At 47.2% G+C, this 70,737-nt stretch overlaps 3 protein-coding genes across 3 annotated transcripts; 1 reads left to right on the top strand and 2 right to left on the bottom strand.

The window, feature by feature from the left end:
• Positions 1 to 7,891: 7,891 nt before the first annotated feature.
• METTL21A (methyltransferase 21A, HSPA lysine) lies at positions 7,892 to 11,048 on the bottom strand. Its single transcript, XM_084264952.1, has 3 exons — positions 10,595 to 11,048; positions 9,373 to 9,484; positions 7,892 to 8,370 (listed from the first exon to the last, which is right to left on the bottom strand). Exons 1-3 carry the CDS (start codon positions 10,739 to 10,741, stop codon positions 7,973 to 7,975), a joined length of 657 nt encoding a protein of 218 aa, XP_084121078.1. The 5' UTR covers positions 10,742 to 11,048; the 3' UTR covers positions 7,892 to 7,972.
• Positions 11,049 to 25,413: 14,365 nt separating this feature from the next.
• On the top strand, positions 25,414 to 58,456 carry CCNYL1 (cyclin Y like 1; the record flags this gene model as incomplete). Its single annotated transcript, XM_084264377.1, has 10 exons — positions 25,414 to 25,642; positions 39,257 to 39,331; positions 41,547 to 41,581; positions 43,257 to 43,357; positions 44,793 to 44,828; positions 45,498 to 45,549; positions 47,913 to 48,032; positions 50,014 to 50,180; positions 53,713 to 53,875; positions 56,696 to 58,456. 10 exons carry the CDS (start codon positions 25,414 to 25,416, stop codon positions 56,810 to 56,812), a joined length of 1,095 nt encoding a protein of 364 aa, XP_084120503.1. The 3' UTR covers positions 56,813 to 58,456.
• Positions 58,457 to 64,668: 6,212 nt separating this feature from the next.
• On the bottom strand, positions 64,669 to 66,399 carry FZD5 (frizzled class receptor 5; the record flags this gene model as incomplete). The annotated part of the gene is made up of 1 exon (XM_084264959.1): positions 64,669 to 66,399. The coding sequence occupies one exon, from the start codon at positions 66,397 to 66,399 to the stop codon at positions 64,669 to 64,671; it is 1,731 nt and encodes a 576-aa protein (XP_084121085.1).
• Between the last annotated feature and the right edge of the window lie 4,338 nt (positions 66,400 to 70,737).

Below are 70,737 nucleotides of genomic sequence, written 5' to 3'. Positions count from 1 at the left end.
AATCTAAAATGAGAAAAATTTTTTAAATATTAGATAGGTACAGAGCTGGCTAGGGTTACCCATACATGCTTTACTATGCGTGTTGGCCCAAAAAGGGAAAGAATGAGACACAGGAATACATTCATATGATATTTACCAAGTAGCGAGGTTGGGGTAATCAGCTTCTATAGCCTAAGGCCATTTGGAAGTAGGATGGGAATGACGCTGGCAGGGGGAGGGAGGGTTAGTTTTATATCTCACGGTTGTGAGTTTGCAAGAGTTGATAGCCTGTTTTACCTGAAGAGAGGGTTAGAAAGGGCTAGATCCATTATGTTCATAATAAACAAGAATTTATTTGAAATATAATTTTTGTAATGTCATTGTTTTGCAAAACAACAGCACCAATCAGGCAGTTAAGATATTGTCAGAGGTGCTCTTTTAATTTAGATATTCTTGGAAAATACATATGTATAATATATGTACATATATATATATACACACAGTATATAATCTACAGCTCTGAGAGCTTTTAAGTCAGGAATGCTGAGTATTATAGTATATGGAGGTCAGAAAAAATTTTTACTTTTCTGTGTGTGTCTGGGTGTGTGTGGATGTGTGCGTGCGTGTGAAAGCTTCCCCCACCCCAGCAGTTCTGGGCTGCAGTATTCTAGCGCTTATTACTGATTTGTTTTGTGCTGTTTCTCAGTTATCCATTTTCAAGAATTTTATTTCATTTTTCATGGGTTTTGTGAGGTTTGTTTTGGGTTTTTTATTGATGGAGATTTTTTTGAAATTATGTAAACAGTTGTTTTACAACAACCACCACCCCCCAGAATATTTCACATTTGTGCTTTCTCTCTTTGGCAGCTATATATCAAAGGCAAAACAGTTGGAAAGGTTGTTAAGATGGTATTTTCTAAAGGAACCACTGGTAAGACTTCTGTTTTCCTCCTGGGGTAGTGGCGACACTTTTTTTTTTTAAGCAGCTGTTTCACCATAATTGGCTAGTGGCCAGCACCATTGCTTGTATCTGAAAGCACAATTTTAGCCTGTCATGCTCCTCAGGACTGTGCAGACACCTGTAGGTTCCAGCTCTTCTGTAGGTGGCGTTTGCGTTGCAGACCACTGTTGTCTTTGGTATTTGCACATTGATCAGGAAATTGGTGGGGTGTTTGGAATCATTAAGAGGCTCAGGAAAAATAAAATTTAAAAAAAGGAAAAAAAAAGATTTAATAAGGAAAAACAACCCTCATAGTTTCTGATCTAAATTTTTACTACAGGTGGTTGGGGTTTTTTTTAATCTGGGCTTCCAGTAGACTTCAGCTGCAAATAGTCATCTGTTAGCAAAAACTGGCCTCTGCTTTTCTATTTTATATTTTTATAATTTATGACAGACAGACAGTGCTTTCTGTGGGTTAAAGTCTCCCCATCGAAGCAGGTTCATTATCAGTGGTTGCAAATCTATGACAATTCATAGAGGATTTCATTGGTTTTCTAAGATCCTGGTTTTATTGCCATTTTTTTCACCCTGAATCTGGCTAGTGATGTAACATTTGCCAATGATCTAACCAAAAGGTCATGTATTTATTTTTGTTACACTATATTCTGTGTAAATGTTTAATTAAAATGTGCACTTTTAAAAGAAAAAGAACAAAAAAGAAAAAAAAAGAAGAAGAGCAATTGATTTTGCTTGAGACGCTTCCTGGCACAGTTGTTGTAATCCTGCTGCCTGCACACAAGTCACTCCTCTCCCCACGGCAGATGACTCCTTTGCAAATGTAACTTGCTGGTTAGTGCCTGGAGTCCAGCAGGCTTTACTTCAGAATGGCAGGAGATCCGAACTGGCAGTTACTGAAGACTGGAAAGAATTAAGTGTGTGGTGTCTCAGAGCAGTATGTACGGGATGGATGTGAAATTATTTTTAGAATAGAACTAGTTCGGTGATCCCAAGTGGGAAAGGGAGGCTAATTTGGAAGGAAAGCTAAACTATTTTCCAGTCACTTTATTCCCTTTTTCTTAATTTGAGATTTCACTGCAAATTTTACAAGCTGCATTCCAAGAAAAAAAAAAAATCAAAAGGTTTTCCAGTTCTTTGACACCAGGAAGTAAAGGTGCATCTACAACGTGTCACCCTGCTTTAAAAGTGAAATGAAGCACAGCCGCCTTTCTTTTGCAGGAACAATGATAATTTAGCTATAACCCTGAAATCTGTCACTGTGAGTGGTTTTAAAAGCATACAGCACATGGATAGTTCTCTGTACTGTGCCTGGGAACCCGTTTCTCTGATCCTTTGTATCTGATAGCTGAAAAAGACACTGATCTTGCAGAAACCTGAATGTATGGTGAAACTTGGTTGGTCTGGGAGGAGCCACGCTGATGGAGAGAAACAGGGTGCTGAAATCTTACCTACTGTGTGCTTGTGACAGGATCAGGTCTGTGGATGGATATGGCTTCAATCTGTACATCCTTGGGGAAAGGGGATGAAATCCAGCTGGTAAAGAGGGTTTGCGTTTTGAGTGATTTGCCTTGGATTGTGTTTTCTAAATGTATTTAAGCTCTGGCCTGCAGAGAGACTTGCTTGGGCTAGTTCATGTAGCATAAATTGGTGAGTTCAGGTCTCACTTTCACCAGCAAGAGGCAGAAGTCAGCTGTCCTCAGGAGCTGGAAAGGGACAGGCTGTAACGATCCACAGCTGGCACACTTCATAAGCTGACCCGTTACTGTACTCGCGACTTGAGGGCTGTTGGTTCACTCGGTCTTGGCCTCAGCTATGAATTTATCTATATGAGGGGGATAGCTGAGGGAGAGGACGGGGAAGCAAAGCCTTGAGCCAGGTAATTGTCTGGAAATGGTCACTCAAGAGCTAAGGATGTTCAGATGCTCTCCACAAGTTGTGTTTTTATCCAGGTGCCACTCCATTATTATTATTATTTTGTGTGTAATGACATTTATTTATATTAAAACATTAATTTTAAAAAGTCACAGAACTTTGAGTTTGTATGAGATTTGAAATTGTGCTGCTTATATGGACTTCTAGGGATGGGATAGGATAGGATGGAGAACAGGGCAAGAAGAGGTGCTAGTTGGCAGCCAACCCCTCCACAGACTTGTCCACAGATTGGTTGTTCACTTCAAGAATGAGTTATTTCCACTCTGGCGTTATAATTTGAAATTGTTTTGGAACAACATTTTTCAGGGAAGCTTTCAGAGCAGGGGTTATTATTCTTCCTTTGTAATGTAAGCTGGAAAGAGAAAGTTCACCTCACCTGCATTTCTGATTCTTTACCCAAAACCATGTCAGCACAGAACAGGGTATTTGAACTTGACTCCCACATACTTGTGGAAGTTAAAAAGAAAATTAAAAATCATTATTGGGGGAAAATAAATTCTTATTTACAGTTCCCCAAAAAATCTAGAAACATCCCTGTTGTGGGTTTTGTTTTGTTGGGGTTTTTTTTTTCTACATTTTTTGTGCTTTATCTGTGTTTAAAAAAAAATTGTACTTGGTTATAATGCATTTTATTAACACTATGTACATATTAGCTGCTTTGTGTTCCAGAATGGTAGTAATTGCTTTGTATATTAAAGTGATTCTTGTGAATTTGTGAATTATTGTCATACAGACGTGCTTTTTCTTACTGTAACCTTTGTGGTATAAAATGTCATAACTCCCTTTTTACACAAACATTTATGTGCAGTCACATAAACATGCTTTAAAAAAAACTCTACAAAGTCTCTTTTTTGAGCAAGATGTTCCATTTACACTGATTTAGTGGCAAATGGGAGAGAGACAAGACAAATACAGAAAAAGGCGTATTTTAAGCAGACTGGTGTTTTCTCGTGATATGTGGCCTGCTGTAAGTATTCATGAGATACTTTCCCTAAAGAAAAGGCTTTTTTAATATTCATTAACTTGAATTGGGTTAGTGAGAGGTTAAGTCCTGAAAAACAAAGTTTCTCTTTCACTTCTGGTTCTTTTCAACCCGCTTTCCAGTATCCATTGCTGTGGTAATTAGTTCTATTGTTTAACAATATGTGAAAGACTTTTCCCTTTCTCGGTTTAAATAGGCTGTTTCTCCCCACTTTTAAGCATTCCTGTAAACCGGGTACTACTGATGTTAATAACAGAGCAGAGCAGAAGGCAGCAAACACTGCAAGGATCCCAACCCGATTATGTAATCTGCAAGGCTGGATCCAAACACTGGGATGAAAGCCAGCACAAACTCAGCACTGAGGTAAACACACCTCCAGTGACATCAAGGGGAAGCAGTAAGGTCGGCTCATTATGTCTGGGATTGTGTGGTTTTCACAGCTGAGTGTTTTCACAATGCCCTTCACAGCCTTGTTCGGTAAGGAGGGAGAATCCTGAACGGGGCCGGGAGCGGGGGGGGGGGGGAGGCAGGGGGGGGGGGTTGGGCCGTGGGGGGTGTCACCGAGATGAAAGTGCAGTTTGGTTTGGATTTAAGACTGGAAAGAATCGCCTGACACAGCTCTCTGTGCAGTCAGTAGGTCAGCTGGTAAACCTGATTCTTCTGACACTGCTGCACCTTGAAGCTCTTAATCTGTAAGATACGGAGCAGAATTCCATACTCCCGTGCCTTAATGGTAATCAAGTGTGACTCTAGTTGCAATGATGTTTTAGAAAAGTTTGTTCCCTTGCAGAATGGCATGTTTCAGGGATGGTTTTGTATTCCCTTGCAGAATGGCATGTTTTAGGGATGGTTTTATAATCTCACAGCATGTTCACATCTTAACTGGTCATTTCCCTGTGACTTGGATCCTCTCCCTAGGGTGAGTAATTTATTTCTCAAGAGACTATTTATGCATTGCCCCACTACTCAGGGACCCGTGCCCTAACACATCCTCCCTACAGATGAGTTCATCTGTTACAAAACAGAACCGACACAATGGAACCACCCAAAGGAGGATCACGCCAGCTTCTCCAGTGCTGGGATGAACAAGGTGACAAGAGTGCTTGGGCAGGGTGTTAGTGCAATTGCCAACCTGCCACTGAAGCACCACCGCGCATCATCTTGTTCTAGAGCAGTCACCTGGGCACCACCTGGCCAGGACACCAGAGCTTGCAGCTGCCATCACAGAGGGCTGCTCTCTGTGTGCTCACTCACCGGGCAGTTGCACCTCTGCTACTTCTCTCCTGCACATCTGGTGCGGTTCACTCCCATCATCTCCCTGAAGCGAAGTGTGGTGGGAAGCCCAGCCTGGGGCGACAAGGCACTGCGCACTGCCTGCTGCGGGGACTGGACTCTAGGTTTCAGCTGAGCTGTGCTCTCAAGGTTTGTGCCTGCTCCTAACCACTGCATCTTAAAAAGCAACCAGAACTAACGTGCCTGTGGCGACTGCTGTACTGCAGTATTCCTGGGTTTGGTCTGAATCTAAAGGAGTGCCCACACTGCGGTAGCAGTCAGGAGAAGGTGTCCCCCTGAGGGAGTGCCACTTGCGGAGCTGGGGAGGGACCACCAAGAGCTCAGCTCTCTGCAGGTCAGGGACAAGGTGCTCGGCTGAGCTGCCAGTGTCATCTCACGCTCTCCTCCAGAAGCATTTACTGTGGGGCAGTAACACTACTTCAGCCTGCAGACATACTCCTTCTGGTTTGCATACAGCTGCTGGGCAACAGCAACACAGCAAGAGGCCAGGCCTGGTCTCCTAGGAAGGCTAGAAGCTGTAACAAGCAGCAGTGGGGAAACAGACACTGGAGCTGTTAAACAATTAGAAAAAGATGCAATTAAACTCTTTAAAAAGAGTGCAAAACTTTTCCTATTTTCAAAGCAAGGCCTGGAGCAAAGCCCCCTTCTTAAAAGTGCATAGGTTGCTGCAGTAGGCTTTATTCTGTCTTAAGCTGGGCTTTATTCAGAGGTATTTAAACAGGCTTTTTAAGCACGTTCCTAGTAGAGCAATAATGCACACTGGTGAGGCTCTCGGTATTGCGAGCTGCAGCCTCTTGCAAGGGCCGAGCAGCCAGGCATCAGGCTTTCCCCACACACCATGTCACCTGTGCTCACAAGCCCAAGCACCAGCACGCTGCTTTCTGTCAGCTCCAGCCCAGGGCGAGCCTAACATAACAGTGAGCACAGAGGAGCTTGGAGAGAAGGAAACACCAGCAGCAAAGGAAGAATAGTAGTCACATGCCAAAAACGGGAACCACAGAGACTGTGGTGTAGGGAGACCTCATAATTTTTTTCAACCATTGCTCACCCAGTTGATAGGACAGAAAAAGCCATGTCTGGCACATTAAACTTCGTATCACGTTCTGTTTTTAATTAAAGGTGCTGTCTTCGTTCCCTGAAAGGGACTTCCAACTCTAGTTTCAGACTGCAAATTCCCAGCCAGCTGCGTAAGTACTGTTATAGTGACACCATGTGGCTTCTGAGCATACTGTTGTAAGTAAGTGTGGAGACCAGCTCTGAGCGTCCAGAACCACACAAGGAACTTAGCTAAAAATACACGATGAAGCACAAGACCTTCGGGCCTCATTCATGGGAACTGTCCTGTTAGATGTGTAATTTCCAGATTGCACGTCACTTCTGGACCACAGGCCCTCTGCATCCTTTCTAGTCTGGAAGTTTGATGGAAGCAGAAGTGATAAAGAGTTCCTAGTCTGTGACCCAGAGCAGCTTCTGGGCCTTTGTAAGTTAAGTTTAAAGGGGAAAAAAAAGTGCCACATCAAAAAAAAAAAAAAAAATAAAGCTAGACAGCTCCCCTGCTATAGCAATTCCTGCATTTAGAAGAGTAGCTGTCTGTTGTTTTCTGCATTTGTTGTCTGCATTTAGAAGAGTAGCCCATTGTTTTCACGAGTTCCATTCTTCCACCACTAGAAAGAGAAGGAAGTCAGCTGCTGGTGCAAACTGGATTCCAGGCTGCAGCTTTTTCCATATAGGATTTGTGGGATAAACACACAGAGGTGCTCTTTATAAGCTCAAAGTATGAAATCAGTTACTTTGCATCTAACTAGCACTGTGCACACACAGCATGCCGAAATCTAGACACTGCCCCAAGGTCCCAAGTAATACAGGAATAAATAGTCTCCCAGCTACAAAGACTTTAGAGCAGCACCTTCCTCTCCTAAATAGCTCTGAGACAAAGTAAGCCCAACAAAGGCAGTACTTATTTAGTAGTACTTGGAGAGTCACAGATGTATTTGATATTTAAAGAACAGTTTGAGTCTCCTTGTTTCACTTTCCCTGCTGGCACATGTGCTTGTGTATCTGCTCCACAGAGCCTTGAGCTGTGCAAGGAAAAGTTACCTACTTAGAGACAACCCAAGGATCATGACTGGTTCAGTACTGCAAGCAGAGCCTCCACACTTGCAAGTCAGGTAAAAATACCACTAATTTCTAAGCTGGTTTACTCTGCAATATTGATTGTCAACTCGAAACCCTCCCCCACCTCCCAGATCTTGATCTTTTGTTTCCCTGTGCCTCTTCAATTCAGCATCGACAGCAATAGAACAACTTTACAGCAGCTGCCTTTGTTGGGTTTGCCCTTTAAGTGGCTCCTTTTATGACAGCTTTTAAGATGCAGGATGCTTGAAGAGTTAAAGCATTCAGAGCTGGAGTCTTAGCTTTTCATCTACTTTTCTAGAGTTAAAGAAGAGATAAGTGGAAATGATCTCCACTCTAATCCACTTCTAAGTTTCTCAAAGAAAATAAGTGCCGTTTGATTTTTAAACAGCAGATCTTTTGATGACATGTTTGTTGCCTGGAGATATGTGTAATGTAAATCATTTACAAAAACTACATTTGATAATAAGTCAGTGGAAGACCCTATACAGCTCTGCTGAGATATAAAGCAGAGGTTCAGTACCCAGAACACAACTACAGTCCTTGCTGCATCAGACTGAGCCTTCAGACAAGACCAGCAGAACAAGAAGCCAGTGAAATTACACAACTGCAACTGCACGTGTAGGAACAAGTGTATTGAGTAGAACCAAGAGGAGGGTTGAACAGCACCAGTGATTTACTAACAAAGCATAGAGTCAAAAGTCCTCCTTGCAACTGCCCTTCTGTGCTCTGTAGATATGAACATCCTTAGTGGAATCATAGTGGATCTCATATACAGAGAAACGGCCTCTCAGCATCTTCAGGAACTTCTTGTCCCGCTCATAGCGGATACGACAGGAAAGAAGGATCACGGTTTGCTCGGAGCAGAGGTGCTCCAGCGTCTGAAGCAGTTCTGCAAAAGTTTCTTCCAGATAAACGATGTCTGCACCCAGGACAAAGTCAAATGCTCCTGGAGGGAAGTTACCCAGGTCCTTTCCCCAAGTCAGTTCCTTCACCACGGCTCTCGGACGTAATTCAGAAGGTAAATTAGCCTGTACGTTTGACTCCAGGAACTCCAGTGCTGCCGCCCTGTCTGTGATGGTAGCACGAGCACCTAAGCGGTACAGAAGTGTATGTCTCAGACAAACAGTCGATGTCTATAAGCACAGCATTTGGAATACAATGCTCTATGTCTAACAGGCTCCCTAGTTAAACATTAGCAACTTCCCTGAGCTGCCTGATGACAAACAAACAGAACAAGCAAAAAGCCCACCACCCACCTACATCCTACCCTTCATCAGCCACTTCATATGGAAGATTACATTGGGTAAGGAACAAAAAGTGTTTTCTGGAGCTTTTTCTTAGTGCGTTTTGTTAGCAGAGGAGTTACTTTCTGCCCTTCCACAGGTGACAACAGAGCAAGTTACTGGGATTGTTATAATCAGCCTGCTCCAATTCCATGTTTGTTCAGTAGGAGAGAGGCAGCTAGACAGCCTCTTTCACAGGTCAGACAAAAGTCACGCCTGTGTGATTTGGACTGTATTTTGCCTAAGTGCTTTGCTTTTATTATTTCAACAGGCACTAAAGCTTTGAATTACAAAATTAATCTGGGACAATTAGCACAAATTTAACATAGAACCCAATACCTGCTTCAGCCACAGACAGATTGCAGGCAAATCACTTCATTTCTCCAGACCCCGGTTTCCCTGCCTACAAGATCAGCTAACACGGTTTATACAAGCCCAAAGAGTTGTTTATCTCTGTAGCTTTATCTATGCTGCATAGGAGGACAAGTGGAAGACAAGCAAGCACAGCACTTGCTCCCTGGGGGAGAATAGCTGCAGAACTGAATGCTGCTGAGCTGAGTGCCATGGTAACAGGCGTCAGCCTTAACAGGGTCCCCCTATAAAGTAAACTGCAGTGGCACCATCGCTACAATAAATAACGCAGCAGGCTCTGAAGTCTAACAGGAAAGGAAGGTGACTCACAGAGGAAACATCACAGTTCATATATGTAGCTGTGGTGCTAACTTCTGTACCAGGCATGTAGATGTAAAAGTGCTAGTTTCACTACATTTGTAAATTGCTTTAAACAAGAAAACAAAACCCAACCTTACCTAATAACGTGGCCACTATTCCCAGTAATCCGGTTCCAGCTCCCAGCTCAATCACAGACCGATCTCTGAGATCAATGCCTCCTATCTCCAGATAGGCACACAGGACAACAGCCTAAGCCAAGAGACAAGGGCAAATAAGTACAGGGTTCATTTCAGTCACACCAAACACAGGATTTCTGATTTACACTGAGAGGTTATGTGAAGGGTCAGGCACTTCAGGTCTGCTGCAAGACTTTGCTCAGCCCTTCTCTGCCTCCTGTGTGCACGTGTGGTCTTCTGTAAGTTTTATGTAGGCCTTTTACAGACAAAAGGAAGAAAGAACCATGGAGGCTACAACTTGGATGTGGTAACACTGCTTCATGAATCCCATAACATAACAGGAGGCCAAAAGAGCTGCATTTGGAGAAGAAAAGCTGAGGGGGTGTCAAACATCGGTGAATGAACTCAGCCTTGCAAAATTCCAGGATAAGGTTTCATAGTATCTTGTGTGGTATTTCTAAACGTTTCTACACAACACTGGCATGCCCTCAGGAAGGACACAGACAAAAGTAAAGTAGTCTGTATCTAATGTGTTATGTTTTATAGAAATCTTGGTAACAAGAACTTTCTACAGAGCAAGTTCTGTCAAAGCCGATGTCAGGAAAGACCAACAGCCCTGTGCACCAATTCATTTGAGGAGTTTGCTAAAATTGCAAAGAGTAAAGTACAATCTGTGTCTGGACAGAGGCCCAACTGACAGGAAGCCCTTGGATTCCTTCAGTGCTACTGCAGCCAACTGCCCTGCGACCTTTGGCCCACCACAAACCCGTCTGTTTTGAACAGTTCTTATCCCCCAGATAAAGTCTATCAGCAGTCCTCGACGCTACAGCCGGCAGGATCTGTGCTGTGCTCTGAAGGGCATTAAGCAAACGTGGTAAGAAATGGGTGAGAGTTCTGGGAGTTATCCGGGATGTCTCCTGTATTTGGCACTGGCCACGCAGGGCTGAAGGTGGCCTGTTTCCTTTGCAGCCCTCCAGGATCTCTTGTATGAGGGTGGGGGAAAAAGTACAGCTTTAACTTTTTGTAAAGGAAAAAAGACCAAAAACCAAACAAACTTAACAGGAAAAAAGCCTCCCCTTCAGAATGCCACGTTAGATCATTTTCTAAGGTGACCCTGGAAGCTCGGACAAGCGCTACAGGAAGCCATCAAGTACAGAAACACTCGGTTCGTGCAAACACCTACCGCATCCCAGACCACGGCCGCCACCCCCAGCCGCCGCCAGTCCTGCTTGACGCGGATGGTGTGGCTGGCGAAACGGTACGTGGCCGAGGGGCTGTGCAGCTGCCGCGCCGCCCAACCGGCTCCCTCCTCGTAGGGGACCAAGGCCATCCCGCCGGCGACCGACCGCAGCCCTCACCGCTCCTGCGGCTTCCGCGCCCGGCGGGCGGGAGCTAGCGCCTCCAGCATGGCCCTCCCCGAGCGCCTCGCTTGTCCTCGGCCGGCCCTGGCCGCCGCCGGGCCCGGGTGCGCTTCGCCCCGCGCCGCCGCCCGAGGCCGAGCTTAGGACAGGCGAAGGCCCGGGGCCGCCGCGGGGAAAGGCCGGCTCTACCCAGGCCCCGGGCCCGGCCCCTCGCGGCTCGACCCGCCCGCTGCTCACGCGTCGCAGGCCCTGGGCCGCCGCGGGGCGCCCGGCCCGGCCCACAGCGCCGCAGCCGGCGGCGGACGCGGCCTGCCCTGGCTGCAGCCTGGGTGGGGAAAGGCGGCGGGGGTTGGCGGCGCTCGGCGGCCTCCCCCGGCGAGTTGGTGGGGGCGATCAAGTCACGGGTACAAAGGGATGAGTCTGGGGCTGGAAGATCTCCAGAGCGCTCCTGTCCCCCAGCTGAGGGCAGCGAGGCAGAACACGGGCCGTGGCAATCCGCGGGGCCGTGCCAGCGGCCCAGCACCGGTGCCAGCCATCGGGGGCTTGACTGTGTGGAGCATGGCGTGGCTGGGGCTGGGTAAGGGCTGTGCCTCCACCCGTACCTGGGAGGTCTGTAGGGCATCCTGGAGGGAAGGAAGAGCTTCCCGCAGGAGGCTGGAGGCACAGGGCTTCTTTGCAATTTTCAGGTCTTTGTGCCAGGTGTGGAAAATGCTGGGAAATGCTGCTTTTGCAAATTGAAAAGGGTTATTGTGTTTTCTGTAGAAGAATTTAGGATATATGGAAACTCTTGGTAAACTGAACAAAACTGAACTTTATTGGTGTACACAGCTGTAACAACAATGGAAACCAGCCACAACCAAAAACAAAACCAAAGTAACAAGAGCTCCTAACAGTGCATAGAATTCTATCAGACAGCATCGTTCACAAATCGCCACGGCATCTGCAACCCTGCAACGAGAGGCATGGGTCCTCTGCCTAGAAGTAAAGCAATAACAGAACAGGAAAACCTTGATTCTTTCTAAACCAACTATCTTGAGTTTGAAGAGACCTCTCAGTCTCAGTAACACTCACCTCTCTGGTTGCTCCGGGAGGTGAAACCACACATGTTGGGTAGGCTGTGACGACCTGAAAGTCTAATGGAAGGGGAACAATACACCGCTATAGCCATAGCAAGGACATTGTCCCTACTGCCTGGCTATAGTGCTGTAGAAAGGAAACCTTACCACTCCTCGAGTTGAAGGATGAGGTTCGGGGGAGGGATTTGGGGTCTCATCTTCTCCAATGCCAGCCATTTTCTGCTGCTCCAGTGCTTGTTCACCTAACTGTGTGCTTTTGGAAATGCACATGCGCAGTTTTCCCTCACCACCTCCCCACAGAAAGTACTAGAAAAGGAAGCTCACGCATGTGTGAATCCAGTGAACCCAGTAGTTCCGCCATGATGATGGCGCATGACAAAAAAGACTCCAGACGGTTTTGACCAGGCCTGGAGACCCACCTAAAGCTTAATTTGCTAAGTAATGGGTGATGGGGTGGGAAAGCTGTGGACGTATGTCTCAACATTGCTGAAATGTTGCATTAAGATGCTTGTAAAGGGTTAAGGAAGACTTGCTAACAGGATAGCTTGAAGTGCCACAGTGGTGACCTCCCATAAACAATGCCTCGCTTGAACTACTCTGCCTCACTGATAAAGAAGAAACATCAATTGGGACGTAAGTTTGAGTCTAACACCATATTTTAAGTAAATTACACACTCAAGGACTATGTGCTCTGTGGATATAAAATGACTTCTTTGACAAGTTCCAGTACCCCCCTCCTCCTTATCTGCTCGATGAATTCCTTGCTTGTCTCTAATTGGTCACAAATGCAGGCAAAGCATTTCATTGTAACTAGTTCAAGCTCCCCCTTGTCCTTGCAGGTATACAAACCTGCTGAAACCAAATTTGTAGTTTGGATCAGAGTCAAGGGGTAACTGAGTCTGCACAAGACAGAAGGTTATTTGCGGTGATGAAGAGGAGCCACCCGACTTCATCCCCATGACCCTAATCGACCACCACCAAACAGCAGTGCGCAGGTGTAGTGGGGAGGAGTTGATGGAAATTACTTCTTGGAACTCATTTTAATATGAAGCAGGACAGGTTATGAATATGTATAGGTGTGTGAGGTAACCTAATGATTTTTGAATAAGGATATGGTATAAAAGTGCTACAAACTCTGACCAAAGGTGTGCCTACTTTAAAGGGTAGGTCACCCGCTCTTGCAAGAATGTATAATAAATTACTGTTTCACTAATGTGTCTACCTCAAGTCCTTTCTTTAGGACCATTGGCATTTCTAACACAGGCAATTAGTTACAACTTCTGAAACACCCCGTGGGATGTTGTCTGCTGTCCCTGCAGCTTCTCTGTGGTTCCAGTTCATGGCTTTTGTTTCAGGAGGTTTTGAAGTCAGTGGAAAGAAAAGGCGTTTGCCCAGCCCTCCAGCCTTATCCTCCACTGCTAGCAGGGGCTCATCACCAGCCTGGAAGCAGTCCCTCAGTAACTGGGTAGCCGTCACAGAAACACGCTTCTTGTGCGTCTTGGTCAGAGCATTGACCGAGGCAGCGAAGCCAGAGTTGCTCTTGGGTGGTGGTGTGGCAGTAACACTCCTGCAGCATTGTTTGTGCATGGGCTTCTCTTCACCTTTGGCATCAGTTAATCTCTTGTTTGGCAAAACAACACAGTGCTCCTCTCCTTTGTGTGTCTCCATCTCCAGTTACTTGAACTTCCTCCAAAGACTGCTAAAGGCCACGGGAAGGCCGGGAAAACGTCCTCCCAGCACTAAGACTCTGACTGTGTAGAGACGCTGCTGCAGGTACTCCACAGAAAGGCACAGGACCTCCAGCCATACTCCTCAGCTTTCACCAGGCCTCTTGTGCAAAGAAGCACATGTAGGGGAGTGAGGCAGGGGAGCAGCATGCCTTCCCTACACCCTTTTCCAGTGGCTGTGTGGCTCAGCAGCTCCCAGTGTCACTCCCAGCAGGGCAAGGTTGTCCCTCAGAGTTGGGGAGCATAACCAGCTCCTGAAAACATCCCCACTGTTTCCCACAGGGAGCAGCAAATCTGGCTGGCAGATGAAAGCAAGTGTGGTTACATCTGAAAGCTGTTAATTTCAACAGAGTGGCTCAAGATTCTTTAAAGAGTTTTTGGAGTATTACAGGCTGCACAGGGGTAGCAGGAACTAAAGCTTGTTTTTAGGGTTCTGCTACAGTAGGGGAATGGAAACCAGAATTTCACTTGCCCCAAACCAGTTCATACCTGTCTTATGGCAACTCAGAGTTCTCCTCGTAAACATGCCAGAGCAGGTGCGATGATTCAGCTCACTGTGGTTTTATGTCCTAAAGTGCTGGTCGCTTGCCACTACTCCTCCTTTTGAGAGTTTGAAACTGCTTGTGCTATTATCTTGATTATTTTTTAAATTATTTATATAGGCAGTGTGGGAAACGCAATGAGTGATTACACTTGAAATGAGAACTCTGCTTGGATGAGTTTCTGCATCGTTTACGCTGCACCTAAACTACATAATCAAGCAAATGGAGGGAAACTCCCAAAAGGCACAAAGCTTTTGCCTCCACCTCCAGCACCACATGCCAGCCCCAGGACCTCCAGCCCAGGAGCTGTGGAGGAGTGCGGCAGGGTTCCAGTGCTCCCAGTTGTCTTCTTTCCCCTGTCCAGAGCAGTTTTCTTCCCCTGCAGTATTTCACAAGACCTGGGCTCCGGCAAGAGAGCAGCTGGAGTGAAAGGAGGCTGTACGTGAAAAACTCTATTTGTTCCCAAAGGTGATAATGCGGCGAGTGCTTTTATCCCAGGAACCAGTTTCTGTAAGTCAGACATCCCTGAATATCTTTGCAGCCCAGCAGGTTCTTTACCAATCCTGCTCGGCTTCCCAGAACTACTTCCCTCTCTTCCCTGTTGCTTTGGCACTGACTTCTGTGAGCCTTATACAGGAGGTCAAAAATCACTTTCCAGATCATAACTGCATAGGAAGCTATTAAAAGGGCAGCAAGTCCACTAGTTCAGTAAGGGCCCCGGCTCCCCATATTCATTCTAAGCCTGCATTACCTGCTTTCCCCCCCCTCCAAATCCGTTTTCTCAGAAGCCTGCCATAGTTTAACCCAGCAGGTAGCTGAAACAACCACAAAGCTGTTCACTTGCTCCCCCCCACAGTGGGGTGGGGGAGAGAATCGAAAAGAAAGAAGGTAAAATTCATGGGTTGAGATACAGGCAGTTTAATAGGACAGAAATGGATCATGATGATGATGATAATATGACAACAATAATAATAAACAAACCAAGTGATAGCATAGCACAATATGATGCTCAGCTAGTTCCTGAGCCATGCTGCCTCCCAGCCAACCCCAGTTATATACTGAGCACCATATGGTATGGAATATCCCTTTGGCCAGTTTGGCTCAGCTGCCCTGGCTGTGTCCCCTTGCAGCTTCTTGGGTGCCCCAGCCTTCTCACTGGCAGGGCTGTACGAGAAGCTGAGAAGTCCTTGACTTGCAGCACCTAAAATACCAGTGTGTTATCAGCACTATTCTCACCCTAAACCCCAAAAATGGCACTATACCAGCAGATAGGAAGAAAATTGTACCTATCCCAGCCAAAAGCAGGACAAGGTGCAGTACCCAAGTATTATGGTGTCAGAGAAAGATTTGGGTTTTCCACCCTTCCTGACAGTAAAAGGATAAGGAAAAGGCAACAACAAAGAATTATGGCTAAAACAGTTGCCCAGAACTGAAATGCTTTTTCTTGCAGCAGGGCAGGAGCTTAGCACAATGAAGTTGGAAGAACATGGCCTGGTTCAGATTTTAAACACTGCAGAAGGCAACAAGGATACCTAAGCTGCAGACAAACTTGCAAAACAAGGAACAGCTGATTTTAAGGTAAGCAAAAATTAGTAAAAGTATAAAGCAACACTGATTCAAGTCCATGCTTACCTTATTCAACTACTTGGTAGAGCAAAGGCATAATGTGTCCAACTATAAATCCTGCTACCTCAGATGCAGGTAAGCTGCTTGGGGTAACTAAGAAAAAGTGTTTAAGAGTGGTGGACTTGTAATACTCAGAAGATGAAAGAATCAAGTAGATGAGACAGGAATGAGAGCAAATTATTTTGAAGCGATATTAATATACCTCCTTTTCTGAAACCTTCTCTTTCCTGCTTAATATTTAGAATCCTCTGTTAGGAATGACTGTGAGAGTTCTTGTGATAGTTCTGCAGACACTGCACGTACCACATGGCTGCGCATGGATCTCAGAGACACCCATGATGTGGGGAAAATACTGCATCCCTCACGCAGTCTCTGGTTACCAAGGCAAAGGCAGGTATAAATAGAAACAATCTGATTTTTATTTTTTTAAAACTATCTAGAAACCTGTGTTGTTGATAACCCTCTGTCAGCGACGCCTTATTCCAAATGGTTCTGTTCTACATTTGTGTAGAAACTTCTGGTCGTGCACGTTTAATCCTTCCTTTCCTACCTAAATAAATAACAGCTACTTCTGGTTGTCATTCCATTGAGATATGAAAACTGTCTTTGAAGTAAAGTTTGGGTAAATATCTATTTTGCCAAGAGCTTTCATCAACCAAATAAACATGAGCTAACACACAGCTAGGGTGAAAACCCAGAAGAGGCACCGATCTTTCTCCCAAAATGTCACCACCGTAAGTGGCCGTTCAAATGACTAGCAATGAAATAATTAGCATATTGGACATTTTCATCTTCACCAGTAGCTTCCAGGTTCTCCACACCAGTGATGGTGAGGGCAATGAATCACCTGCTGTTAAATACAAAGGGAATAAATCAGAGATTAATTTGGCTGATGACAGCTCGCAGTTGCAGAATCAAGACAGCCTCAGCCTGAACTCACCTGGATCATCTTTGAAACCAAGGGGATGAATTAAAAATAAAACCTTATGTTTCTGCAGAAACTGATGGGTTATTGGGAGACCTTATAATTTGCTGCTCCAGCAAGATCCTTGCAAAAAAGTCAAATACTGAAGTAAATGTATGGTCTGATCCAGCATGTCATTTCCTTTACACATGGAGTTACATTAAACAGTGGAAGTAATGATCAGAAATAAGAAGATGTATAATTGCATGAATGCTTGAGCTGAAACACAGGAAGTTTCTGGAGCCTCTAAGGAGGGAATATTTCCCATCAGTGACATTATATTCTCGTCTTCAACCTCACATCTTGATAATCTGTCCTACATAATCACCACGTTTATTAAAAAGTCTCGTTACAGAAAGATCACTTAGCTTTTAGTGGGATTATGTGACTGATCTCTCAAAGGCCTTGCAGGTCTGAAAGCTGACATACTCTGAAGTTTTAATTAAGGAACAAAAAGCAAAATGAGCAAGCTCCTCTTTGCAAGCAACCGCTGCTGTTCCAGCCACAGTTCGTTTGCTGGAAACCTCCTCCACTCACCTCTGCACTTCAGGTGCTCACAGTCGTACACATCTACGGTCGATGGACTTCAGGCCACGAGATGCCACGTGTCAGGTCGTGTGACAGGAAAGTCCCTGAGCCACCGGAGCGCGACTGACACCTGAGTGGGCATCGGTGAGCACACGGGTGGATGCTGAGAAGGGCTGCTGCAGCAGTGCTCTGGTAAGCGTGGGGCTGTGGTAGCGAGGTCATGGTGCAGTGCTGCGCTTTCCCTCCTCCGCCAGCAGCTTCTGGACTCGTTGCAGGTGGCTGATGGTTGCAGGCCAGGGTAACGTGTGTGGCTGGTGTGTGGGATATGGGAACAGGAAAAAAAAAATGCTGCAAAAGAACACCCTTTTATAGAGTCTGAGTATGGATCTAGAAGTTTAACATTAGGTGGCCAAAATTCTGATGTGCTCTGTAGGTGCAGTGTTATATAACTGGGGAGGAAGTCAGTGCAAGCAATGCCCTGTATTAATTAAAACCTAGCTAACAACCACTAATTCAAAAACAATTACATGGACAGGCAAGTGACAGCTGTAGCATTCATACAGATGCAAGAGCATGTGCCTCAGAGCAAAGGTTGCCTTTTAAAACCAAGCAGAATCCAAGGTTACAAAAAGTGTGGGGGGTTTAGTGTTATTTGTAATGGTATTGGCAGCATTTCTCTTCACCACTCCCTGGAAGACAACGGAGAAGAAGCAAGAGTCAAGTCTAAGCAGTTTCAGGTACCTTGAAGCTAATAAGAAGTTGTCCTGGGTTTCAACTAGGGTAGAGTTAATTTTCACAACAAGCTGTGAGGGGACACAGCTGGGACAGCTGACCCAAACTAGCCAAGGAGATATTCCATACCATATGATGTCATGCTCACTATACAAGGGGGGTGCTGGCTGGGGTGGGGGGATCACTGCTCATGGATGGGCTGGGCATCAAGTTCTGTGTGGTGAGCAAACTGCATTGTATATCACCTGCTTTGATATTCCTTTATCATTTATTATTTAAATTATTTTACTATTTATTTTCCTCTAACCTTGCTGTCCTATTAAACTGTCCTCATCCCAACCCACAAACTTTACTTTTTTTTTCCCCGATTCTCCTCTCCATCCTACTGGGATGAGCAAGTGGCCACATGGTACTTAGCTGCTGGCTAGGGCAAAACCAGGAGAGAAGTCCTTCTCAGAGCCTTCCTCCAGGGTTTGGTGGCCCAGGGTTGGAATTAAACCTTTAGAAGCGTGCCCTAAATGGACACATGCAATTAGACTTTTCTGAATGAAGTCACACATCCATATTAATGTTTGTGTTGAACTACTGGAAAGCATTTTCCTTTTCCTCGTAGGAAATTTGTATCCATGACCTGCAGTAACAGCTTTTTCTTACACTTGGTACATCAAGACAGTAGTTCTGCCAGCCCTCTGATCAAGAACACACAATGCACAACTTTGCAGGCCTCCAGCTTTCTTGGCTTCCTCACATCTCCAGTTCTCAGGCAGTAAGTCTCCACTAACTCCACCCTAGCCTGTGATGACTGCAATGCTAGTTTTACTTTACATTAAGATAAAATGAAGGTAGGATCAGAAAAGAGAAGCTAAGGTAAAGAAACATCAATTCCCCTATGTTTGTACTGTTGGTATCCCTGCAGTGATCCAGATGCTTGCATGATAGCCAAGAAGCCTCTGTAATGACATCTTAGATTGCTGCAGAGGCAAAAGGACGAATTTAATCAATGACACCAGCACTGCAGTCTGTCCCTATGCTATGAAACACAGGCTCCCATCTGTTTGCACATATTCACTGCTGGCCAAGGGTAGATTTAAAAGTGTGAAAATTGAGAGCTACTAAAAATCCACCTTATGTGTTCTGAACAACCTCACTGGCTACTTTTTTTCCCAAAACTGTTGGAATTTTCTATTTCCCTAACTACTGTTTTGCTTGAGGCTTTTTCCCTTAAATGGTGATAGTCTTATGTTACTTGTGAGCTTCAGAAGACAATCGGGCGTGCAATATTTTTGTCCTGTCAGCTGGTAGTGGATTTCAAAACAGGATGCCTATTTTTCCCCCCATTATTTCCAACAGTGAGGCACAGAAGTCTGAGCTTTTGTTTTGTTGGCTATACAGGTTCAACCTGGTGATTCATTCTTCCTGCAGCTATGTTTCCAGGAAAAGACAAAGTCCTGGCTCTTCTCCAAGTTATCCACAGACTGCTGAGAGTAAGATCAGAAAGCACTCCTTCTCCCAAGCTGGGACACTTTCTAAGAAGGCAGAAATTGAACAAAACACATCCCAGAGCTGGTGTTATCACCCTGCAGATAGGCAAGGGGGCACATGGCCTTGGAAAGGCGTGTGCGGTACTAAATCAGGAGAAGGACAGCTGCAGAGTTTACAGGATTTAAGATTCTTGGTGTTTGCAAAGAGCCATTCTCTGTTTCTGGGACTGATGGTGGCTGTGAAGATGGATGGCTTACGGAAAATTCTACAAATTAATTCCAAGCGCTTTAGGAGACTTCCAGCTTCTCCTTGCAGTTGGTGTGGGTAAGAGCATGCCCTTGGATTTGGGAATCTTTCAAGAGTTGTTATTCAGACAGAAGCCAGTAACTATGGTTTCAGACATCTCCTCTTGGGGATACTGCAGCTCACAGATGAAGGGAGGCCTAGTTTTACATCATGAAGCGAGGGACTATGGGGTTGTGTGACTGTGGATGCAAGCACTAAGCTTTCAGACAGCGAGTTAAATAAACACACACACAACTCTACCTACAAGTAACCATTGCAGGAAATGTAAAGACTTGCTTGAGAGGTAGAGTCCCTTTGAACACAAGCAGACAGCGGCTCATGTGTACAGGGCAAATGGGCCAAGTAAAGAGACAGAATTACCTTCCCCTGCAAGCTCACAAGCCAAAACACAGCTGGTAGTGGTAATTTTAGTCCTGTGGAGCCTGGCAGTATTCATTTATTATACACCCTGCAAATAATTGTAAGTATAGTAAAGCTTATAGCTCAGAAGCTGCATTCAGCAATCGCCAGGGTATGTTCCTCCCTGGTATAGATCCTTTGACCTCATTAGAGTCACTTCAGGAGTGAATCTGGTCCTTTGTATTTTCAGAACAAATCATAGGGCTTTTTCATCTCCGCATCTCGGGGAATATAGGTTGCTCCTCCTTCATCTATCATCATGTTCTGATTTAGGTTTTGTTTCAGGACCCTGCCTGCCCTGCTCTGAAGGCTGTGTGGAGTTCTCCTGGTGATTACAGCAACTTCCCCAGAGGGCTTAAATAAGGATCAGTTTCCTACCTTTTGGAAAGTTGTTTTCCCTCTTGTGAAAATTAAAACAAACGTACTCTTTCCCACCATACATTATTAAAAGTCAAACATGAGCCATCACCTGGCGGAGGAATGAAGGTCTGTAGAACAAATTTGCTGTCTTTAGGGAATAGTGACATTAGTGTCAACTTTATAAACTTCCATCGGCACTGGCATCAACATCTGCTGGAATCCATTCAGCAGTCAGTACCCTTGAGCTGTTACTTTGTAGGTTACATTTAGGTCACATCTTTGCAAACCCGAATGCAAGTGAGTTAGTTTTTATCTTCATAAAAGCAAGAATGGGGGGAGGTGAACAGACCTACAATTCCAGAGCAAGTCAAAAGCTGCTCTGCTCCTCTCGGTTTCCTGGGAGAAAGATGCAGTGTGAGTTTGAGGATGTCATGGTTGATCCTGGCAGGCAGCTAAAACAACTGCACAGCCACTGGCTCACCTTGCAGGGAAACCTGCTGCAACCCACTCACCAGGAACCATTTGTTTTCACAGTAAGTCATGGCGGTCTCAGTGGGGAACAGCTGCCAGCTGCGAGGGGGGATGCTCTCCCCGAGTTGAGCTGGCTGTGGTGCAGCGGCAGCTCCCACTGCATCACCCCGCTCTCTGCTCAGAGTCCAGCCAGCACTCTGGGGGGAATATTTTTACGTGCCAACTTTCACGACAGTGCTGACAGCCTGTCCTTCCCCACAGTGAGTGACTGAAACCTGTCAGATAGGCAGCTGAACCAAGACAAAAGAGAGAATTAGGAAAAAACCACCAAATCCCAGAAAGTCCATTTGAGGATCACACCTGCCTAAAATCCATTACTTTGGTCTGTGCCCTCCTTGCCTGAGTTATCCTGGTTGAATGCAGCACCAAGGCTGTGTTCAAATGAAACTAAACATAATCCCTAAGATGTTAATTGAGCATAAATGATCAGCACTAATCCAAACTACAAACACCGCATACATTGAAAGCTGAATGATAAATTGTTTTCTCATGCCATAAGAAGAAGATTTCACCATTTTAAGAAGTGTTTTTCCAGTGCAGAGGGTGACAATCTCTCTGATTTCCTTTAATTTTGTCTGCCAGCATGCGGGTTTGAGCCCTGTTCAGAACAGGCCGTAGCTCACACTCAGACTTCTGCCCAAGTGTCTCTGCCTCTGGCTTAAAGCAATAAAATACATCCGTGAGCCCTGTTTCCATCAACTTGCAAGTCTCTCTCTCTCTCTCATGGCAGTTTTCACCCAGTACACCTTTAAGGTGGAGTGTCCTTCCCAGGTGAGGTACAGAAGAGGCACACTGCCATTGATGGGACTGGCACTTGCCAGTGTTACCCTCAGCTCCTCCCCTAAAACAGCGATTCTCCTCCATTACTTAAGACGTGGTTACTGCTACCGTGCAGTAGGGCTTACTGATCATTACAGGCCAGCCCTGCAATCAGGAAAGCTCAGTAAAACTGACCCACCCTCCTTGCATGGTCAGCTACACAGGGATGCAGGAGTTGCCCTACCCTGGCTGCAGTTCTGGTGAGCCTGGACAGCCCTGTATCTGGGTAGGGGTTTAACGCTGTAGCTAGTGGGAAACACTTCCCGCAGGGTGGAAGAACAGTTTGGTCCGATGGGCTATGTAGAAGCACGGTATTTGGTGTCTGTGAGTGCTGGGGGGCTGCTGCCTAGAGTGCTGGGGCAGCAACTGAAGGTCCTGCAGCACAGACCTCTCTTCCCAGAGCAGGAGGAATAGGGGTTGAATCTGGGGGGTCCATAGGAAGTTGTTTTCAGCCTCTGTAGTGGAGGCGTTTGTTGCTGCCAAGAGCCGCCATCCAGAATGCCTACTTCTCATGCAAAACGTGGAACTAGGTATGTGCTGCCCATTGTACATCAAAGTAATTGATTTTTTTATAATGGAAACTGCCTGATGATTCACTGGGGTAAATCAAGCAAAACAGTAGAAAGACGAGACAGAAAATAGGAAGAGAACCAGGGCAGGTAATAAATCATGATAGGCTGTGTTCAGCGTAGGGCTGTAGCAGTAAGTCAATGGAGCGCTAAGCCGCATAAATAAAAGATAATGTGTTTCGTCTCTGCAGGGTGTTGCTCGGGCTGTACCTATTAAAAGGACCACCCGGTTCTGCAGAAAATACACAGCAACAGGTTTTGTCATATTATCCTGATAAATGACATCTGTGTTAAGATTTTAAGAGTTACATGGCCAAAACAGAGAGGGAGAAATCGATGTTCCCCATTCCTACAGCTACAGGGAAACATGCACAGATACAGAAAAATACTCCCTGCCAGAGTACTGAGGTATGTGGAAGCGGAAGCTTCAATTCTTCTGGAATGACGGGGAGGTGGGACAGTTTGCTGTTTCTGTGATTTCCAGGGATTATTAAAGTCAGCTTCCTCTTGTTGAAGACCTACATGAATAAGGCTATGCAGGGAAACAGACCTCCAATTGCTTTCCTCCCACTGCCTGTTTGTGTAAATCCTGGTACTCCGCAGCAGCGCTAGCATGGGAGAAGAGCCGCCTCGTCTCTTCCCCTTTGCAGTGTTACACACTGAAAACAAGCGTGAGACCCATGGGAAACTTCAGCCTCCAGGAGTCAGAGGAGCCAAAACCTTCACGCCCAAATAGCAGCAGGACACGTCACACACTCCAGCCACCCCGCATTCCCAGCATTTTTCTTCTATCGGGACGAATATGTGGGGTTTTGGCTGTTGCCCTCGATGGCTGGGTCCTGGCTCTCAGCTGCCTGGTGAGCTGCTCTTGCTCACTTCTTCGCCCTTGAGAAAGGATTTTCCACCACCCAAACCCGCAGCTTTAGCAAAGGGCTCCCAGGGCTGCTCTGAACCCCAGGTTTAGCAGAGGTCCCAGCGTGCTGCTGGGATCCCACAAGGCCCTTGCTGCATTTTACCTCCCTTCACCGAAGCAGGGCAGCCCCATTGCATGGGCTGGTGTGGCTGCAGGGAACAGCATGTAACCGGTTTAAGGAATGGACAGTTGTTTGTCAGGCAGAGATGTGCAAATCTGTCTGTGGCTCCTGTACCGCTCTTTGAAACAGTCAGCCAGGTACAAGCCAGTCAAGGTGTTGCTTTTCTGGTGTAAAAGGGTAAATTACACCCATTTTAGTGTCAAATAGCACGAATGCATGGCCAGTCTGGTGTCCCACCTGATCTTCCCAAGACCTGTGAGTCAGAACCCTCATCCTACAGCTTTCCACGCAGAGCACAGAGGCTGCAGAGGGATGTTGGGCTGAGGTGGTTTAAAAAGCTCTGAAAGCAAATCTTCTCTGAGGCCCTGGTGTAATCCACAGCGAGGTCAGATTTCTCCAGAGTAACAAGGCTTTATGGACTGCCAGTAGCGTGTCGAGAGGCTTAACTAATACAGCTTAGAGAACTTGCCGGCAAGTGAAAAAGTGTAATTTATCAGTCTGAGGGAATAATCCTCATATAAGACTATAAATCATTTATTTCCTCCCTTTATCGTGCCTGAGATTAAATTGCACAGGTCCTAGAAATGCAGAATCTACGAGTTCCTCTCCTCAAAGAAGCTCATCTGGTTTTGTCTGAAAACTCTGCGTCCACAATCCCATGGGAGAGGGATTGTTCCGTGCAGTGGGGTGAGGCCCCGTGCCTGCCTATCTTGGGAATACCACCAGCATTTTGTAATACTTTGTGCGCCCGTAACTCTCCCCCGGAGCCATTTGGCTTATCAGAGGCCAGAGTGAGGTTTTCGTGGTGGCAGCGAGGTGATCTGCTGCAGGATGATGTATGTTCGTGTTTATCAGGGCTGCCCCCGTCAGCTGTGGGTATCTGGCCCTCTGATCCATCCTGCCAGGGCTGCGTGTGAGCGTTCCAGCCCCGCGCGGCTCCCCAGGCCGAACCGAACCGAATCACACCGCAGGGGCTGCAGGCTGTCGGAGTGGCAAGGCGGAGTCCCTGAGAACCCCGGTGCCCCGCCGTGATGCCCGCTGCCCAGACCACGTGCGGAGCAGCGGAGGGTATACGGCACGCGCGAGCAGCGGGACGCAGCATGGCGCGCGCCTCACGGACGGGGCACGGAGCTCGCAGGTGGCCGCCCCCTTACGCCTGGGGACAGGTGGGCAAAGCCCTCGGGGCCGCCCTAGGGCCGCAAGCGCGGCGGGAGGCTGAGGCACCACCGGGCACTTCCTCGCCTCGCTCTTTGTTACACAGGCAGGCATCGCATCAGCACCTCGCTGCGCCGCGAGCATTAGTGGCGTCACCAGCGGCCGCAGCAGCGCTCCCATGCTGGCGCTCAGGCGGCACGTGCGCGGCCCGGCAGCGCGAGCCAGGGCCCCGGGGGCGGGGCCAGCAGCGCGGTACGGGCGAGGGGCGGGGCGAGGGGCGGGGCCTGGCGCCCGCAGCCGCCGCTGCGTGCGCGCGTGTGGTAGGGAAGGGGCGGGCCAGGAAGGGCGTGGCGGCGATCGCGTGACGACCTCGGCGGCCATTGGCGGAGCGTCGTCATGCGGCGCCCCGGCGGGAGGCGATTGGGTGGGAGCGGGGCGGGGCCGGGCCCGCCCCCCCTCCCCGGTCTCCCCCCGCCCCTCCCCGGGCCCGGGGGAAGGTGGCCGCTCGCGCGAGGTCCGTTGCTCGGCCTCGCGCAGGAGGTGGAGGTGGCGGCGGCGGGGGGGCGGGGGGGGCACGGCTCGCGCGGTCGCTGGGGCGGGCGGGGGTCGCGCCTCGCCGGGGCGGAGGTGATGATGCGGCGCTGAGGCCCGGCCCGCCCCTCCCTCGCTCCGTCCCTCCCTCGCTCCCGCCCTCCCTCCCGCAGCCCGGCGGCGCGGCTCCCCTCCGCCCCCTCCCCCGCCCCAGCCCGGGAGCCGCGTAGCCGGGGCCCGGCGGGGGAGCTCCGAGCTCCATGGGCAACACCGTCACCTGCTGCGTATCTCCGGACGCCAGCCCCAAGCTCAGCCGGGCCCGCGGCGGCGGGGCAGCGCCGGGGCCCGATCGCTGGGCGGACGCGTACCAGGCGGCGGCGGGCGGCGGCGGCGGCGGCTCGGCGGCGGCAGAGGCCGAGTCGGGGGACTCGGATCCCGGCGGCGGCGGCCCCCACCTCCAGCACATCAGCGACCGGGAGTTCCCGGATGGTGAGCGGCGGCGGGGGGCGAGCGGCGGGGCCGGGCGGGAGGGCGGCCGGGCGGGAGTACCGGGCACCGTATCCCCTCCCCGCCAGCGGCAGTCCCCACGGCGCCCCCGCCCCGCCGCGGGTGGGTGCCCGGGGGCACCGGCGGCCGGAGGCGCGGCGCTTCCCCGCCCGGGGCGCGTCCCCTTTGTCCCGGCGGCAGAGGGAGCGTGAGGTCCGGCGAGTCCCTGGGCGGGGGGGGGGGTGCCCGGCCTGCCGCCGCCCGGCCCGGCGCCGCGCCCCAATCAAAGTTCTCCGCGCCTGTCACCGCTCTGACAGCCCCGGGGCTTCTGCGGGCCGCCGCCGCACGGGGGAAATCGGCGGCGGGTCCGGGACCTCCCGAAGTACGAGCCGCGGGGCCGCCGCGGCCGGAGCAGTCGCTGAACGCTTAGTCTGGCCAAGGGCTCGGGGACGGCGGGTGTCCCCCCTCCCCGCCCGGGGAGTGCCCGTCGGGGGCCCCGCTGGAGAGAGGGGCCGGGGAACCCCAGAGAGTCGTGGCGGAGCCCCCGGGTGCTCCCGTTTGAGGTGGGAGTGCGGCTGCTGGCTTCGCCTTAGCTATGGAGTCGTGACTCCGCCGTGGCGTTCGGGCGGTTCGCACAAGCTGCCGCGTTTCCAGCCGCGGCTGAACAGGAGGAAGGAAGAGGGTGTGTGGGAATATGGGAATTAAGAGTTACAAAGATTCTGTGCATATGACATCATTGTGCTGGACGTGGGTCATTTATAATCTGGCTATGCAGGGCGCCCGCTTATAGCTGCGGACTCGTTCCGCTGAGGTTCCTCCTCATGTAGCTCGAGGTGTTCCCAGCTCGCTTTCCCCCAGCCCATGGGGAAGTACGGATTTGCTCTGGGAAGAATCCGGAGTTACACCCGGAGCGCTGGTGTCACTCAGACTTGCTCTGCAGCGCGTCTCCTTTTCAGACATGCCCAGAAAGAGCTCGCAGGCTTGTGCTGAGGTGAGGTACTGAGGCAACGTGTAACAGGTATGGGGTGCTCCCGTGTGTTCACGTGGTACCACAAGCATACTGCGCTGTGTAACAGGTATGGGGTGCTCCTGTATGTATGTTGATGTGGTACCATAAGTGTACAGTGCAGAGTAACAGGTGTGGGGCGCTCCTTGTGTTCATGCAGGTCCATAAGCATACAGCACAGTGTAACAGGTATGGGGTGCTCCTGTGTGTACGTTGATGTGGTACCACAAGCGTACAGCACAGTGTAACAAGTATGGGGTGCTCTTGTGTGTATGTTGATGTGGTACCACAAGCGTACAGCACAGTGTAACAAGTATGGGGTGCTCTTGTGTGTATGTTGATGTGGTACCACAAGCGTACAGCACAGTGTAACAGGTATGGGGTGCTCCTGTGTGTACGTTGATGTGGTACCACAAGCGTACAGCGCTGCGTAACAGGTATGGGGTGCTCCTGTATGTATGTTGATGTGGTACCATAAGTGTACAGTGCAGTGTAACAGGTGTGGGGCGCTCCTGTGTGTTCACGCAGGTCCATAAGCATACAGCACAGTGTAACAGGTATGGGGTGCTCCTGTGTGTATGTTGATGTGGTACCATAAGCGTACAGTACAACAGGTGTGGGGCACTCCTGTGTGTTCACGTGGTACCATAAGCATACAGCAGTGTAACAGGTATGGGGTGCTCCTGTGTGTACGTTGATGTGGTACCATAAGCGTACAGTGCAGTGTAATAACTTATTATATTCAAAATGTAGTTCAATTAACAAGTGTCTTGCTCTTCCTTCTCGCAATTATAACCCCACCCATATGAAATACGTTTAGTTGCAAAAAGATAGACTGTCTGATGTCCTTAATGCACGATGTGTACATTAAGAGTTATCACTCGCCCTCCATACTCATCTTGAACTTAAGAAAAAAATTCTGGCTATTGGGGTGGAACTGGCTGTGGAAGAGTGTGAGGAAGCCTTCAGAAATGGAATTATTAAACTTGTGTGGTTCTGCACAGCACCATATGGTGTGGCTGTTACAGAAATGAGATGGAACAGTCAGCCCCTTGGATCTCCTTTGAGACTGCTGTGCAGTACAGCAGTGAGGGAAATTATATTTGCCGTCTAGGAGAAATAAAACTTTCTTTTTGTGAGAAGATATTACAGAAATCTCTCAGCCTCCCCATACTCATTAGGGTAGGAAGAGCTAAACTCTCTAAAGATTTGAATAAGCCAAGCAAAAATGTCTAAGCTAAATAAATCTGCTCAGGAATAAGGGTTGTATTTGTTTGAATCTTTAATACGTGATCGTGTCCGCAGTGCTAAGTAACTAGGCTTAATTGTGAATTCATCCAGATGTCAGAACTGGCCTTGAAGTAGGAAAGGATTTAATTTTTTTTTAATTTGCGGACGTGAATGAAAGTGTACAGTTCAAGAGTAAGACAGTAGCTGCGTATCACAAACTTCACTTTTGTGGCTGTGGAAACTTTAGTCTTCAGGCAGGCGATAATCCTAAATTAGAACTGCACAGGTAATACATGCCACACATGAGTTTGAAGATCACTTTTACAGTGGTATGTGGTTCAGCATTGCATGGCCTCACTAGTAGATCTGCTGCAGGTGATGCTATTTGTCCACAGTTGCCTGACCAATATACCTGTTTAGGGCTGCAGAAAGTATCAAATCAAAAGTATCAAATCTGCAGAAAGTATCAACTACAGTTAAGGGGGGTCAGTATTAGAAGTAACATTCTTGTGTTCATTTTTGAACAATATAAAGCTCTACCTGGGCAGGACTGAAGCAGATTACTTCAAAATATAAAAGCATTACTTGTGAAGTCTGACATGGAGCGTTATGGAGCTGATGTTATAATGAAAAGCTGAGCGATACTGCTGTCTAAGATCTATGAAAATGATGAATCTGTAAACGCAGCGCTTGCCTATACCAGACAGCAGTGCTTATCCCTCTTAACTCTAGGATAGAAAAGGTGTCAGCATACCAAACCGTGCAAGCAGTTGGTGACTACTACACCATGTTTGTTGTTGTAGTGGTAAGTAGTCTGGCAGTTTCATTTGAAGGATAAATACTGCTTCTATAATTCATTAACGTATAATAACCTTAGGTTAGCGAAGATGCCGATTTTGTCAGTAACGGAAGGCTGGGAACCTTCTGACTGGCCTTTACATGAATGCTTTGGCAGGGGGAAAAGAGAGAAACCTGCAGGGGAATAAAAAGTCAAGATCGTCTTGGCTATTTTTGTTGCATGCTGCTCAGTTCTAGGAGTTTCTGAGAACACAGCTAAATATATCGGAAAGCTCGCATCCAAGTGTGGTGGAGATGCTTCATTCCTTGAATTTCTCTTGTTTGTTGTTCTTAAGTCTGCCTTAATACTTTTGCACTTGTTTTGCTAAAAATGGAATGCTTTGGTTGCATGGGGCATGCAGAAGTTACCAACTGAGCTTTGGACATTTTGTTTTGTATTGTTTTGCCTTGCTTTTTTGTAGCACATGGAGCGTGGTCCTGATGGGTCTGTGCTCTTAAACGAGGATTGTTGTGTAGCTTCTCTGGCACGCTGCTTAACAGGCATTGCTTTCTGGTCAGCACTGCTTAGGTTGTCTGTAATAGAAGTAAACAAGACAAAAAATCTCACTTTCTTAAACTGGGGAGATTCTGAAGTGGTATTTATGTCAGAGAAGAAAGGAGTGGTTAGTGGGATGGAGATAAAACACACTGCGAAAGCGTAGCGTTCCGACAGAAGTCAGTTCAAATAGGCAGGGATTGCCAGATCCGCTGCTGAGAGAGTGTTTAAAGGATGACTGTGTTTTGTGGTTCTCAAGATCCTGAGCCATAACTTGTTCGGTGCACGCTGTTTCAGAATGAGAAATAGGCCAGCGGTTTGATCTGCTGATCCACCTTGTATTAAGTAAATGGGAATCAACATAACGCTGAAAACGATAGTTTCTTCCAGAGAGGTTCGTGCCTACTGTTAAATATTGAAACCTAAAGCTTTGTGAACCTAAAGCTGCTAGTTGACTCTTCAGCTAGCAAAGTTCCTTCTTTCTGCCTGCCAGCAGCAGTCCCAAGCAGTTTGAACTGCCCAAAAAGGGTCTCCTGTCTAGTTTTAGAGATGGCAGCTGCTTGATCTTAACATCCCACTCGGGCTGTGTGGGTTTCTGTTTGTTTGCTTTCCAAATAAGTGTCTGCTAATCTTTACTGTGTGGTTATTTGGGGGGAGAACTTCTTGTGGCTGACACTTTATTGCCAGTTTTCTATGTTTAAACATAGATGTCATATTTCATAAATTCTTTGATTCTTGGATAAAACTAGAACGAGGCCTCTTGGCAGACTACTTTCTTGCACTTGAAAACATTGCCTCCTTTCACCATGCTGTTTACTGAATTCAGCAGTTTTCAGCAGAGGCTTGCCTGATACACATCGACCAAGGGGAAGACTGTTGAAGATCCACTGAACGGGTGGGACAGAATGACCTGGTACCTTTACCTGGAGAGGTGGCTGGATGGTGGAGAATAAGGGAAAAGGCAGGCAGGGATGAGAGGGAAGAGCAAATGGGATCAGGAGATGTGCTGGGTGGGTCATCCTGCAGAGTCTAGATGGGAAGCAAACCATGAAGTAAGTGAGATTTGCCAGAACAGGCTTAGACAGCCTAGTGCCTAGAATAACTCTTGGAACACCTGAGAGCCTACATTTTTCAACAGGCCCTTGGGTGTCTGGAGGCTGCCGTGCTGAATGGGACAAGCATTAAGGTGCCTGCATGCTGTGGTTACTAAAGTGGTGAAGGTGAACAGATACTTGAATTTATTGATTGTCAGGGATATGATTTTACTAACAGCTTGTCTATAAACCTCACTGCAGAAGGTTTAAATACTGTTCATTTGTTCCTCTCTTATATAATGCTAGCAGCTTATTTCGAGCATGTGGGTGGAGGGTTTTTCTTTTTTTTCTGTTTTTTAAAATCCTGGTTAAAATGTTAGTGAGTTAAATTGGAAAAAAAAAAAAAAGAACACTTTCATGCAAGGAGTCAGCTTTTTGATGCCAGCAGTTTTCATCCCAGGAAAGGCTTAACCATCTTGTGTATCTGTTTGTGCCTCTCAGAAGATCTGGTGCTGCATGGGCTGATAAATATAAAGTTGGGGATGAAAACCAGCTGATGTTTGGATCCCTGGTGTTGCCTCTCCTTTTTTACTTTAATTTGCAGTTTTTCACCTAACCTATGCTTACTCTTCTTTCCCAGAACTCTGGATATCTCTTTCCTATAACTGCCTAGGAATTAATTTCGGAGGTATCAGTAGCAGTTACAAATAGTATGCCATCTTGACCCATGTGAAAGAATTGACTCATTGAAACCTGAAATACCATCATGTTGTTGGCTTAAGATGCCTCATGGCTTTTACAAAGGGATCCCTGGAGTACCGGTAGTGGAAATGACCGATGATGCAGTATCTGTATTTCTGGTCTGATGCTTGGGTACCGCTGACAGCTAAGGAATCCTTTGTCCTTTTCTCTCATCACTAAATCTTGGAGACTTCTACAGCAGCAGGTTTGTGTAAGCCTTAGGTTTTTAAGATTAGCTGATGCAGGATGCATGTACATGAAGCTCATATGGATGGAAACTGATTTGTTTTGCTGAGTGTGTTTCTTCAGGCTTCCAGTACAACAGCTATTATAGCTGAGAAATTTTAATCAAACGGGAAATAGTGAAAGGAATTATATGGCTGACTTTTGAGGGTTTTGGTGAAACTTACGGAGCTAAGGAAACCAAATTAATTTTCATCCTGAATTTCCCTTCTGCTGTTTCCTTGTAACTTATCTCTAGATCCTTGACTCTTCTGTCTGTCTTTCAGAGACCAGCTCTTTTCCCTCCTACCTGTCAGGGGAGATGTTGTAGAGCAGTAGAAATTTTGTGGCTAGAAGTAATCTGTTCTCAAGTGTGATCATTGTGATGAGGTCATACTTAAGAGCTGACTAACAGGGGACTGAACTCTTGCACAAGCCAACAAAACCTACTCCTCCCAAATTCACGTTACATATTAAAGTAAGGTTTCTAACTATCTTTCTTCCACATACATGTAGAAGGAAGAAGTGATTTGGCGAGGTAGGAGGAAGATTCTACCAAATACTGGATCTGAGATCCTTGTCTGTACTAGACCTTGGATCTGTAGATCCTTGCTTACAAGCTTATCTTGAGATTTCCAGATCTGTTTTTTCTTCACTACAGTTCAATGTGTGCTTTTACTTCACTCACTAGAAAAATAATGTTTTCAGAAAACTGTCAATGTTTTGACTCAAAGGGACAACGGAGGTCATAATTGGCTTTAAAAGCTCGGGGGTATTTATTTAAATGTGTAGTAAAGCTGGATGAATAAATCTGAAGATCATACTTGCAGGTAATGCAAATATCGGGGTTACCTCAACAGGTTACACAAATTCCACTGTCAGCCAGGTAGCACTCTGTGTGTGCATAGCTCAGGTTTGCTCCCATTTGGAGTTCGGAAAGGGTCTTGAGTCATTGCAGTAATCAAACATGGTGGTTGGATTCTTTTCCAGTATGAAAAGTATCACCAGCTTTTCATCAAACCTGTCAGTCAGACTGAGATAATAAACTGTTGAATACTGTTTTCTTTCAAAGACACAAAGCTTTTCTGTAAAACCACTGGACATGTTTTGTTACGCAGATAGGTATTGTCCTTTTATAGAATAAACTGCAGGTAAGCTCAGAAGCCACAGAGGTGTTGTAAAGAGCGACTGTGTTTGAGTTTGTGCCTCAAATGGCACAAAACTTGGTGACACTGTTAACTTTCTTAGCAGCTCAAACTTCAGCTGAAGCTTGCAGTAATGTGAGCAATTGGAAGAGGAGAAAAAAAGTTAACATATGCCAGTCCTTCAGGTGGCATGTGACACCTTATTTTGGTTACCTGCAGGCATTAGATGAGATTGGAACTGCTGGTACTCGCCTGTTTTTCTTTATGAACCGTGTCTTGTGGTAAGGCAGAGAGCATGTGAGGAGATGTTATGGAGACGGCTTTCCTTACACTTGCAGGTATTAGCGTACATATAGGATTATAAAGTTTGATATTTGACACATACAGCTATAAATGTTTTGTTTGGCTTAATTAGAACAATGGAGCTGTACTTCAGCTTCTCATGTTGTGTTATGTGTGAAGGTCTGTGTAGGGAGAGCAGGCAGCGTGGATCCAGTTCTTTCTCCTTGTCTTTTTTAAATCGTCCTAGGTTAACTGCCCTACAGAAACACATCTCTAAGAAAACATCAGGTACTTTTAAGATGTACCTTGTGAACTACTGTTGGCTTTCTAGTTCCAGTATAAAATCCTGGGGGTGTCTAGTTTTCCTTCCTTCTAACCGGTGCTGCCTTCGCTGTGGAATATGGGGCTGCGCTGCCTAGCTGAGGTGTGTAGAAGCGATTATAGCCATGGCAGGCACACTGTGAAGCACAGGGAAGGCTGCACAGCTGGGTTCAGTCCCAGAGCAGCTGGGTGGGGTGTGTGGTGGAACGGCTCTCTCCTTCGTGTTTCCCCCACGGGGGCTGTGAACAGAGCGCGATTGCATCGTGTGAATGCCGGTGGTAGCGGTGTGCATCTTCCTCCCTTTGAAGAAACACAAGAAGGATAAATACTGTATCGATTTTTGTTATTTTTAACCACAGAAACTAATAGATAACTTAAACCTTGGCCCGCCCATGATATTTAGTAGGAGGGCTACATTTTTGATTTCTAAATTCTTCTGATTTTAGGAACGAGCTTGGAATGCTCACTGTGTCAGTTTCTTGTTGAACTGGACCGCTACTCAGGAGTGTAGTGTAAAAAGAGCAAATAATTCCTTATTAATTTTATATTTAATTAATTTCTGCAGCCTTCTGAAACATCACAATGTATTGGAATGATATCGCTGCTCCTGTAGTGGTGTCATAAAGAACAACTGGCAGATTACAACATCCTTCTGTGTGCCTTGTGTAAGTCTCAGTCTTTAGAAACAATTGTTCAACAATGACGGTGGTCAAACCTGGGCACGGGTTGCACAGGGAGGATGTAAAGTCTCTGTCTGCAGGGGTGCTCAAAACCTGACTGACAGAACCCTGAGCAGACTGCTCTCGCTTCCCCTGCTTGAGCAGGGGCTTGGACTTGGGTGATCTCAAGAGGTCTCTTCCAACCCGAACGTTTCTGTCTTTCTGCGATCAAAGGCCAGCTGTGTGGGTTGGTTTTAGTTAGTTTCTGTTTGTATAGAAAGATTTGAGTCGTGCTGGGGAGTGTTTTTAAAGGACCTATGCAAAGGCAAGTGTTGGTTCAGATTATTTTTGTCAAGGTTCTCCCTGAAAAGGGTTTCTTCCTGAGAACTGGTTGCATTCAAAAGCACTTCGTTATGCAAGAGTCCTTTATGTATTCAAATTTTCTTGTATTAGTTATGAAAACAGAACAAGTTTTGTATCTTTTGAGTCCATCCCACTGTGGAAGAGAAATGTATTCTGTTGAAGATAAATAATCAGGAGATCAAAGTGCTTTTGTTCCGTCCAAATCTGGGGAACAAGCCACCCATGGAGTGCTTAAAGGTTGGACTGGCATGGGTGTAACTGAGGGTGAACAGCAGAAGGCAGTTGGAAAGCAACCCATGTGTGCTGGGTTCTGGGTGACTGGTGAGGAGTAAAGAAACCAGGTTGAATGTAGAAACCAAAATTGTAACTTTCAGGAAAGTGTTTGGGAATAGAAACAGAATTAGCATCATTTAAAGGATAAGGCACTTTATCCTAAGTCATTGTTAAGAATGAACAACAGACTTTCTGAAATGCATTGGCAGATTTGTTAGTCTAATTTGGTTTAATTTTTAAATCTTTACTGGGAGTGTTAGGTAACTCTTATCTTTCACACTGTAAGGTAATGAAATATAAGGGAAGCTCAGACATTAATCAAAGCTAGTAACCTGCTGAGCAAGGGGAGAAACTCAATTTATAGCAGAGAGATGATTTTATGGTCTAATGTTTTAAATATGTGCTGTATTAAAATGTTACTGCTGCCTAGTAAAGCCAAGAGCGGGGCTAAAACTATTAAAGGGAATGCAGTATTTCAGTGTTCCAAAGCAGTGACATTGTCACAGGGCTGCTACTTAGTAACAGTGACGTTTTGACTGTCAGCTTTATCCTGGAGATAATACATGTAGCACGATGCAGCGTGTAAAGTGTGTTCTTAATAGTTAGAAATGGCCCGTGGAGGTGTGTAAAACAGCAGGTAAGTGGCGTTATAAATTCCCAAACCCACGCAGGTTCTTACGTGGCGTAGATGAGTGAAAGTAAAGTCTTCACATGGGTCTTGTGTTGAGGAAAGGAATTAAGGGCTTGAGCTAGGGGCAGAGGTTTGCTTTTAAAAGTGATATGATGTGGGCCGTGGGGGAACCGTGTGCACTTATCAGTGTGTGGAGTGAACAGCAGCAGCCACGGTAGCTGAGACTGAAGGGCAAGCAAGCTACAAGGGGCTCTTAGAAATGAGAGTGGTGTGTGGGAGAGAAGCAAGTTCGGGCTTCGCTGCTCCAGTTGCAGACAGCTTGGTAGTGCCACGTGAGTGAATGGCACAGAGAGGTGCACAGAAACAAGGGGAAAGGCTCTTTTAATACAGAGCTCTCAGGGAGAGGTGGAGGGCCCTTGTAGTGTGGCAGCATTACCATGCTGCTCCCACAGACTTAATTTTTGGTGGGAATCTTCCCTTCTCACCTCTGTATCACCAAGTGTGATAGAAAATCTTGTTGAGATGGTAGCCTCTAGAACAAAAGTGGTTTAGAGTTGTTTTCTTGCTTTCTGTATCCTGTTGCTTATCTTACTACTCTCATTCCTGCATATCCATGTTTTAATTCCCATGATTTCTGTTCATCCTGTGACATACTGTGCTTCCTCCTTTTTCTGTTAATGTTCTGTGAAGCTTAACCTTTCTGTCATATGTCTTCTGATTTAGCTCCCAGTTGAGACGCACGCTTATTTTCAGGGCCAGATATCTTGGTTTTGGACTCATAAGTGCTACCAGGATGAGTATTGGGAGCGATGCTTGGTTGTGAGTCAGATTGTTTGCAGACAGATTAATCTCTTTCCTGGCTTTTCTCAAGTTTCCCATTACGTGTTGCCTCTTCTCATGTCCCTATCTGCCACTTGCCTTATACTTTCTTCATTGTCTACACTGTGGTTGCTTTTTTGGTATTTCGGGAGCACTGGCAGTTTAGGAAGAGCAAATCATCTAACTAATTTTTCCATTGCTTGGAAAAAAACATAGTCCCGGGAGAACAGCACAGAAAGGACAGTTAAAACTCTGGCTTCTTAGAACGGGCAAGCCACAGGGAGGTGGGCTATTAAATGCATCTTTCTTGACAGTCTCTTGCACAAGACAAAAGGGGCACTGCTACTGTCAATGCCACCTTATCCTTCCGGGATAAGAAGCCTGGCTACAGCTGGTCTTGTTCAGGTCTCGTGGGGGTTTGTACCGAGGGCTGCGCAATGTGTCTTTGACTTCATTAGTACAGGAACTCTGGTTGTATAATCTGGGCTGTGGATTTAATGGGTGCTTATACACCTGACTTTGTCCAGCAGAAAGCACCCTGTGCTCGCACTGCTTTCACTGCTGTGCCTCTCCCCAAATGTGTGGGTCTGCTTAGGTTCGGGGGACCAACTTTGAACTGTGTGGCCACGTCACTATATATTTGCATGTGTTTAATTCTTGCAGAGGTGTTAGTCCTAGACCTGATTTCTAACATAAGAAGCATGGATGTAAGGACTGGCAGAGCTCAAGAAGAGGCAAAGACAAGCGAGCTTTAACAGTCATTTAGTCTCAAAGTAAAACCTCAGGGGAGTCAAGATGGGGTGACTGCAGGGTGAAGGAGCATGGGCTTGTCCCATACAGTCTCTTCCATGGGAAAAAAAAAGCACCTGTCCTGTTCACCATTTACTAATGACCTGGAGGAGGCAGTGGAGTGTGCCCACATGGCGGATGATGCCCAGTTGGGCAACAGTCAATATGCTGAAGGCTGCTTGTTCAGAGAGACAGGTTGGAGGACTAAGCCAAGAGGAACCCTATGATATTCCGCAAGGAGAAACACAAGGTCCTGTGTTAGGAGTTACTGAATTCAGTAGCTTGTTTTCCTGTGCTCGTTCCTCCCCAACATTCCTTGGTGCCTTCCCCTAAATATCACCCGAGTCGTGTACAGTCCTATGTGCTCTTCCTTACCGTTTCATAGTGACTTCTCTATGGCATTAGTCCCCCTTGGTGGGACTCTGTGGGCCTTCGCTGGAGATTTTCACAACTCAGCTGGATGAAGCCTTGAGCAGCCTACTTCAACCTCATAGCTGACCCTGTTTTCAGCAAGGGGTTGAACGCCATCTCCCGAGGTCCTTTCTAACCTGACTTACCCAGTTATTCTAAAAGTTGCTGCTCTGAGTTTTGCCCTGTTTGCATTATAACTTGCCAATAATAATTATTAAAAATCTGCATATCACAGTCCTGTTCTGCCTACTGATTGTACGTAAGTTATGTGGTAGCCAAGCAAAGTACTTCCATTTCTGAATCACTCCCTTCTCAATTCTAAAAAGTTGTTTAACTTCTTAGTTAATAACGACATTTAGTTAATAGTTGACATTATTAGTGAATTCCATGGGCTGTCTATAAGTTTGGGGATTTTCTTCTTCCGTAGAGCGCTAGTGTTAGATACTATTGGTCTCCATAGTGTCTCTTAAAAATTATTTTGCTAAATCAGTGTTAGAAACTTGTCAGCATTGTGGATACATTTTAAACATCACTTATTTTGTTGAGCTGTTACAAGCGGTAGTTCAGATGTGCCAGTGGGGTGTACTGCTGTGTGCGGGATTTTTTTTCAGAGACTCAACTGTGCGTTGGTGGTATGAACCATAAGGCAAATTCCATTCAAAGGCTTCTAAGCCAAGACTTAAATTCAGGTCTCTCTTCACTGTGTGCCATGAACGAGAGCACGAGTAAGGTGAAGATAGAAATACTGGGTTTGTAGCCAAGGTTTTTAAAAATTGCTGGAGTTGGTCTGCTTTTGTATCTGACCGGCCTGTTTTTGAGGTGAGGGAGATTCCTGATTGAACAATCTTTGTGTTCCTAAATAGGCATTGAGCACCTTACTTACACAGTAGAGATTCAGAATTCCAGTGGTCTGCATCCCGGACCAGCGTCAGAGCAATACTGCTGAGCTAAGATTGGTGACGTTGTAATAAGCGAAGTGCTTGGACAACATCCAGGCCTGGATACTAGTGCTGTGTACCAGTGGGAATCTGGAATGAGAAGTCTGGGGACACATGTACTTTTGCAGTTGCGTTCGCTTGCTGACGCACAAGGGCTGTGGTGGGTGTGCTGTGGTTAGGTGGGGTAGCACAAGGGCTGTGGTGGCTGTGCTATGGTTAGGTGGGGTAGCACAAGGTCTGTGGTGGCCGTGCTGTGGTTAGGTGGGGTAGCACAAGGGCTGTGGTGGCACAAGGGCTGTGGTTAGGTGCGGTAGCACAAGGGCTGTGGTGGCACAAGGGCTGTGGTGGCTGTGCTATGGGTAGGTGTGGTAGCACAAAGCATTCACATCATTAAGACTTCCAGCACTGAGATAGTTTGTGCATGCGTGGCTACTGTTTAACCAGATTTCTGCTGGTTGACTGCATGAAAGGATATTCAGATATTTTTCTTTATTAAATTTGATGGTGATTCTTAAATGGTTTTGTTTTCTAAGGGTGTGGCAGCTGCATTAGCATGCCCACTTGGAACACTAATGTGCAAGCTTGGGTGCTTTTATGGTTAGCGTGGCATAAGCAGCACAGGGGAAGATAAGCCTTAGTGATGTAAATGCATGCAAACTTTTCTTTCCAGGCAGTATGGGATCACAGCACTAGATTATTCTGTTCATATATTCACCTAAGTCAGGTTGCCTGTAGCATGACTTCCTCAGAACAGCCGTTTCATCTGTCAAAGCTAATGCAGCTCTCAATTTCATCATTATGTTTACAGTTTCATCAATAAACTTTTTGGTGATCGCTCCCATCTCAGTCTGAGGGCATAATATGTCCTCATCTGATATCATCATGGGTTCTTTGTGGCAAAGGATTATTTGAAGTTCCAAAAGAACCGCGTGGTCTGAGAGCCATGTTTGATATTTATCAGCACTGCAGAAGTCACTTAATATGTTCTTTTATCAGGCCACAGAGCTTGTTTCCCGCTGTATTGTTGTTTTTAATTATGCTTCTGATGATAAAGTTCTAGCTTTCTGCCCTCTACTGAGCACGGGCTCCACATCCAGCTCCCCTAACACACTGACTTCTGAAGATGCACATTGTTTTCTGAGGTCTGCCTTTCCAGATTTTGTTTTGATGGAAACCATAAGCTGCTTCAGAGCTTCATGGCAGTAGGAATAAGTCCACAGGTGTTTTTTCAGAGGGGAAAAATGTCACAGTTTTGTTTGTCTTGGCAAAAGAAAGTTTTGCTTTAGGGATACCACACATTTTACATGTTTCTGATCACGTCTCCATCACTGTGCTTGAGCATTTTACAGCAGGGTGGGTATTGTTGCAGTAATCATCATTTCTTAAAGCTCTCCATTTTTTTTTGTCCTTTCTGTTTCAGATTTAGCTTTGGAATCTAATCCATCTGATCATCCCAGAGCAAGCACAATTTTTCTGAGCAAGTCTCAAACGGATGGTAAGCTAATTTATTTTCCAATTTAAAAAAAAAAATGGTGGGGGAAAAAAAACCCTAACCTGGAAACATAACTGCCTATGTCAAGTTATACAGCCCAGGAACATTTAGATTGCTTTAATTCTTCCAAAGCTTAGGGGTTAATATTATTGTGTTTACACAGCAATGTGGTCATAGGCTGTTCTACTTAACACTTAAAATCAGTTCTTTTTCTAAATGCTTAAATATCAGGATATCTCAGCAGTCTAAAGGAGTGAGACTTTCTTCAAACAGTGGTGGGGGGTTTTTATGACCAAGGATTGCTTTAAAAATTGCTTTAAATGAAATAAAGGGCAGTTTTCTGTAAGAAATAATAAGCCTAGGCCATCAGTTTATATCAGTTTCTTTTGAAGACATTGATTTAAACTGTTTAGTAGTCTTGGTAGCATAATTATTCTTGAATCCTGTTTTTAATTACATGGATGTGTTGATTTTCAGCTGCTTTGCAGATCCCTTGTTTGCTTAACATCAGTTTTGAACAATTACTATAGCTCGTGCATTCCAAAATGCTGTTAAAAAGTTGAGGCACTTCGATATTGCACAAATAAAACAGAATTCTGAGAACAGTAAATGTTGAGGTTGCAACTAGGAAGGAGTTTTAAGATACTCTTTAAAATGCCCTTCTTCCTTTTATAGTTGGTTCTTGCTTGATGTGCAGGTTTTTGTAAGACAGCGTCACACTTGAGATTGGATGTGTTGATGGAAAGCTGCAGTGTGTCTTCTACCTTGGCATAGCTTTGCCACGGAGAACTAGAATTATTTTGACAGGCCTGTCAGTAGCAGTCCTGCTACTCAGAGTCTTATGGCAAGTAGTAAAATTGTCAGTTGTATCAACTTTGTGAGGCTGAGACAATCTGAGCAGCGGAAACAAGAACTGGTGTGATTCACCAGAAGAGATGATACCAGGGAAATGTAGGCCCCCTTCCTGGAGGCCTCCAAGGTCAGTCTTCAGATGGGCAGAGGATCTGACCTGCACATCACAAACATTTTAGACAAGTACTGCTTCAGTTGCAGCCAGCAACTTGATGTAGTTCTTGATGGCTGTAGTGCAGCTTCGCTGTGCAGCCTTTCAGCCCCGCTGCACCCAACCTTCAAGCCATGGGAACGTGCTGTGCTGAGGTAGTGTGGGTTGGTTCCACGCTCTTCCAGTGGAAGTTACCGGAACGTACGCACTTGTGTTCATGTAGAAAAGTCATCTGCTAGGTGAGGTAATGACTTTTCTGAAGTTTGTGTTTCTTGGATGACTTTATTTTTACAGGGTATTTCTATGGAGAAGTCAGGCAGGATTTTATTCTCTAACTTCATCAGACCTTCCACAGAACTAGTGGGGTTAGTAAGTGCTCTCTTACTGAGATGCCCTGGGGATTACGAGTTTAGACTTATGCAAAAGACCCCAACAATTTGGATACTGTCTTCCAACTGTGAATATTTCTAAATATGTAAGAGAATGTGTCCTGCTTACAAGTGGTAATGATCTGAGATGAAAACTTTGGAGAAGTCACCTCTCCAGGCTCGTCACATTTGCATAGCTTTCTGTGTGTGCAACTCTCAGCTCTCTTTCAACAGGGCTGGGTTAGTGCTACTGCTACAGCTGGACGTTAACCTTTGTGATCTTTTTTTGAAAGGCTGATGCTGTTTAAAATGATCAACTAACGTGTTTGCAGTTCTATGATAAATAGGTGAAGCTTGTGCCAGCATCTTCTGTGTAGTGAAACAACTTCTTACCTTCCCCTGTCTAATAGGAGGAGGGAGAGAACACGTACAGTGCTGGGCACTCCGCTTCCTCCTTGTGTGTCTTCACAGGTTCAGTGTGATGTTCTTACTCCTGTTTGCTGAGCGGTGCTCAGTTCAGTGTTGGACACTGTCTATTGCACTATCTGAAATCATCCCCTTCTTCATGAGGTGCAGCATCTTTGCAAAGCTGAGGCTTTATTCCCTTAGTGCAGTAGTAGATGTAGTTTCAAAACGTACACATGGACAGCTGGAAACTGTGTGTAGTTTACTAGCTTGATCAGCTCTGCATTTTTTCTTCAAACTACTTTTCCAGACACCTAAGTCGAATCAGTTAGTTTTAATACTCGGGTACCTCAGAAGACTAGGTTACTAGAATGACTTCATTTGAATGTAAATTTGGATTGCATTTTAGAAACCTTTCTGTTCATGTTCTCCCTCTTTTTAGTGCGAGAGAAGAGGAAGAGTAACCACATCAACCATGTAAGTAAAACACATTCTTAGTGCACTATACAGCTACAGGAACGTATTGAGACAAGGACAAATTCAGGAAACAGCAGCAGTAGTTCTGGATATACAGCCCTTTGTGTTTCAAGTCCTCCTTAGCAAGATAAAACTGAATTATCTTTGCCTGTCTTTACCATTCAAACTGGCACAGTATCCCAGAGCACAGAATGGCTGATGTCAAAAGAGTAAGAATGGATTTTTTTGTTATGCCAGTCAAGCATTTCAGAACAGTATGGGAGCAAATATGTCAAACTGCCTCCACTGTGGGTTTTTTTAAGGAGAAATACAACTGGATTAATTTCTCAGCTGAGATGACAAGTCTTAAATGACTTCCTGTTTGAGCATCACTGTAGGATTTATTGTAACACATGAAAAGAGAGTGAGGAGCAAACATTATCAGCAGCATGATAAATAATAACCCATTAGTTTTAAAATCTGAAAATATGCTCTAAGCTGCTTCTGCAAATATTAGTTGTTTTTGACACAAACTATAGAAAGAACACACAATGTCATTAATAAGTGGGTAAAAAATATTGAGTAGTAAATCTAAGAATGGAAGTTATTAATACAAAATGTTAAAAATACTGTCTAGCAAAAGTGTCTGCTGATAAGTTACTGATAATATAATGGTATTTCAAGTCTGTTATATTTAGTGTGACTGGGGGGTGGGGGGAAGAGGGTGCTTCTTATTTTTACTTTTCAATTACAGTTCAAGCTTCAGTCTGCCAGCACCAAGGTGAAATGAGATTGGTTTGTTTTTACTGTCAAACTTCAGATGGAATGGGAGATGTTCCCAGGCAGCCATTGAGTTGTAAAGGGTGCCAACATTTTTACATGGAAGACTTCCAAGTTTTTAGACAAAGCATTTAAAAAGATTCTGGCAAAAAATAATGAATCTCAAATTGCTTGATTAAAACTCCTCCATCAATTACACTGTCCTAGCTCTAGAATTCCCTAAAATTGATCAGGGAAGCCTGACTTGGTGTGTTCACATGGGAAGATTTCTTACAGTACAAAATCTACAGGATTAGGATAGGTGATGGAAAGTGTTGCTAGCTCCAAGTAGTAAAGGTAAGAGTAATAGCAGTACTTTCTTTCCAGATTCCAGGCACTAAACAAGACATGAGTGAGGTGAGCAAGGCCAGTAAGAGGTGTTGGGATTTTTTTTTCTAAAATATAACAAAACCCCAAATGCAAAACTGTCTTTATGGGGAGTGATACTAGATTAGCCTAACATGTTCTGGTTTAGGATTTAAAAGAAGGGAGAATATGATTATGGAGTTGCAGGGAAATCTAATAAGGTACATAATAGAGAGGGAATGCTGAGGCCCAAACTGGCAAGAAAAGAAAGGAGGAGAACTGAGGAAATCGGAGGACTTGCTGCTTTACCTGCAGTTATTTCTGCTGAAAATTGCTTATTTAAAAACAACAAGTTGTGTATTACAAAGGTTGATTTATAAACCTCCCTTACACAAAGGGTATCCTCAGGAATGTGATGGCTATGGGGTAGCTTACACAGCAGGAGCAATCATCTACAAAGAGCTCTGCAGTAGCTGCTTGAGGTGTAAAGGCAGCGTTTGGTGTGGCAAAGCAAGCTTACAAAATCCCTCTTCTTGAATGTGTTTGTTCTGTTGTTTTTTTCCCCCTTAAGGTTTCTCCTGGGCAGCTTACAAAAAAATACAGCTCGTGCTCAACAATATTTATAGATGACAGCACCGTCAGCCAACCCAACCTTAGAAGCACAATAAAGTGGTAAGAACCATTTGTCATCATCAAGGGGCTGTGTAGCATTAAACCTCCATAGGTTTATGTGGGGTTTTGTGGTGATCTTGTCTGTTCCTAAGCCAGCTGCGCACTTGAACGGGAGGAGCTTATTCAGGTTGGTCATGGAAGGGGTTTAGGGGTCTGGTTCATCACAGCTGCTGAAGTGAGCTGTATTTTTAATGTTTCAGTTACAGAGCTAATGCACTTTTGTATTTCAGAGTAGTTATCGGTGTGCCCTTGGGGACGTGAGGCAGCACAGGGCCCTACCAGCATTCTGGGTTTGAAAGCTCAAAGGCCTTTCCCGTTGAAAGGCAAATCCAGAAACTCTGAATGTGGGAAAACTGGAGTTGGGTTTTGCATGAGCTGCAGGGGAGGTTTGCAGGACTGTGCGTGACGCCTGCCGACGGTATTAGTCTGCCCTCTAGTCGTGGATAGCAGCGCGCTGCTGGCTCTGGTTGTAGTGCTAGCCTCCCGCCCTGGCCTTCACCTATTCACTGTTTTAGGTAGGGGAGTGTGACAGTTGTTTAGTCGTCTTGGTTCTCAGATGGCGATGGGTGTTGGACCTGCTGCTGTGGGTATCACAGAGGCTGTTCTGTGCACACGGGCAAGGCCAGCTGAGAATCGAGACGAGTTTTATTGTGCTTGGAGTGAAAGAAGGTGAAGTAACTTCTGGCCCGGAAGTTACTGTTAAACAGTTTAGTAGAGTTTGGAAATGTCTGAGTTGGTTGTCACTTTAAAATTTGGTTTCAAACAAAGGTGTCTAATATGTCACTTCCCATTTTCTAGAGAAGGAACTGAAAAGATGATACTTGTGCCATTCTGAAGTGGTGTACACTGGCAGCAGATCAGAGCTCGCCCATGAGCAATTCCTGTGATGTCAGTGTTCCTGTTGTCACTGACAGTGAAGTGTCTGAAATTTGGGCACAGTAGATAAGTGTCAATATGAAATCTATTGCCTTGACTCAGTAGAGACTGAGATCTGCTCTTGTCCCCTTCTTGGATTATGTTAGTGTAATAGCATCTTTTTTTTTTCTTGGACGTGTCCTAAATTAGGCAGCCAGAGGTGGAGAGTGAAAACATCAGCAGAACGTCTAGAGCAGTGCATGTAACACCAAGTACAACTTTTAGTGTATTTTAGTTGTGAATAGTTTTCAATAAATGTCACCTGATTAGACAACAAAGGTGTGTGCTTAAAATGTGACATAACATTTATTTTGTGGCCCAGATACCTGTGCAATGAATTTTGGCCAGCAGATTTGATGTGGTCAGTTTCTGTTCAGGCAGGTGAACATCAGAAATGAGACACAGAGTACCTGAGAATATGAGAGGAAGCCAGTATGTAATGGATGGTGAATGTTTTGTCCTGAACAACAGCTTTTGCAGTGGAATAATGCTTTAATTCTTGTTTTTCTCTTTCTTGTAGTGTAACGTTAGCAATATTCTACCACATAAAGAACAGGTGAGTGAACTTTTTTCCTGAAATGACTGACTTCATGTTGAGCCAGGGATATGATCTTTGTCTCTTCAGTAACAGCTACTATGACTTAGAGTTGAAAAATCTGGCATTTACACTTTATCTGCTTCCTCTTGGAACCCCCTCTTGAGCTGATACGGAAGCACTGGCAATACACCCATCCAACGGCACACGCTTCTTTGAGAACAAAGCATGAAAAGTCAAACCCAAGGGAGTGAGGAACATACACACAGCTCCCCACAAACCAGCCCTTGGGTTTGGTTAGCTTTTCCTGAGCACAGAGGTAGAGATGAGTTTTATGGGTGAAGGAGCACTGTCCCATGTACACATAGCCCATGCTGTTACAGAGTATGCTTCAAAAGTACAGTGCCTTTTTGAAGTAAATGCTGTTAATGAGATGGTTTCACGTTGTAAGGGAGAACTGTGCTAAGCATAATATGAGAACATGGATAGCTATTGGTTGCTCAGCTGCTTAAATATTTCAGTTGTAAGATCTCATCATGAACTGCTTTGCAAAAATACAATGTAACCTCATCAGGAAAAGCTGAACTATAAAATCCATCTCTTTATCCTCTTTAATGAATAATACTTTTTTAGTGGAGGATAGCATTGCCAATTAACTCTTGTTGCTGAAATGGAGAATTTTTTTTTTAGAGATTCTGAGAGATCATTGGATATTTTTGATGAAAAATCTCACCCTCTCACAGTAAGTGTAACTTTTTCATCCTCTGAATGTCTATCAATGTGCATGTTTTCTTAACATGTTGACTTGTATTGTCTAAGAGTGCCTTAGCACCAGGTCACAATTTAATTGATCTTAAATTGTATCTTTATATATAAAATACAGTGCAAACAGTGTCCTCTGCACTTTAGATACCAGCTAGACTGTGAACCGAACTCAGTCTTTCTGAATGTTGCAGAGTATGTTTAGTTTTCTAGCTACGTGCTGGTTCTTGCGTATTTTGCATCCAGACTTTCTTACCTGACTCCTTTCTTCCCCTCTTTAACAGTACTTTAGTTAAAGGTCTTCCTGCTTTACTCAGGAAGACATGGTTAGTAGGTGTGGGCCTAAACTTTTAAGTGACTGCCACCAGGAGACCATAATACATGAAACATTGCACATAATAGGAGACAGTGAAGTGAGTTTGGCCTTCAAAAAAACCTGACAGGCAAAGCTCTAAAGCAGGTGTGCTTAATGCTGCTCACGGTCACAACTGGCAGCATTCAGCATGTGATTCTAACGTGACTGGCCCTGGTACACCTTTTTAGACAATCTTTAAGATTACAAACCTCACAGTAGAGGCAAGCTCAGGAGTGGACTGTGTGTTTGTTACGGCCCGTTTGGGCACCACAAGCTTGACGACTGCCCTACAGAACCACTCCCATTGTTTCTCATGTGAAATTAATTTAGCAGTGCTCCAGTGGCTTTAAAAATTCAGTTGGCACTGGGGCTGGCCTGAGTGAATGCAGCTTCTCTGTCTCACAGATCTGGCTTGTTAACAAACAGTTTTTAATAAAAGTTTTAAGAGTTTAATCCCTAAACGTGAGCTGTTGTGCTAGGAGTTGTACACTTGAATAAATGCAACTCTTTACTTGATAAAAATAATGAACTTCAGGAGACTTTGGGTAAAGACTGTGGCACTTGAACAGAAAAGTCTGGTACAAAACTGTTTTAACTGCCTGAGTCTGTTGTTTCACATTGAAAACTATTAATGTGAGATGAACTCTGCTTTATCAGATGATTTATTTTCTTTATTTAGCAACCTGACATCTTTTTATCCTTTCCTGTTGCCTGCCTCCTATTTAATGAGTATGAATAGAGGAAAATCAATGTCCTTTAGGGAACGCTCAAAGATCTCTTCTATCTTACTGCAGTATTGAGGCAGAAATACAGTAAAGGCTGCATGTAATGCTGGCAAGGGGAAAGGTGCATGTAGCTTGTCATTTTCTATAGCACTGAGCACCTACAGTTCCTTTAAAAAGGCTAATTAGCTGGAAGAAATCTCTGAGCACCTTATACTCTAAAGATGCCATTGCAAGGAGTCCAAGTCCAGGCTCTACTGACCCCAACAGCCAAAGTCACAAACTTCAGGTTACCGGCATCACAGCTTAGTCACAGCCACCAGCCTGTCCTCTGCTCCTCAGTTCCAGTCAGCAAACTTGTGCTTCCAGACGTGGTCCTGTACTGCTCGTAGTGCAGGAACTGCGCAGGGCATCCCGCTCCTGTTACTCCTGGGTTGCGTGCCCACCTTGAGGAGGTAACCTCCGTGGTTAGTGGTGTGTGGCCAGCACAGAGTTAACTTACCTCTACATTTTACTCAATGCACTTATCTGGCTATTTTAAGCTACAAAACCACATGAGAAAGCTTGCTGCTTTGATTACCTTGCTTTGTTTAATGTCCAGCAGCTATGAGGTCTTCAACAGGTATCTGTATCGTACTAGAGGCATAACTCAGGCTGTAGATAGAAACCTATTTGGTGTGAGTCTTGCAGAACCAGTGTGTAAAGCTGGAGCTCTTGGAAGTTTCATCCCTCCAGGAAGAGTGCTGAGTGCTGAGGGGACAGGGTCAGAATTCTCCCACACTTGTCTTAGGATTGCTTTTACAAACTGTTTATTTCTGTGCTTTTCTTCTCCCCTGTATTTAGAAACAGTTTTGCATTGTGCCAGAGTTAAATCTAGCTGTTGACTAGCTTCTTTGGCTTTCTGGAATCTCTGAGGATCGAGTCCTATGAGACAACATAAGTTACCTTTCAGTTCTGCTTGTGACAGTTATTGACATGTGTCCTTCAGCTCTTCCTCAGCTGGAAAGGGCATCTTGGGAAGTCCTGTAATTTTGAAGAGCCAGCGTTTCCCTGATGTGCTGTTCAGAAGGACAGTATCAGCTAAGGGTATCCTGTTTGATTTGGGATATTAACAATGTTGCAAGGCTGCTTGATGCTTTCAGTATAGGATTTTGTGTGGCCTCTGACAGGGAAGGGTTGTGAGAAGAAACAGCCACGTGTTGCTGTTCTTTAAAGTCAGTTTTCAGTAAGATGGATTTCCAGTAATTCAGAGAACTTTTTTTTCAGCGGGAAGAAGTTCCAGATGACTACTACAAGCATGACCCTGATCACAAGCACATCTACCGGTTTGTTCGGACGCTTTTCAGTGCTGCACAGCTGACAGCTGAATGTGCAATAGTGACACTGGTAAGAGATGTCTGATTTCTGAAACCTGAGGGTTTGCAAGGCTTTTTTTCCTTTTTTTTCTTCCTCTCTCTGAGTGATCTGGGCTGAGCAGGCATTAAATAGTTACAGTGTCTCCTGACACCTGTTAATAATGAAGGTGCTGTACAAGTGAGTTCATTGGAGGCGATTTGTAAGTAGTCACAGAAATGGTCATATGAATATGTAAAGCTTCACTGTTTGTCCAGTCAGACGTTTCTTGTTTCTTACTATGTAGCTCGCAGAAGCAGCTTGGGGAGGGCAGAATAGTGAGACACCATAAATAGTGGGGTACAGTGACATCACACACTTTTTATTTCAGTTGTGTGGAGGGGAAAGTGGAAATTTTGAGTTCATATTAACCATTAGCAGTACAAGTAATGCCCCCCTAAGGGGTTGAGGATCGAAGGTGTAGGAACTGCAGGTGATGAACTTTCTCATTATGATGCCCTTCCATCGTTGCCACCTTTCTATCAAACTTCTGCTTTATTAAATCAAGGAGGCTACAGCTTTTTCTACAAGGTGACATGGAGGTACTTGGAAGTAAAGAGCAATACTAAGAAAATAATTTAATTTGTTTGATTTCAGAAAGCAACATGGATGTAAAAAAATTAATGATGATACCGATTGTTTATACACATGCATGTTACATACATATAAGGGAAAGTAAAAACCACAACCTACAGAATTGCTGCTTTAGACAAACGTTGTGCTTTGTAAACTTCAGTCTTCATTGTGACTTCTTCCTGAAAAAGTCCAAGAGTGGAGAACTGTCAGCAAACAACAACATGGCAATTAAGCAAACTCAGCCTGAGGGACTGTCTTTAATATGGAAATAAGTAATTAAAAAGGCCAGACAGAGCTACTGAAACTCTGGAAGTAGTTAGAGGTTTTTGCTTTTCCAGAGACATGCAAGCAATTTTGGCAGAACGAGATGATAGCTAACCCCGGGCAATCCAGCCAGCTGAAGTATTCACAAACCAGAAGTAGTTCAGCAGCAGACTTGCCAGTAGATGGCTCTGTGATTGTAGGAATGCTGTTAGTCCCTTGAAGGCTACAAGCAGAGGATGGGAAGGAAGAACCATGGGCAGACCCTAGTCATGGATTGATCCTGCCCTCAGAGCTGTGCAGCAGCTTCCTGCACCCACTAGTTTATCTGAAGTTACATTAGGACCTTAGACTTAGCTTAAGGAATAGAACATTAAGATCAATCTATACTCAAATTTGAAAGTGCAGATTACTTTGTCTGTGGATCGTTACTGGAGTGTGAAATAGCAGAAGACTTCTAAGGAAGGGACTGATTCAATGTCTTTGGACTAACTGGAGATTCTGTAGGAGGAATAAGTAAAAGACCAAGCCTTACCTTTCAACCTGGGTATCTTTCACTGTCTAAGCAGTTGGTGATGTACGTGACAGCAGAGATGATGGTGTAGGCGAAAGACTGAAGCCTGCTCTTCAGAGGGTGAAGCAGAACTGTTGCTCTAACACCGTCTGTGCTGGAAAGATAGCAATTAGTGCATCTTTGTCCCGTGCCTGCAGATCACGGCGCAGGTCTCAGCACTCCCTGTTAAGCTACAGGTGCTGAAGCCTGACCATGCTGCAAGGCTAGTGTGATGCTGGGCAAGCCACCATCACAGACAGGCCCCAGTGAGAGCCTGGCAGTGACCGCATGGCTCTGGTGGGGAGAACTCCAGCGGTGCCTCACCCGAACAGCATTGCTCATTGCTGATTCTTCAGCATCTTTATTGCATACCATGGTGGTTCAGCTCTTGTGTCGTGCTGAACACTGAACCTCTGCCCTCAATGTCTGGATTCTAAAGTGTAAGTAGGAATCACTAATACTTATTTTGATGTGCTTAATGGTAATGGGATAAAATAGCTGTATTGGACTGGGATGCTTGCTGCTCAGAACTCAACACACATAAAGCTGTTTGTGGTGGTGTTTTGTTTTGTTTTCTTTGTGTAGGTTTATTTGGAAAGGCTTTTAACCTATGCAGAGATTGACATATGCCCTAGCAACTGGAAGAGGATAGTCTTAGGAGCTATTCTACTGGCTTCTAAAGTCTGGGATGATCAGGCTGTGTGGAATGTGGATTATTGCCAAATATTGAAGGACATTACTGTTGAGGACATGTAAGTTGCAAGGTTTGGCTAATCTATAGTGGTGGGGTTGGGTTGGTTTTTTTTTTTTTGATTGGAAATTTTTGTGCTCATACTGGAAAAAAGTCTGTCCCTGGTGCTATGATATATGTCCATGGTGTACCTCTGGTGTCCAGCCCCTTTTTTAACCTAGGAAACTTTGAGTAACCCTACTCTGAAATGAATACGTATTAATATTTCTAATGACTTGGGTGAGTAACTTCAAAGTTACTTTTCTTTACCTTCCCTGGATTCAGCCTGGAGCTAATGTTTAAAACATGGTAAGTAATTATTTATCTGGGACTGTTTAGGAGGAGGAATATCTAGTTTTTCTTCCTTCTGGTGGGGCGGGTGTGGCATTTCTAAAAGAAGGGGAAGTTACCTGCGCCTAAACAGTTTTTGTTGTTCAAGTTACTTCACATCACAGCCAGCAACAGAAAACATGGTGCCTTGTTTTATACCTACCCCTCTCCTCAGAGTTCTTTGTCTCCAAATGCAGGGCTGTGCCAGCCATGCTTTCAGGAAAGCGTAATTAGGGATTTTATACAACGTACATCTTCACTCAACCTGGCTCAGAGTGCTCATCTACCTCAGGAACATACTTGAAGTGTTGCTGCAAATAACTCTGAGATGGCTGAAGTGGGGTCAGCGATGTTAGGAGTGCTGGAGGATACATCTTGCTCTTTTTGATGTCTCGTCTTCTGGCCCTATTTGGGACAAATCAAATTGATAGCACTGAAAATATCTGTAACAAGCAGGATGTTTATTCTCTATTGCTGATGCTGGGTCTCCTGAAATTGTCAGTACTTACATTTTCAAAGCAGTGATGGTGGTAGGGAAAATAGACAGAATTTAGGCTTATTCCTCCCTCTCCCAATTTGAAGATGGGATTTTTGTAATCCCATCTCATTTGAAATGATTTAGACCTTTGAATTTAGGTAGGGGCAGAAACTGTACAACCCCTTTCTGACAGTTGCCCAGGGGTGTCCATCCCAGACCCTGCACTGCTGCGACTTCGCTGCTCCTGCGCTGGGTAATTCCAGGACCTTGGAAAACTGCTTAAAATACTCAGCAAAATTGAGTTTTACATTTGTAAGCATACTTTCAATTATTAGTTAGTACTATAGTTAATTGCCAGCTTTAGTTGTTCCAGTATTTTTTAAACCAGTCCCTTGATGGTGAGTATTAGGTAATCTGAATACAAGCGTTACTGATGGAAAACAATTGGCAAAGTATTTAGGGCATGGTTGCATTCTAACATTGGAGATGGTTGGTGATGCTGCCAAAAACCCCACCCAAAACCCCAAGAGCTCCACAGCTAAAGATTGCTTGGCAGGACTCTGCCAGGTATCGCTCCTTGTGTGAGCCAGTCCTGTGCCATAAAAAGGCTTGTCTTTAAAGGCTGGTGGTGAGTTTTATTTGTGAACTTTCTGTGCATGTTCCTCTTGCTGTACATATTCCTAGGGTGATCTCCTTAACCCAAAGGATCCTCTTGTTGAGTCACTGCATGCCAAGCATGGCAGTCCCACCAGTCTGGGACTGGCGAAGGGTTCATTCCTGGTTTAGTTCATCCACTCCGCTTACCTGTGTGTGCAGACATGTGTGTATGTGTACAAGCCAGGCATGTCTTCTGAGCACAGCATAGGTGCACCTCGTCCCACCAAACAGGCTCTCCTTACTGCTTAAAGGCAGCGCTTTGGTAGCCCCACCTCACAATGCAGTTAGCTCTTACAGAAACCACTAGTGGGTTAACCTTTGTTAAAGGAGACCTGATCCAGGCCTCACAGCTGGCAGGTGAGTTTGTTTGCCTTAACCTCTTCCTACTCAATGTAGATGAAGTGTTCGTCTTATCCCTTTCTATCACAAGCCCTTTCTTATTTGACCAAAGCATTTCACTGAAAGGGCTTTCTTTTAGGGTTTGGGAGTGGCTTTTTGGGTTTTTGTTTTGTTTTGTTTTACTTACGTCTAATGGGGAAAAAATTAAAGGAAATTAAATTGATATTTGGAAGTCATCCTTCATCAAAACTTGCTTGCTTTGATGAGAGAGAATCCATAATCACTGGAAAATTAACTGTGCAGCTGCTAATCTTGCTATGATTGCTTGTAAGGGGACACATGCTGTTCATTCTTTTGGCTACCTATATTTGTAAATAAGGCACAGAGACCACATGGGCATTATCCTTTCCCAGGGTTTAAACCACTGTTAATAGACTTGTTAATCCAATGAAGAATTGTATTTTTACACAATTAAAATGTATTAGTGCAGTGAGTACAAAAGGGGCAGTGAAGAGCGTTTATTCACAGGGTAAATCAAGCTCTGATCAGCTGATCATCAAAACATTATCTGATTTACATTTCTATAGGCTTATGACCATATGAACAGGAAATTAATTTTGGCACTAGGTTCAATGGTACTCAAGTCCACCATGCTACAAACAAGCACAAAGCCGCTATTCATGTTGAGACCCGCCATCCAGTGCAGGACACAACCTGGATGGTTCCTTGATTTATTTCCCCCTTTCTGATAGGTAGAACATCCCCTTTAAAAGCTCCCGAGAAGCAAGAATAAGCTTTGGCCCTGGAAGCGTGCAACTTGTATATTCACAGCCGGCCTATATAGCTGCTAAACTCCACTGAGACAGGTCCACTACTAGCAGGAACAGTCGTTGGGTTTGCGTTGAACCACGTTGCTTGGCGTGGGCACCATCAGTCCCTCCCAGGTTCATGTGCACAGCACTGCTTTCCCTCCGTAGCACACCTCTGATTCAGCTGCCCGCGGTACAGTGGCCGCAGCAGCCTGTTCCGTGGCACCGCACTCTCCCCGCTTTCCTCCAAATATTTTGCCCAGTGAAAATAGAGGAGTGAGTAAAAACTGGGCAGTGCCCTTTGACATCGTACTTTGTTATCCTGCCCGATGCTATTGAGGAGAAAATTCCTTCTCCCACCTAATGCTGCTTATTTATTTATTTATTGGAGATGAATCCATGTTGCTTCAAGAGGCTTTTTTCTGTGAGATAATAGCAGCAGCTCTTCATAGATCCATTTGTTGCCGTGGTGATCTGCCTACTCCTTTTGTTAGTCCGCCTCTACTTCAATAAACCCCCTTCCTGTTATCAGCCTGGTGAAAATGTCTGCAAGTTCTTCAGAGCTAATAAACAGCATACATCATTCCTTTCATCTGATCACTATAGTGTGGGGCCGGACGAGAGTGAGAATGGCGCATGAATTGTACAGCTGCACTAATGGAACTCTGAAGAATGAACCTCCCCGGTCAGCAGAGCGAGTGCACGACAGGGCATTACCTTTCTCTCCGAGCCGGAGGTGCCAGGACTCAAAAGCTGCACCTTGTTTTGAGCACTAGTGAATGACCTGTCTCTCGAAACTAATAATGCAGAGCTCTCGATGACTATTTCAAAGTTGCTGGTTTTAAAAACAAGCTTGAGGTCTCTTCAGGGTTTTCAGCCAGCTAAAACTGTCTTTTTTTTTTTTCCCCTTCTCTTTGTCTTCTGTCCCTTATGCCTCCTAGGAACGAGATGGAAAGACACTTCTTGGAGCTACTGCAGTTTAATATCAATGTTCCTGCTAGTGTTTACGCCAAATACTACTTCGATCTTCGCTCCCTAGCAGATGACAATAACCTGAGCTTTCTGCTGGAGCCTCTCAGTAAAGAGAGAGCACAGAAACTGGAGGTAATGGTCTGAGATTGGCTGAGCAGGGGACTCTATGTGTGGTTAGAGCATCTGTTGCTAATCATATGAAGTGGCAGTTAGAAAAGCTAAAAAGCTTTTAGATTTGTGTCTGACGGGTTAATTTAACCCCTTTGTAACTACAGTCAGCACTTCCAAAACTGTGTCTAGGGTAAGGGAGGAAAGGATGGAGATTATGTAAAGTCCAGCAGATTGCAGAATAAAATGGCTGTTATTTTGGGAACCGTAGCTCAGCTAGGCTACTTAAGATTGAAGGGATTAGTGTCATATGTAATGGATTGTCTGTCCTTCCCTGGTCACAGTCTATGTTCCAAGCACTTCAAGACAGTTGCACTCAGACTCTTCTAAATGCTGCCAGCTGAAGATTTCCCACTGCATCCTACTGCACAGCTGCTTTTAGATGTAGAGGGAGGGCTCCTTCTGCTCTCATGGCTTAATAAACTGTTTGTTTGGGGACAGCTGCAGAAATAATGTGTTTCTGCTCACAACTCAGAACCTCACCGTTCTGATGAAATGTGGCTTTAAGATAAACTTTTCGAATAGCCACGTTTTAAGAGTCCTTCAGAATTTCAGAGAAATACAGATTACTGGCCCCTTCTGGGTGGGCAAGGCTGCCCTTCTCTGAGTCCCTGCAGCCTTCTCTGCTACGAAGGCTCATTTTAAAAACCCTCGAGCTTCTGCAGAGCCAGTCCTTCCTCCTTGTTGGAGATAGGGGAGATAGATACCCAAATTACCTGGGTTCCCAGGGAAAATTTCTTGTTGGTTCAATGGAACCTTTCATCTGTCCAGGTTTAATTGATGACTCCACATGTTGTTTTGTTGACCTTTCGACAAAGGCGTTACAGCAGGCCCTGTGTACACTGATACCACAGCCCCTTTCACAGAGGGGTGTGCTACGGTGCTCTTGGCCTGCGCGGTTCTATTGTCCGCTGTCCACCCCGACAGTTCTGCCAAGTGCCAGGTTTTTTTATTCCATCCCAGAAGTGGATGAACTTTGGGAATAAGTGCGATCCCTTCTGGTCCTTTGGAATGATAGGTATGACATGCCCACGAATTCCTCTATTTAAAGTTAAGCAGTGCAGCTCTTCTGCTTAGTCTCACCCTCGTTGCTCGCACTTTAAGCTAACACTGTCACTAATTGTAAATGTGGTTGTAGGGCAGTTCATATTCCAGGGGAAATTGTTTACTGAACGCTCAGTGCCCAGGCATAAGTGGATGAGTTACAGATTGTGAGCCTGTTTTGTTTCTCCCTTGCTAGCATTTGGGGGCTTGGTATTTAAAACCAGAGTAACTTTCAGTACAGTATGTGGTTTGCCACGGTGCACTTACTAACGTGTGTATATAGGACATTCTGGGGTTTACTGCTAAAAAGTGATAAATATTTGAACCATTGTCTCAGATCTTCAGTTCTACCTTTCGGTTAGAAGCACACAAGCAGTTGATAGGAGCCTGTATGAAACGGTGAATTCCAGGGATTGTAAATGGATTGGGGCGACTGGGGCTAAATATGTCAACACAGGTTGCTTTATGATTGATGTGGTAGCATTAAGGCAGGATGGAGAGTCTGTCTGGTCTTGCACCGGGAGCTCGTGCAGCCAGTGTCTCAAAGAATGCCACTCTTGAGCCAAATGCATGCCTCCAGAAGGTCGGCAGAAATAAATGTAAATAATTATTTTAAAATACACTTAAAAGTTTATTCATGCTCAGAGTGCTTTTCACCTTTTGAACTTGCAGAACACTGGGCTGTGCTGAATGGGTGCTGCCTTAAAGGGAAGGTATAGGCTCGTAGCTGATTGCAGGACTCTGAAAGTTCATCTGGTTATAGGTGGTAAATTATTAATGGAAGTAAATGTTCAGGACTAAAATTCAGTTCAGCCTTTTATTATAGGTGTCCTTATTTATTTGTGGTGATAATGCCTGAAGGCTCTGATCAGAAATCAGCCTTGCAGGGGAGGACACACAGTGTTTTCTGGACAGTCACGTGTTGTTAGGATTTAAATAATTAGGCTTGTTACTAGAATATCTGCACCTGAATAAAGGCTGCTCGACGAGGTAGATAAGTGGAACAGAGGCAAGCCAGTAAATGGATGAAAAAGCAGTTAAATATTAAGTTGTCCACATATGCTGGTATTTAATAGCTGTATTAAAGTGCCATGGCCTCTGCCATGCCACTGAGCAGTGGGCTGTCTTCCTTCTCAGACCTCTTCAGGAGCCTGATCTCTTGAGTGGCCCCTGGAAGAGCATGTTGGGGGTCAGGGTGTGGAGAAGGTGAAGGCAAGACTGGCAGCCTAGGAGGACTTCATTTCCCATGCTTGCTTGCACTGAGTGGCCATAAACAGGGTGCTCAAGGGAGTGCAGAAACCTTTCCAGTTTGAACCTTTTCCTCTCAAATGGCTGTGTGTGTTTCTGTACTGTTAAATCGCTTTTTTGTGGCACTGCACACACCAGACATGGCCGCTACGGTGTGACTCTGAACGTAACTTCCACAAACTAACTCTGACAGGGCTCTAAGTTTTGCATTAGATGGTGAGGCGGGTGAAAGAACGAAGGTTCATTCTCTGCCACTTGCCTTTGTTCCGTCTTACTTTCTGATGCCCGGTGTCCTTGCTAGCATGGGGTCAGTCCCCTGTAACACGTTCCCTCCAGAGCAGTTCTAATTTACCCTCACTGCAGGTGAAACAGCTATTGGTGTCACACCTACACCACGCCTGTGCCCTGGTGTTACACTTGTAAAAGGTTCCTTGGAACGTTCAAGCTTGGCTAACGTGTGCTTTCCGTTTTGTACCCGACCGCGGTGCCCAGGCGATCTCCCGGCTGTGTGAAGACAAATACAAAGACTTGTCCAAAGCTGCTATGAGACGATCTTTCAGTGCTGATAACTTAGTTGGTATTCGCCGTTCTAACGCCATCCTCTCCTGAGGAGAGAGAAAGGTGCAGCACCGGGAACCAGCATCCCAATGAATCGGAGGAGTACCACCACTCCATGCACACAAGCCAGCGGTGATGGTGTCTTCCAGCAAGGAGAGGAGAGGAAAGTCGCCAAGGGAGCCCAGAGCTTGAGGGCGTCCTTGGTGCAAGATGAGACCTTTGTCAAGTCAACTCTCTCCTCCTTCTAATGTATCCAGAGGTGCAAAAATAAACTTCTCCTTCTCTCCCCCACAGATGTTTGCTTACTATGTAGGCCTATAGCTGTGAACTCTCGACATTTTTAATAATAAGTAGTTTTAAATTTTAGAATTTAAACACTAACCACATGACTATAGTTACAATGTTCTTCCCTCCTCTCCCCTGTCCTCCAGAGTCTCGCTGCATTTGTATTTCAGGTTGATGCAGTGTTAACAAAAACAAAACATGGGACTCTAAGTATAAAGCCACTCTGGAGCTGAAAACAGTAGCATAGACACGTGTTGACAGCTTTTCCCTGGTTTGGCTACTAAAAGCTGCTATTATTGGTGATCTGTTCGCAACGAAGAAGCTGCCCAGCAGGAAGGAATTCCAACTCTGCACCCACAGCTTCACTCCAGTAGAGATTGTCAAAAGACTTTGAATGTTTTGACTGGGGGCAGAGATGTGGTTTTATGTATTGTTATAATGTATAGGGTCCATGCTGCATTTCTTGTGAATTATGGTGCTTCTCTCATTTCCTAATACTTCTGTTGCTCTGGAAGAGATGCAATCTGTATATTTTTTCCGAGGCATTGAATGAAAAAGTTGGTTTGGAAACATCGTCACCATCCCAAACAGTGTAGCAATCCAGTGGTGAATGGCGTGTGTGCAGCGCTGCTTCTCTGAGTTCAACTGCAGATCTCTTCTTAACGCTATATACAGTGGAGTTCCTACAGCTGATGTTGTGCATCCATCTGGCTCTTCTTAGGTTTTTTTGTTTTGTTTCCTGGGAGGGATTTACATGCATAATGAGACAGTAATGAGTTTGAGACTCCTGGCCTACCTAACAAGGTAGATTGAAAAACAAGTGTGTCCAATTGAGAAGTATCAAAAAGCTTTCTATAAAACCCTTTTCTTTTCTTCTTTCCCTCCCCCTCCCCCCGAAGTTAATTTTACCTTGTGCAACTGCTCTAGAGGCTTGGGGTTTGCTCTTTTGAGACTTTGGAATGGAGCTGACTTTCAGGCTCTGAAGTCAAAGTCTAAACAGGATAAGTATTATTAGACTCTTCCTGTTACAAGTCTTTGTAGTATCTTCCCTTCTTGGATCTAAACAGATCCTAGGCAGTTTGTCCTAGGAGCAGATCTCCCTCCGAATGGCACGGGTTCTGTGCGCTTCCTCTTCCAGCCAAGGCCCAGCAACCTAACACTGAACAGCAAGTCCGTGTGCCTTTGGGAGTGGGGCTGCCCGAGTGTCAGTGTCAGGTTGGCTGCACTCGCCTGGTAAAATGACACATACAGTCTTTTGTGGTATGCAACTATGCCAGCCCCTTGCTCCCAAACCCACGGAACTTGGCACTTCAGGTATTGATCACAATTCAATTTTGGAAATAACGCTACATCTTCAGGTGGTTTTTCCTTTCTCATGTTTGTATTAAAAGAAAAGCTAATAAACTCTATTTTAATTAAAGCGAAAGGTGAATTGTGTGTTCTGTACAGTGCTCTGGTTTCACTCCACATCACGAGTAGTTGCTCTGCAGCTTCCCACAGGTATGAAAACAGAACACCTGGTGTGTGCGTTAAGGCCCCTCTGTCCCCTGTACCAGTGCTCACCTCCTTTTTTTTTCCAGTGCCTTGTGAACCTGGGGAGGTGGCAGCAGAGGTGATGCGGCCAGTGAGAGCCAGCTGGTTGGTGGTGTGGCGCAGGGTGCTGGCAGCCTGCTGCAGCTGGAAGCCTGGCAGAGGCTTGTGGAGCAGCCAGGCTTCTCCTGCATGTCACTTGGGTTTAGAAGTTGACTCAGAGAACATCTTGCTGACAGTTCTCTGCACTTAAATGGCCTTTAAGTAGGCTCGGATTTTCTGGAGGTGATTTGAGGGGTTTGAGTCCTCCCTGGAGGGGCACTAAATTGGAAGCTACAAATGATCAATTCCTGGACTGACTTGTGACCTAATTGCTAATGAGCTTTTCTTTCCTTAGAGTACCAGGGATGGGTCTGGATGCACTTTCCTATGGGCTGGCATGCTGCTTCTGCAAGGGCAGCAACTCAGCTGTGAGGTGGCTCAGCTGAAACCTGGGGCAGTCATTTACCTGTTTTGCCAAGCCACATGAAGGCTCTTCCTGCTGATTGGATGGCACGTGAATGACAGCTTGAGCTGATGGCTGCCTCTGCAATACATCCTGAAGGAAACAGCTGCTCCAAACTTAATTTTGCATTTAGTTTTACTGTCATGTAGCCCTGAGCATGTTGTCAATAGGGTTTTGATCTGTGCAGCACATGGGGCCTACAGCTCAACTTCTCGAGAGGAAAAAAATTAGCAATTCCATTTACCATTTGACATTCTGCTTCCCCCTAAGATTCTGGAAAGCACAGCAAGTGTGTTTCTTAAGTAAACAATAAAAAGTAAACCATAGAGCTCCCTTCTGAAGGGATGAGCAGTGATCCTGTTTCAGAAGGAATTAGTTCATTTTCCACCAGCACCACCGGGGTGGGGAGGGAAGGGGCTGCAACCTTCTTTATGCTTTATATGTTGGCAGCATTTCTCTTAAAAAGGAAAAGAAAAATTACAGAACACTGGAATTAGATTGTTCTCTACCTCTGCTCACAAGGAAAAGCAGCCAGCTACAAGACCAATGCACCTTGTTTCTCTTTACATGACAGCTGAATGGTATTTAATCTATGTTGGGATCACCTCTGCCTGCATTCAGTTCCAGGGCAGCACCCCCCAGCTGGCAGCAGATGCTGTTTGCAGAGACAATAGCTATGTTACAGCCCAGCAAGAATAATGTGAGCACCAAGAAGAATAATATGAGCATCATGTGTTAGTGGTCAGCATGGGCAGGAAGTCGGGGATGTGGTTGTGGGCTACGTGATGCCCTTGGGCTTCAGCAGCCCTTTCCCTTTGTGTACAGGGACTCTATTTTGTTTCTAAGGGAATTTTCTGAGAACTACTTCAGTGTGGGTTTGGCAGTTAAGAGGACAGGCACTTCAGCGATGGAGTAAATGTCAAGACCATCGCTTCTAGATAAGAGTATAGGTGTCAAGCATAACCTGAGCAAGCAGAAGAGGGGAGAGAGGAGCAATTGAAGCAAGAGCTTGCACAGGGGTTGGCAGGCATGCATGGGGCAGGGTGAGCACAGGGCAGGCTCCTGTCCCCTTCCTGCACTGGCATTTCCCACAGCACAGTCATGCAGGACCATTATGTAGCACGTACTTTCTGTCAAGTTACCTGGGAAAACTACACTTGCAACACAAGTGGTTTGACAATATACAGTGAATTACAGGGTACTACCAAAGTGACTGTAATGCACTTACTGACATGCACACCCCTCCACACCACACACCCCCCCCCCCCCCCCCCCCAAAGTGATGAGCTGGGAAAAGAGCATTTAACTGGCTGAACATGGGATTGTTTGTCACAGGATTCAAAAAGACTTGGGCTGCCTTTGTGGATGAGGCATTTTTTAGGTGCACAAATCACTGGCTTCTGCTCTGTGATATTAAAACCAATTTGAGAAGTCACACAGTGCCTGTGCTGCCAGACACAGTCAGGCTCTGGTACCACCCGGCCTGAATTTGTGCTGCAGTGTCCAACCCCAAGGAAGCCAGTGACTGCCGGGAGGAGCCCCTGGGCTGGCCAAACGGGCCACGGAGAGCACAGGAGCGACACAACCGCACAAGCACGTGGCTGGGCTGTGCACACCAACACGTGTGTGCATGGGAACCCCAGGAACAGGCCTGCAGGTGAGCTGCTCACGGCTGCCTGCAGGAACTGCTCTTCTATTGCTCCGAAACAGTGGCTCCAGGTGGGCGGTGGGTGGCAGCTCTGCCAAACTCCTGTTTACTGAGGAGCTGAGGACACAGTGTCTTCCCGACAAGGCTGCCGGTAAGGCGCTGGGGTTACTTCTGGAGGCAGGCAGCAAGTGTCCACAGCTCCACAGTAAGAACCTTATGCTGACATGGTGCATGTCCCCTCCACATCCCAAACCAGTTGCCCTGCACAAGGCAGGCTCAGCCCCTGACAGCATGTTTTGCCTGTACTTGAGCATGGTGGGGTGCAGATCACCTGGCAGAGTCAGTCTGTGCAGCTGTCAGGTTTATCACTGGGTGCTGGAATGCTGCTTCCAGGTAAGCGATCCTATCTGGTGGGACCTGGTGTGTGCCTACACACCTAGCTAGATAGCAAAGTCCTGCACCATTAGTCACTGCAGAACCAGCCTTAACCGCTTGCTGTCCTGCCTAAAGTGCTTCTCCCAGTACGATAGTGCACAGCAGATGGCAACACGGACACTCGCATCAGCGTGCAGCATCCTGCTCGGCTAAGAGCTGTCATCTGCTTGGCCTGAGAAGTATCAACGGGCACCTCTTCAGGGCCTGATCGCAGCGCAGGGTGAGGGACTGATACTGTGCAAACAGCAGAACAGCAATAAAAGTTGATAGTTAACCCTCTTCTACCAGTGAGGTGTGACCTTGGCCTCTCAAGGAAACATGCTGTCAGCGAGGTCATGGGCACCAGCCAGCCAGCACATCAGCTCCCCCAGGATTAAGCCCAGTTTGCCACAGAGCCCAGCTGCTGCACCCAGGCTGGGGTGAGGGCACAGGCATGCTACCCCTCCCCCATCCCCAGGGCAGCACTGGTAGGGTTTGGGCACATGCAACATGCTATTCCTGCACCATGAATGCATACTGGGCTCACCAGTCCCCCATGATTCCCAGTGATGAGTGCCCCCACAGCCCTGCAGCCTCTCCGCCCACCCCCCAGTTAGGTTTTTATAGCAATCAATACTGCAGAAGCAAAGAAAACACTGCACACTTTTCTTTTTTTTTTTTTTTTGGATCTTCATAAATAACTAATCTCAACACTTCTTTGAATAAAATTTCTTCAGCTTTTCACAAAATATAGTACAGTGATTTAAACACCGGCGAACAGCAGCTGTAACGGCCCAGGCAAAAACCAACATGTAACCCGGCTGACGCACACAGGGCACACAGCAACAGCTTCTGTCTCCCTCCTGCCACTTGTTGCTGAGAAGCCAGGCTCAAACACAAGTTGACTGTATTAACCTACTGTTAGATCAAAGCTGAAAATGCTCTTGCATTTTTCAATAGGCAAGGGTTTGTAGTTAATATTGGACTTTTTTTTTTCTTGAGAAAGAGATAAAATAGAAGCTTTACACAGTCAGTTGCACATTGAAAAAAAAACCAACCCACAAAAACAACGAAACACCTTCGACAGGGTTTTGTTCATTGTATTGCATGATGTGTGTTTAGCTGTATCTACAAAAGGCACTATAGAAAGAGAGGAGTCCAGCGAGGCGTGGATTGGAGCAGGTTGGAGTCATTTCATGCCCTGGATTACAACACGAGCCTACCCACAGCGTCTCTGCGCCTGACCTGCCTCGCTGCCGAGAACACACCTGTCCCAAACCCGTACCAAAGGTCACTACAGCTCCTGTATGTACCAACCAAGCTATAATACAACTATTTACAGGCTGTAACACAACATGGTGCAATTCTGGCCAGGACAAAGTACTGCAACACATGGGAGGGGGGGGCAAGCCCTCAGTCACAAGCGTGCTGATACGTGCGGCTGAGCAGCCGCAGCTGAGCAGCCCTTGCCGAGCCTTCAGCCCCTGCTGCTGGCTCTGCTGGCCAGAATGCCCCAGGGACACTCACAAGGGACCTTGGCAGTGCCTTTATCAGCAGATGTGCCACTTGAGCGTCCCCTCACTTCCCAGGCTTCGCTTTTAAAACGAGGTGGAACCCTTCTTGACTGAAGTGGCCCAAGGGTGCTGAGAACAGCCTTGGATCCTTGCAGCCCCGCGGGAGCAAAGCCAGCGGTTGTTCCCCAGCGCTCGAGCAGCTGGGTTACGGCGCCACACTTGAAGGAGGGAAAAAAAGGCCTCGAGTCACGGCTGGGCGGTTACCTACGTGGTGACCGCTTGGGGCAAGGGGGAGAAATAAGTTTTAAAAAATCATCTGCTTTCACAAGCAGGCTGAAGCCAGAGGCAGCTACCTCTGGCCAGCTGTGCCCCATCCTGTGCCACAGCCCCCTCACCCTTGCTGCATTCAGTAAAGTTGACAACAGCTTCCCCCTGCTCCCACCCCCTAGCCCCCCCACCCCAATCATTCTACTTACTGAAACCCAGCTGTCACCACCACTTAATGCCAGGCACTGGCTCTGCTGCCTGACCTGGAGAAGTGAAAAAGGTTTGAGAAGCTGGAGGAAAGGGAGTACGAGCACGCTGCTGTGTTTTCCTAACTGAACTGCTCAGTGTCCAACCCAGCACTGTCTCTAACAGAGGTGCAGCTTTAAAAAAAGCAGCAAGAAGTGTTGAAGCTGGCTGGCTGGCTGGCAAACCCAGCTGCTGCTCCCAGAGAGACAGACTGCTGCCTGGCTCAGAATCCCACCGACACACACACACTACCTGCTGCAGAAGCACAACCAACCTTTCAGGGTTAGTTGTGCCACGCTCAGCTGCTGAGCCATGTGCCAAGGCTGGCAGGCAGAACCTCACGGCTGCCTACCTCACCCCAGGTAACCTGCACAGCACGAGGGAGACGTGAGGAACTCACTCCACTGCAGAGGTGAGAGGCCCAGAGCAGCATCAACCCTTCCCAAAGCACACAGCTGCTTGGGAGGAGGCTGCTCTCGGTCCCAGAGACAGGGGTGCCCCTGGGTTGCTGCAAACCCCGTGCCAGGATGCAGCCATGTCACCTGCACAGCAGCCCCCTGGCTCCCTGGGGCGAGTTCCTCTGTGGACAGAGGGGCTGGCTGCCCATCGCAAAGCACCAAGTCAAACTCCCTGAGCCCCACCGGAACCAGCCCCAGCCCAGCACTGAGCCCACTGCCCAGGGAGAGCCGCTATGGGGTCGCCTGGTCCCTGCCTGCACTGCAGACCTGCCCACCTTGAGGGCTGGGTGGCAGCTCCTCTCCACAGCCCCTTCTGCTTGCACCACCTCCACCCATGAAGCCCCCAGCCCACACGGCTCCCTCCCTCTCACTGGACTGCTGCCTGAGTGTGGCCAGAGGCAGCATTACCCCAGGGGGCCCTGGCCCTCTCCTCCGCAACACAAAGCTGTGCCCAGGTGCCCTGGGAACACTGTCCCACTCTGCCCAGGGGGGGTCTAGCTACAGCAAGGCAGGGAGGCAGCCCCCACTGCCAGCTCTCCCCGGCCCTCTCACACCCTCCTGCCCAACTCTGGTGAGAAGTCCTGTGCCAGTGCCAGCTCATCACTCAGAGTCAGGGGCCACCACCTGCCTGCGTGCTGCAGCCCTCCCTTTCACCCTGGTACCAGCAAGACCAGCCCAGAGGCTTCTCATGGGACACAAATCAGTGCTCAAGGGCTACCTGCCACCTGACCAGCCCGCAGGCAGGCAGCAGCCCAGGACCCCAAATAGGGCATGGGACCCCAAATGGGGCATACACGGCAGCACCAGGCTCCAAGCCTCCCTGTGCCTCTGCCCCTACATCGCTGGCAGCACCTCTCCCTGCCCTGCCTGGGACCACAGCTGCCCCATGCCCTGTGGGCACACGTGCTCAGTCCCAGGCACCACCGCCACGGTAGGGCTGAGGATGTTGGGGGTAGCCCAGCTGCCACCCCGTCTTTTGTGGCCCAGGGTCTTTGCAACCCTCTCCTCACTGTGGCTGGAGTCACCGAGGTTCCCTCCGGTCACACATGGGACAGCGGGACCTGCTTGTGGTAAGAGGCCATGCTAGGCAGCACCGTCCTGCCCACCAGTGCTGGGCTGGCCTCACTGTACACGGAGGCACCTGCGGGCTTCCTGGCCCGGCAGCAGCGGGCGGTGAAGCGCCTCCAGGACTCGAGTGTCTTGCCAGACCAGATCCAGACGCCAGAGGTAATGCCCACCACAAGGCACATGAAGTACTTGAGCATAAAGACGGCGTAGTCGGGCTTGGGGCGGTGGGGGTCCCCCGGGCAGGAGCAGTTATGTGCCCGCTCCCACGCCTCCCGGTTGTGCTGCTCGTAGATGTAGCAGGCGATGACGATGGTGGCGGGAACGGTGTAGAGCACAGTGAAGATACCGATGCGGATCATCAGCTTCTCCAGCTTGTCAGTCTTGGTGCCACCCTGCTTGATCACGCTGCGGATGCGAAAGAGCGAGACGAAGCCAGCCAGCAGGAAGAGGCTGCCAGTGAAGAGATAAACCACCAGTGGTGCCAGCACGAAGCCTCTCAGGTTCTCCAGGCTTTGGTTGCCCACGTAGCAAACCCCAGCCACCGGATCACCATCTACGGAGCTGAGTGCCAGTACAGCAATGGATTTGGCGCTGGGGATGAGCCAGGCAGCCAGGTGGAAATACTGCGAGTAGCTAGCAATGGCTTCATTGCCCCACTTCATGCCAGCAGCCAGGAACCAGGTGAGGGACAGGATGACCCACCAGATGGAGCTGGCCATGCCAAAGAAGTAGAGGAGAAGGAAAACCACGGTGCAGAGGGCAGGGCCCGTGGTCTCATAGTGGATGTGATGGTGCTCTGGGTTGCAAGCCACATTGGCATGCCCTGCCACCAGCCTCACAATATAGCCCAAAGAGACAAAGAGGTAGCAAGCGGAGAGGAAGATGATGGGGCGTTCAGGGTACTTGAAGCGCTCCATGTCGATGAGGAAGGTGGCCACAGTGGTGGAGGTGGACAGGAAGCAGAGGATGGACCAGAGGCCGATCCAGAAGGTGGCAAAGGTCTTCTCATCCTGGGTAAAGTAGGGCTGGTAGCAGGGGATGGCACAGTTAGGTACCTGGCCGGTCCTGATGCGGTTGTACAGCGGATGGGACTCCTTGGAGATGGGGATTAGGGGAGCTTTGCACTTACAAGTCCGGGTGCAGTCCAGCCCCGAGGGGCGCTGCCCACCAAGCGGTGTCAGGTTTTTGCCTACGTCCTTGGCTGGGCGCGTGGGCTTCCCGAAGAAAGGTGGCAGGGTGGTGGCTTCTGTGCGGTTGTATCCCATGCAGAGCACCTCGGTGTCCCCCAGCACAGGCAGGCTGTCGCAGTTCATCCTCTCCGGCCAGGCGAAGCCGTACTGCTGCATGATGGGCGAGCAGCCGGCCTTGGCCCGCTCGCAGACGGAGCGGCAGGGGGGCAGCGGCTTGGTGTAGTCGGGCAGGCAGATGGGGGTGTACATGCTGCAGAGGAAGAAGCGCAGGTCCGGGGAGCACTGGATCTCCACCAACGGCCAGAACTGGTGCACCTCCAGCCCGGCCTCGTCCTGCGTGTCGTGGTTGAACTGGTTGGGCATGTAGGTGAGGTTGTAGCCGATGCCCTTGCACATCGGCACCGTGATCTCCTGGCACACCAGCGCCTTGGAGGCGGCGCGCCCCGCCGCCGGCAGCCCGAGCAGCAGCGGCAGCCCCAGCACCAGCGGCACCGGCAGCCCCCGGCCGCCCATCGCCGCCGCACGTCCTACCGCCGCCGCATGCCCCGAGCACCTGCCGCCGCCGCCGCCGCGCCGGGAGCGGGGTCGCGCCGGGACCGCCAGTGCCGCCGCCGCCGCCGCCACCTGCGCTCTGGGGCGGGCGGGCGCCCCCGCGCCGCGCCGCGCCCGCGCCCCGCCCCGGGCACGCCCCCGCGCCGCTAGCCACGCCCCGGGAACGCCCCGGGGGCCGCCCCCGGCCCGGCCTTCCGTCGCTGGCCCCGCCCCCGCCAGGGCTCCCACGGGCCGCCCCCGCCCGGGGCGCCGGGTCCCGCGGCGGCGAAGCGAGGCCCCGGCCGCCGGGAGACCTCGCTGCTCCCGGCCCGGCCCCGGCTGTCGGAGGCGTTCTGATGGAGCCCCGCCCGCCGGCTCTCGGAGACCTGCGGTAGCCCCGGCGGCCCGGGGGGAGGCGGTGAAGTGAGAAGGTGGCGGTGCTGCCTAACCAGTGACCGCTCCGCACCCGCCCCGGGCCCCGCGTCTGCTGCGGGGATCCTGACTCCCTCCCCTCCCGAGAGCCGGGACCCTCCGCCCTCCCCGCGGGAACCGGCAATGCCGCCGGTCCGGCCTCCACTCGACGGCGCGAGGAGCAAACGGGGACGGGGTTAGCGGCTGGAGGAGACAGGCGGCGCCTGCGGTGCCGCTGCCGCTTCGCCCCGCTCCTTTCCGAGCCTTTCTCCGCGGGAAGGGGCCGGGGCCTCACCCCGCCGTAACGGGATAGGGGAAAGGGCGCGCGGCGGCCCTGCCCCGCGTTTGTTTGCCTTGCTCCGGCAAGAGTACACCAGCCCGGGTATAAGGGTCACGGCGGCATCTCCCGCTGCCGCCCGCTCCCCGGCTGCCGGGCAGGGCAGCGCTCCCGGAAAGCTGAGCCTCCGCGGGCAGAGGGAACCCGCCCTGCCCGCGCCCGCCCAGGTGGCAGGGTGCAGGCTGCTGCGTGGCCGCATTCCTGGCCGGGGCTGCCGGCCGGCTCGCCGCTCCGGATCGGAGCCGCAGGAGAGGCTTCCTCGCAAGCAGGCGGCCGGCGCTGGAGCACGGGGCGAACGAAGGACGGAAGCCGGTGCTTTCGAAAGAACCTGCCTGGGACAGAGATCCCTTCCCAGTGCCCTGGGAAACGTGGGCTCCTCACGGAGCTACTAGAGTGCCCAGCACAGCACGCTCAGCTGCCTGACTGAGGAGTCTGAATCCGTGCACTAACACCTACCTAAATTACCAGCACGGTTTTCAGTGGCTTCCACTGCTCCCAAAGCCCACGGCACACAGGGGAAGTCTGGCTGCTGCAGAAGCCATGTTTGGGGGTTACTGCTGCACCTGCTGCTGTGGCAGCACCCTTGTTCTGGCCAAGGCTCCCACGCCCTTGCACGGGAGCTACTCACTCCTGAGCGAATGTGGACGCAACGTGCAGCACTGGATCCGCCAGTCAGGAGGCCGGCAGCACATGGCAGACAGGGACAGCTCACACTCAGGCCTGGTGCTGGGGAACATCAGCACCCAAAATCTCACACACTCAAACTACTCACAACTGCATCCAGAGCCCAGAAAGCAGAGATGCAAGGTGTGCATTAGCTCCCACCTTCCTCCCAGGGGTAAGGTCTGGCTCTGTGGTCAGCGGCTCTCGTGCCTACAGGCAAAGCACTGACCATTGCTATCTCAACCAAAGTCCTCAGGGATTTTAAGTCCAGAGACCTCATTACCACCTCCTGAATCCTCTGCCCACTAGTGCACCCAGCCTAGGTGTGCATATCATTTGGCACTGTCAAACTTGACGCTTATCAACTTCTTTTTTTTGAAAAGTGGGGAAAAAAAATCCAAAGAAAGAAAGAAGCAGCTCAAGGCCCTACTACACCTCCTTGCTTTGCACTTTAAGTTTTGTCTGTAATAAAGCTATACGGGAGAGAATTAGAAGTCACATGTTCCTTTGGAACACAGTGGAATATCCCTGTAGCAGGAGTCATAACTTTTAATTCTCTCCAACAATGAGTTTCTGTGAACTCGCAGCCCAGCAGAAAGCAATCACAGACAGTTTCATTATGGCCTTCAGTTGATTATCCAAATTATAGCTGAGAGCAGAGGGCAGCCTTTTTATTATCATCATTGCTGTACAATTAGAAAATGCAGATGAAGCTCCATGAGAGCAGAAATTCTCTTTTTTGATGGTATTTTTTCACTTTTATAAGTGTTCCCTTGGGCAGTATCTTGGTTTGATTTGACACACAATGGGGAACTGGTATATAGGTGGGAAGTGAGAAGATAAGAAGGGGAAAATGGGGCAGCTCTTCATTCAGTTAATCTGTCAACTCTTATAGCCTGGTTCAGGTTTCACCACTCGTCCAGATGTATCTAATTCTTAGAGCCTGGCTGTAAATAATGCTGTATTTGCTACACTGGGGACACATAAAATCCAATTAAGAGCCAGGTAGACATCTGTTGGCTTGCTCTGTGCTTCTGTTTCCTTTTTGTTTTATATGAATACGTAGCAGAGCAACCAGAACAGGATTAAATATGGTGTAAGTGCAAGTACAGTTGATGATAGGCTTGTTATTCATCTCTACAGTACCAGAGTACAATGCTTTACTTGCACCCAACACTATTTGTGACAGAAGATGTGCCTGCACAAAAACTGCTAAACCCTGGAACCAAAAGAGAAAGTGTTTTCTGCCCCTAAGAACTTGCTGTTGTTAAAAACCTCTACCGATTATTAGGAAACTGCTTTACCTTTAAACCATGTGCAGAGGGGTTCATGAAGTTCCATCGTGCCTGACAGGTCTGCTTGGAAGTCCATCTAGTTGCTTCTTCTGACTCCAGTGCAGAGCATGGGCTGACAATGCATGTGTCCTCACGGCCATACCTTCCACCAGTTGAGGAATTTTCAGCTGGGATGCAGTGGTTCCTGGTAGCAGAGGAAAGTAAATAAAGTCTAAGTATTTCTGCATTTGGTTCTTTCACTGCTGTATTGTCAGCCTACACTGTTTACCTGGACAAACCGCCCTTGTGAAGGTTACTGTGACTTTTAAAAGACTAGAAAAGGGCTAAGTGAGCTTCCTTTGTTAGGACTAGCATTACCATTGTGACAGAACTCATTTTGCAAAGAGCTTTTCAGCCCAGGCTCTGAGCAGGGGCAAAGCTGGTGAGCACTGACCTCACTCTTGGCTTTGCCTGTACGAAAGCAGGGCTGGAACCTCCTGTCCCTCTCACTGTAGGACCAGTGAGGCGTCCCCTGGCTCTCAACCCTTCTTGCTTAGAGCAGCAAATCCTGGTTTTGCCTGCACTGCTGACAAGTCCCAGTCTCCTGGGAAGGAAGTGTTGGGGACTCAGCACAGGTGACTACGGGGGCTCCTGGTGGCGGTGGGCAGCCTGCCAGTCGCCCCAGCTGGAGGCTGTGCTAGCTCAGGCACTGCTCGAATTAGCAGTGACCCCTGCTAACGAACCGCTGGAGCGAGGGGGTGCTGGGGACCACGGGGCAGACTGCAGCAGCATGAGACTGGCAAGGCTGTGCCTTACTGCCTGCTGTGGGCACAGCGACAGGCAGCCATCGAGTTTGGCATCAAGATGTGCCAGCTCCAACACAGCAGGCCCACTGGGCAGTGGTACAAGAGGAGATGGACGTTTCCCCTGCTCACAGGACACGGCTGCACGCTGCACCAAGGCAGGCGTGCTTCTGCTCTGACCCGTGGCAAGCATCCGAGTTCCTGCCTGAGAACTGTGAGGCCGTGGGCTGCCAGCACGGCAAACCCTGGCACCGAGACTGACCTCACGTAGCTGAACCTGGAGGGGGGCTCCTAAATAAGAGAACAAGGTCCTTGCTGCCCCACAGGCAGGAGGGATGCGGCAGGTAGGGAGTCAGGGCAGCTCCCAGCCCTTCACAAGCAGGCAGAGCAGAATGAGAATCACCGCTGCAGAGGGACCCCAGCACCTGAATCCTACCACAGTGCAGCAGCAGCCAACAGCTTCTCATATGTGCCTGAACGATTTAAAAACTGTGGACTGGAGACAGGAATTCAGATTTAAATCACTTGAATGCTTTTCACCCTGGATATCTTGTTGAAAATCCAAACCAACATTAATACTGTTTGGGTTTATATATACCTGTACAATCACCCACCTCAACATATTGCAGGAAAACAAAACCATGCCAAACTGTAGCTATGTTCAAAAAATACATGTAACTAGGCAGCTTTTGAGTGATTTAGTGCAAAATCCAATTTCTGCCAGCGACACAGACATCAGCAACACCTGACACAAGTGCTGTAGCTTGTAAAGGGCCACCAGAAGTTCAGATAAATAAGACAAAAGTAAAATCAGGAAGAGTGGCTGCATTTG

This window comes from Gallinula chloropus (assembly GCF_964237585.1).
Source record: "Gallinula chloropus genome assembly, chromosome: 5".
NCBI lineage: Eukaryota > Metazoa > Chordata > Aves > Gruiformes > Rallidae > Gallinula > Gallinula chloropus.
Note: the sequence above shows the minus strand (reverse complement) of the source record. Positions and strands in the feature narration are given on the sequence as shown.

Excerpts from the sequence above, each read along its gene's own strand:
- METTL21A (XM_084264952.1), bottom strand. The coding sequence starts at position 10,741 with ATGGCCTTGGTCCCCTACGAGGAGGGAGCCGGTTGGGCGGCGCGGCAG. Across the intron at positions 9,485-10,594 it reads CGGCCGTGGTCTGGGATGCG|GCTGTTGTCCTGTGTGCCTA; the intron begins GTAGGTGTTTGC and ends CTCTTGGCTTAG. Across the intron at positions 8,371-9,372 it reads AATAGTGGCCACGTTATTAG|GTGCTCGTGCTACCATCACA; the intron begins GTAAGGTTGGGT and ends TGTACCGCTTAG.